We start from the raw sequence: 68,556 nt of genomic DNA on the forward strand, positions 1-68,556 counted from the left end.
TAGGCTTCAAACCATGGATACATGCGATTAGGAGAGAAAATTGTTCCCATGGTGAAAAGACAGGTTAAAAGTGAGGTATAACAAACATGGAGGAGAAAACTATTAGGGTCACTGTCCATTCAGGGTTTATCATCTACCCTGGAAGAAAAGCAAACAGGCAGAACCCCATTACTGGAATGACTGCGAAGTTTCAAAGGAACCCAGCAAGAAAAAGGTCAAAAGGCCTGGTTGGATATGAGAACTGTTTCTTCTTTGTTACAATGAACCAGAAATACAAGATTCTATTGAAACTGGAATAGCTGACAAAGATATGACTGAACTTTAAAACTTCAAGGGAAAGAAAGAGATAAGCAAAGCCAACGTGGGGGTAAAATCCAAAGTTGTTCTACACTGAAAACTGTTAACAAAGATAATAGCACTTCTAAGGTGTTCTCAGAACCCACCTGGCAGTTACCCTGCCGCAATTCTCTCACTCCCCTCCCCTCTTAAGAATCTGCCAAACATTTGCTGCAGGTAAATAAGATTGACCATTACCCATTTTGTTCATGATACAAGTAACAGAAGGAAAGCTTCTGTATCAAGAAAGATGGCTTATTACTATGGATAACACCCTGATGTTGAATGGTAAAAATTTGATTACCATTGGTAACTTATTAAAGGATTGTTACCTGGCTCCCAAGATAACAAACTAGCTCCCTCACAATTGCTGCAGTGTGTCTAAATGTCTTCTCTCTCCAGATTTCTAAAAAGTTTTCTGTAAGAGGCCAGTGAGTGTGCAAGATTTAGAACAGAACTATTACTATTTCTTTTATCACCCTCTCTTTAAAACCTCTAAACTGAGGAGGAGCTCTAGTGCCTCAGTGTAAGACTGAATGGGGACAATATTAGCATGTCAGTGCATATGTGGGTGATGTGGGGGAGGAGGAATATTCCAGTTACCAGGCAGTCACATTCAAGTTCAGAGAGGAGTATAGAAAAAAAAATATATAAAACCAATTAAAAAGAAAAAACAAAACAAAACACAACACAAACGTTTCATCCAACACAGTATCAAAAAATAAAAGAACACACAAAATGTATGAACTGGTGGCTGAATAAAGTCCACAACGTATTATGATAGATCCTTTCAGCATCTGTCACGTCTTCTTATTTGTTAGCTCAGGGTCCTTACAGATGTAATGAACTTGAAGAATTGTCTCTAACAGGAAGGTTGGCCTCAATCATTGGTCTCAGGGTCTGTCTGAGCCATGTATGCATCTAGCTCAGCATCCAGGTGTCCTTTTGTTTTCGACATATATGCATCCAATTGGTTGTCAAGCTGCTCCTTGGTCAGTGCAGGTCTGGCAGAACCTCTACCTCGTCCACGACCTCTACCACGACCACCAAAGCCCCCTCGTCCTCGGCCCACCATGCCGCGACCTGATCCAGGGAAAGAAGAGAGTTACAATGAAATGTGTAATGAAGCTTTTTGGTAGCTTACTGTAGTGGACATGCTCCTCATGCCAATAAAGGGACCCTAACAGATAAAAATGAAGAGGCATAAGTTTAAAAAAAAAAAGAAGAAGAAGAATTCTGTTCAACAAAATGAACACTCTGGGAAATAGGCAACTTAGGAAGATTACACAAATCTTCTGATACAATGAGCACAATGTGTACTGGATAAAGTTGTTCAAACAGTTTGTTTCTTCAGCATGATTTTATCCATTACCTTATGGGTGAAGAATTTATTTTTGCTGAATTCCTTTTTTTCATTACTATACCCTCTTCTCCATGATTGATACTTTAATTAAAACTTGAGACCTGTTGACATCTCATGATCTAGTAGAAAAAATTTAAATCAATAAATTTGAAAAGACATGAAATCTCATAGCCTTGAGATGCTTTGCAAATTCACCATTACTGCCTCCAAAAAAACAATCTGAGTTGTACTTCTTTTTCCTTTTTGAACACCCAAACCAGACCATCCTTTAGTATGGCAAAACATTACAGAATATATCAAAGGTTGGTGTGACCAGAAGCTATTTCTCTACTGTCCTGTGTGTAGTTTGACACAGGAACTGTGTGGGGAGATGGGAAAGGAACCAATAAGTAACCACAGCTGTCAATACATCCTACTCTACCGACCAGTCATGCTTAAGCCAACAAGCAATTAATCATTTATGAGCATTCACTAAGAAAGTTCCAATTCACTCAATATAACAGCCACTTCAGTCTCGTCCCTAGGGAAACTTGGGAATCAGTTTTTAAAAAGGTTTGGCAATCTGCAATTTCATCCTGCAAACCGAATTTAGCATAGTATTCACTGAAGAAACCAGACAGTACACAATGAAAATTCAGATAACCTAAGGCATTAGATCTCATTTTCTAAGAGCTTTGGGTCTTAAATTACAGAAGATCTACACAATGACCTTAAGACACCACTTCAGTCCAACTAAGCTATGCCAACAGTGGTTCATATGTTGGGAATTGTCTCTCTTGGCCTGAAAATTTAAAGCTCTCACCAGGTCTGGTATTTTTTTTGGGGGTGGGGTCAAAAGGTACCATAAGAAGGATATAGATGATATTTTTCTTTGAAACTTTGGCAAAAGCTAGGAACTACCAGTAAATAGCAACTTCATCCCTGTATAATGTCAAACCATCATACCTGGATCATTTGGCCAAAAAAGGACTTAAATCTCAGGGTTTCCCAGTGGCCCAAAGGTTCTTAATATTGATCATCATTCACCACCATCTGCCCAATCTTGTACATACCTGAATTGCACATAGTAGGAGCTCAATAAATATTGGTTGAATTTAAGTTTTTATCTGGGTCAATTAAAATGAGAATCATAAATTATATAATTTGAACTTGCCAACAACCTGAAAAGAAACTAGTAGCAATTCAGGTTGATTGAAATTATATTCAAATAAATTGTTTTATATGCCTAACATCAACCCTTGGAAAAATCCTAGGAGAAACCTCTATACAAAGCTTATACATTATGAATTTGGATAGAAGTTGTCCCCCCCACCCCCCCTTCCCTAAAGCCTCCTTATGACAAAGTGGAGCAGGAAGATGTGCATAAGTTTTTTTTAGGGAAACGTAGGGGAAGCACTTTCTGAAGATGGTAGCTGACTAACCTCTACCACCGATTCCTCCACGGCCCATTGCTCCTCGCCCTAGGCCCCCTCTCCCAGGGCCTCCACGACCTCGGACACCACCTCTTCTTAATCCCATTCGGGGAGCTACGCCTCGTCCACCTCGGAGCAGGTTTTGACCTTGGAGAGGGGAGACACAATGCACATGCAGGTAAATCCAAGATATTTAATAAAGTTTAAATCCCAGCCAGGGGAAGGTGGTAAAGTTTAAATATAAGGAAAAATTTGGACACTTTCCAGGTTGGCCAAGGCAAGTCTACACTGGGAGGATGGGTGCTTTACTAGAAATCTGCTCTTCATGTGGTAATTTCAACAAGTATATATTGAGCTCCTCCTACACGCCCCTACTATTCTGGGGGATTAAAATGGTTGACCATCCTTATCCTCAAGGAGCTTACACAATCTTGTTAGGGACAACTCATATATGAAGAATATGAAAGCATCTGATTAAATGCAAAACTGTATTATTTTCATCAATGTTGGTTTTTAAAGTTCTTTATACATGATATATATCAGAGTATACCACATAGCACACAAACAGAAGAAGCAAGCCCATCCAATGAGAAGTTCTAGCCAACCAGAACTTTATATACCTCATAGGTTTCCTTAAGTAAATATGACCTATTGCTTTAGTAAGTTAGCAGGGAGGCAAGTTATTTTAAAATGATACAGAGAAGATATGGATTACTTCTTATGCAGATCAAAGCCTTTTACCATTGTGTAAATAACGAGAAAAATATGGATTTACTAAAGAACACTGCATACTATTAAAATCAAGTGACCTTAAAATATAAGCATTGCAGTCAGATTTAAAAGTTTTATGTTCTGAAGTAACATGAAGTAAAGGGCAAGAGAGATATGGTATAATAAAGTTTTAAGGACTGACCTCGAAGAGACATCCCTCCCCTTAGCAGGGCTCTTGTAGCACGTCCTCCACGAAGTCCTCCTCCTCGTGGCAAGCCTCTCTGGCCCATGGGCAAACCCCGACCTCCAACTGCTCCCCTGGCCAGGGGGCCAGTGGGGCGGCCTAACCGTGCCTGGATGTTACTTTTACCTAGACGCTGTTTTAAGCTCTTCTGAAAGGAAAGTTTTGTAGAGGTTAAGATCAGGAAACAATCCAGAAAGGATGGAGATTCACAGTGCACAAAAAGAAGCAAGTGAGATGCCTTGTATGGAGGGAGAGCCCTACAGCGAGTGCCCTAAGGATTTCCATACAGAAGAAGCTAGTACTTGTCTCAGAAGGAAAAGAAGCTGAGTTTTGCCTAGAAGGAAGTTGAGTGTGGTCTTGAATTTGGAAAGCATCATCAACTACCTGAATATGCTTTGAATACAGCCATCACACACCAAAATCTCTTCAGACTTTTAAAGTTTTATTTTCAAACCCTGGTTGTTTTTCCATTTTCGGTCACTTAACTTTGAGAATGCTATAAGGGAATCCTAAGTATCTCAGAGTCAGAGCTAGGACCTCAGAGGTCATCTGGTCCAATTCCTTTGTTTCCCAGATGAGGAAACGGAGGTCCTAAGAGTTGAATGGCTCCAGGTCTCTCAGAGAATAGTAGAGTTAGGTTTTAACTGTCGGTCATTTGGGTCCAAAACCAAAACATTTCCCACTGTATTTTGCTGACATGACAAAGCACTTAATATAAACCAAAAATTCTACCTTCCAAAATTGGGAATTCTGACCTCTGAGAATAATGTTTTTTCCACCTTCTGTCAAAATTTAAATGACAAAATTATTTGAGCTATGGAAGTTACAACCTAGTCTGATTTTCCTGCTTGAAATGTGGTCCTTCACTTCACTCTTAGGGTTACATTTGCAGATGTTCCTTCCTTACCTCAGGATTTGATGAATAAACAAGAAAAGTTATGAGCTCTCAAACCTTAAAATGTCAAAAATCCACAAACCTATGTCTTTTTTCCCCAACAAGTACCAATATTAATAATTTTTAATACCCAATCAAGCAAATAACCTAAACATTTCCATCTTTAAGACAATTACTGATTATCTTTCAGAGCAAGTCTGTACTAGGCAAGTGTGAAGATTCCATAGATCCTTCCTTACAAGGGACTACTGGACTTCAAAAGGTAGCACGTCTCAAGAGAGAAAAATGTCCCCTCAAATATGAGATCAACTGCAGCCTTTGAGGAAAACCAGAGGTATGATGTCTTTCCATTGTGTAAAGTCATCAATATTAACCCTCAACCCATTCCTTAAGTTCCCTACAACAGTAGACACTTTTGATCTCCTACAGTCATCTAAAATATGCTGGTGATAATCCCCTTGATCTTAATTTTAACTGGTTGCCTGATTATTATGCAGATTTCCCAATGGGACAAGATCAAATATGAATCTAAATTGTTTCTAAGCCAATGAAGGAATTTTGAAGCACTATCTACCCAATTATAAGATAAGCCATGAAATGAAAAGGTCTGCCTATACAATTCCTTTTTTAAAAGGCCCACCACAAGTGTGAAGTCAGGGCTCCATTCCACAAACCCTTATATTTACTCATTAACAGTCACACAGGGGTGTTTTTCTTATAGCAGAAGCCCTTCTGGTTTTTTTTTTGCCATCATTACTGGTTCCTAAATATTTATAGTGACAATGCATTAACACCCTGTTTCAAGTTTCTGAAGGAAAACTTTCCATATAGCCTTCATTGATAATTGTCTTTTATCGAGTCTTATCTCCAGGAACTCATCCTCATTTTTTAACTCTCTGAAGAAGCTATCCACCAACATTTTTTTTAAATGATAAAAAAAATATTTTGGCCACTCTGTGGTAGCTGAAGCTGAAAGCCTTGCTTATTTTTGTCCAGTGAGCCCAATGGTTCAGAGTGTGTGTTATATTTAACTAGATCTAAGCACAGCCATGCAGTGCTCCCATGTCAAGTCCTTACAGTTGGATGGCACCGCCCTCCAGACTGCCAGCCACAGCTTGGACATATCCTTCCACAGCCACTCTCCGGACTTGCATACACAGTCTATGAATAATAAAGAGCAGGTTTTACTTCAGATCTAGGTGGAAATATGGATTGTGACTTCCTGGAAATTGGGTGGAAAACCATCATCTTTAATCACATATTCAAGATTTCTTTTTTTCTTCTAGATATAATGGGTGTTTTAGGGAGTGAAGGTATGATACCTTCACCAATTCTAAAATTACTTCCTTTCCTGAGTTACTTAGCATTGTCAATACAAATAAATTGACTATGCAGAATTTATAGACAGGGGAGGGAAGAGAAGGAGAAATAAAAAGCATATTTTCCTAGCTTTTAAGTCATTTAACAATTCCTTCAAAACAAATGGAAAACAAAGGGGAGGCAGTAGATGCCAAGATATTCAATTGGATTTCCCAAGGAAGTTCAATAAAAAAAAGTACAAAATACTAATACCTATAAAATGATCCAGGTCACACTAAACTGTGAAAACCACCCTCTCCCCCACCAAGAGAAAGACAGTGGGTTACTTCTTCATACTTGTCAACCAAAATAAAATACCCTGAACTACTTTTTCCCTTCAGAAAATCCTCAGCTCTTACCCTGAGCCACCTTGTAATAATCCACCATATCCTGCATAGCCATCAGTAGGGCTGCCTGACAGGCATCACCAGCTGCCTCTGGAGGATTATGACCTACTCTCTCACCTGCTTAAGTTTCAATGCTGCCTGGACAGAGGGTCTATTCTCCATCTGCTGGGCCAGTCTTCTGTTTCTGGCACTGGCTAGCTGCTGTTGCTGCTGCATCGTAGCCCGAATATTCACTGGCATCGGCTGTTTGTTCTTCAGCATATTAGTAAAGCTTCAAGGTCGAACAAAATGGGTGTTTAAATAAAAGCTTTATTACAAAACATTTATTGGCATTTTCATGGCTCTCTAGACCAGGAGCTCCAGATCCCACGAACTTTATGTAAAATGGTACGCTTAGATCAAGGCTGATGTGGGTCAAGGACTCCTCTGTTTCCACAAACGTGCAAGAATCAGAAACTTAGAAATGCAGGTAAGTGCAGTACATTCATTCAAAAGTGATAACAAGGGCTTAGGTTACTGCTTTTAGAAAAGTGGAAGGAATGAAAAACACGCAATAAGCAGATATGGTGATGACAGGAAACAGAAGATGTTACAAAGAATCAGAAAAAGACAAAACAAATACCCTGGGGTGGGGTAAAGTAGGTAAGTTTTAGCAGGAACTGGTCCAAGGTATGCCTTATAGGTGAATGTGGAACAGTTACAGTACCCTTCAAATTCCATAGAAATAATGACTCCATATATAAAGAGGAGCATATCAAGTTTTCCCATTGCCTCTGTCAATCTAGTTACATGTAAAGAACATTCACAAGATTTCATAATCTTACCACATGCCACAAAAGACAGAATCTAGGGCACATAATGAAATTTTTTTATAGGGGAGGTGGAGCCCCTTCACCTGTCATTTAATCAGGATAGGAAACCCCTCCCCAGTGAGGAAAATCCATTTACCACTACAAGTGGCACTTATTCTGAAACTTGGTCATGAAGATTGCAGAGGTCAATCTAGCCCAACTGCCTCATTTTACAGATGAGGAACTGGGGTCTAGACAGGATAATAAATGACTAGCTCAAGGTCACATCCTTCTTTTTTTTTTTTTTAATTAAAAACCCTTACCTTCCGTCTTGGAGTCAATACTGTGTATTGGCTCCAAGGCAGAAGAGTGGTAAGGGCTAGGCAATGGGGGTCAAGTGACTTGCCCAGGGTCACACAGCTAGGAAGTGGCTGAGGTCAGATTTGAACCTAGGACCTCCCGTCTCTAGGGCTGGTTCTCAATCCACTGAGCTACCCAGCTGCCCCCAAGGTCACATCCTTCTTAAGTGTCTGAGGTGGGATATAACTGAGGTCTGACTTTAAGTCAGGCCCCCTATAAACCTCTCACTCGGGAACCCTGGGAAATTAAGTGACCAGACTAAGTTCACACTGCCAGTGGCTCTTTGAACCAGGTCTTTCTGATTCTGAGGTGGAATTTTTTATCCACCCACACCTGTATGGCCCTTCATGTTGAATATTTTTCTTTTTTCTGGTCTGAGATTAAGGATTCCATTGGTACTGAGTTAGGAGGTACCCCCTACCAAGGAAGGCTTAATACTGCCTTAACTTTAACAAGTCTTAGTAAATCGCCTGGGGCATTTAGAAATCAAATTACTTGCCCAGGATTATAGAGTCAGAATGTCAGAAGCTGGGCCTGAACTTGGACCTTCCTGACACTAAAGTCTGTTCTTTATCTACTACATAATGTTTGCATCTCATGGCAAACATTAAGCTGAAGAACATTTTTTTTTTAAATTTCCTACTAGCTTGCCATGTACTACAACACAATCTACTTTCAATTTAATTAGTGGAACTACATTAAACCCAGGTCTTTATGGTGTTACATTTTTAAGTTTTACTTTCCTGGTCTTAAATGGCATTCCCCTTAATTACCCCAGATAAGTCTTCTTGAAAAAAAATCATGCATTAGTGCAACAACTAAGAATGTGATCACACTCCAATGAGTTCCACTCATGAAAACTCAATGGAACAGAAGAGAACATTTAACAGAAAAAGAAATAAAAACAAAACCTAAAGCAGTGCGGAAAGATGCAGAGATGAAGCAAAGAGGGTGCCTCTTACAAGGTCCAAGAATAGCATTCAAGGGCCTTTGGGCTAAGTTTTGGCCTGCTACCTGCCTCTTACAGGCCAGACCACAATCTTGTCGGCCTTGGACTGGGCAGCAAGCCTCCTACAGCCAGGGTAACATGCTACCGTGCTGCAGCATCCCCTATATCAATGTAAAAAACATGAAGAAAAAGGGAGGGTGTGAAGTGTTTTTAATTTAAAACACATCCCACCAGATTAACAGGTAAACAGCTACTGATAATGAGTTTTGAAACATTGCCCAATTTGTTTTGCGTACCATATATGCAGCAACTTAAGAACAGAGGTCCTTAGCCTTCTGTTGATATTTAAGTTAGCTTTAACTTAAAAACTGGGCCAGAAACCAAGATGGTTTTTAGTGTATTGGACCCCGGGGCCAATTTAAGTAAAGTTTTCTTATGTAGGAGTTGAAGTTGCTGTTGGCTGCCTCACCGCTCATTTAGAGACATCTTGGTGGTGCTTTTTAGCACAACTTTCGGAGCTGACTGTGCAGCCATCTTCAAATCCCGGGAATCTGTAAAGGAAAACAGGCATATTAATCAAAACAGAAAGGAGGTATCTTTAATCTCTATGAGGACCAGATACAACCAGCAGTTAGGATACAGAGTATGACCTTACTAAGAATTTATTGTCGATTTTAAAAAGAAGAGCAAATGAAATAAGCTATGAACTACCAGTCCAGCCACATAATAGAAAACAATCCTCCCAATATAAGTAACCAAATGAGGTCTGCCTGTTTGCTCCTCCCTCAAGAAGAATTAAGTAGTGGTGGAGCTATTAAGCAAAAGCTCCATCATTTGGCTTTCAACTGGTCTGATGCCAGGCTGGATGCTGATTATGACCAAGTTGGGTACTGAACAGACTTTTCTGAGTTTGCTAGTTGGCAAAGTGCCTTGCCTCTAAAGAGATCTCCCAGGGTGCTCTTTACATAACTGCACCTTGAAGGTTCTGTTTCCCTCAGAAACCCAATGATCTTATGATCTTTTGTCTCCAAGGAGCATCTGATACCCCCAAACCAACCACTTGTTCAAATTCAACAAATTTGTGAACCTACCACTCTGTATACACATCGTGCCCCTCGACTCTTCTCAAAAGTTTGGGCCTAAACCTTTCACCTCCCTTTTATCTCAGCCTTTCCTCCATTCCCCGTCCCTTTCTCTCAAGTCTCCTCGCCCTAACCCCGTCACTCCTTAGATGCTCCTCCCTCTATTTCTCCTATGCCTCTCGGGATTCCCACCTCAAACGCTCTCCTCCCCCGTTCTCTCCTCCTCGAGCCTGGCTCCCTCCCTCTCCCCCCCATCCCCCGCAGCGCTACAGTCCCCGTCACGTGCTAGGCATTCCCCCCCACCCCCGCTCCGCATTCTCCTCCCCCATCCCTCTTCGTTCGCTCCCTCTCTTCCCTCTGCCTCACGCCCTCCTTTTCGCGCCCCCCCAAAAGACTTTCCTTCGCATACACTGCACCCCCCCCAACCCTGGCCCCCCCGGCTCGGCCGCGCACGCGCACACGCACCAAAGGACACGGACGCCAGCGCTCCGCCGGGGGCCGCCGCTGCCACTGCGGTTGCGGTTGTGGGGCCGGAGACCGGCCGCGCTGGGCTTGTCTGGGGCGGGTGAAAGCGTTGGGCTGAGCCGGAGGATAGTTAGTCACTTGTGTGACGGGTTGGCTGTTGGGTCCTCGTGTCCGTTGTTCTTTCAATCCGCCCTCCCGCCAGCTGCCGCGACCAACTCTCGCTTGACGACCCGAACAAAATGGCCGCCAAGCTCAGAGCCGAACGGCACTGGCCAAAATGGCGCCGGCGCGTTGGCGTTGACGTGAGACTCGCGCTCGTCGCGAGAGGGCGGAGCTTGTGTTGGGCCCCGCCCTCCTCAGAGAAGTTAGTAACACGTGCGTTCCCTGAGTGAGGACGTTTGAGTGAATGCTTTGTGCTTTTGTATACGTTTGCGGGTATCCCCAACGGGCATCTATACTGTACGCCGGAGGACGTTTGCCTCTCAGACCCAGCGGTCCTGGGCTGTGGCTGGTTCTTGCTCCTGGTGCATTCCCAGCCCCTTTGACTAAGGGTGAGACCAGGTGGCCGCGGGAAATCTGGGTCTTCTAATGCAGTATTCCCTCCCGGTTCACTGCCTGTCCCTCACTCAGTTCTCGTTACTGGTCCTGTTCCTTGTGCGCCCCCGGGCTGTAACTGGAGATCTTAAACTGGAACCAGGCCCAAGTTGTGGTTTAATCCAAAAGGTGTAGTGGTGGTTATTATATGTTTTCAAGTCTTGACCCAGCCACCAACTGGATACTTTATTTCATTGAGATTCAGTTTTCTCATCTGTGAACTGATAATTGCCCTTTCAAAGAGGCAGGCTCTTTAAACCCCCCCTACAAAAACCCTCCTTCCCTTCTGTCTTAGAATCTATACAGTGTATTTATTCCAATACTGGCACAAGAGTGGTAAGGGCCAGGCAGTGGAGATTAAGTGACTTGCCCAGGGTCACCCAGCTAGGAGGTGTCTGAGTTCAAATTTGAACCCGGGATCTCCTGTCTCTAGGCCTGGCTTTCAATCTACTGAGCTGCATCCTCAGGTGGACTCAACCTGGGGTCCATGAACTTGCTTTTTAAAATATATTTTTATAACTATTAAAACATATTTTGGTTTATTTTGTAACCTCATTTATTTTATGTACTTAAAGAGAAGGGGTCCAATCACCGGATAAGTATCTATTAAGTTACTAAACCATTCTATGACACACAAGAACTCTTGGATTAAAATGATTTTGAAAAGCTTAATTGTAGATCTTATTACCCTAAATAAGTTTTGGATCTCTACCCTTCCTCAGCTTCTTAAAGCAGGGATCCCCAAACTACTACCTGTGGGCCACATGCAGCCCCCCCACCTGGGGGCCATTTATCCGGCTCCCACCACACTTCTGGAAGGTCACACTCTTTCATTGGTGGTCTGAGAGGACCACTGAATGTGGTGGTGCTGCAAAGAGTGGTGGCGATCATGTACAGTACTACTTCCGGTGACATAATCCTTTGCATGGCGCCTTGTTCTGAGACAAGAACCAGGTGCCTTGCAAAGGATTATGTAGCTGCACAATGGAAGAAGTCAGCATGGTGAGCAGGGATCTGGGGGAGGGGATTCCGCACTGTGTATACTGCTGCCCAGTATAGTGGCAGCAGTGATGGGCCTGTGCAAGGTGTGACAGGCCCATCACAGCCAGCCTGCAGCCTCCACTATCCCAGACAGCAGTATACAAATTTGTTCATAGTTTTTTTTTTTAAATAGTCCGGCCCTCCAATGGTCTGAGGGACAGTGAACTGCCCCCCCCCCCCCCCCCCCCCCGTGTAAAAAGTTTGGGGACCCCTGTCTTAAAGGGATAACAACTTTACCTCATTAACACTTCAAACTTGATTACAATCTGGTGAGTTGATCAAGGATCTTTTTTTTTTTTAAACCCTTACCTTCCGTCTTGGAGTCAATACTGTGTATTGGCTCCAAGGCAGAAGAGTGGTAAGGGCTAGGCAATGGGGGTCAAGTGACTTGCCCAGGGTCACACAGTTGATCAAGGATCTTATCAGCCCTCTTTACCTGTCTTCTAGAATCTTAGTCCTTTTCAGAAAGAGGGTTCTTCCTCTTCCATCCTTTCAAAGGGAAAAAAAAATGAGGCACACTGGGATTGTCCTATACACCTCTACTTCTTTCCCCTATCGGTCTGGATTCCCAGATGCTCAATCTTCAGACCCCCATAGCATCTTGGAAACAGGGATTTTCTGAAGCTCAAAACCACTTCCAATAGTCACCCTCTCAAGGAGAGAGAGCACCTCTTCTCCACTAAACCCCAAACGAGACAGACACAGAAGCTATTGGGAGAGGAGCCTTTAATGAATAATGGAGCAGTACACCTCAAATGCTATGGCCGAGCCTGGGACATGAATTGGGGGAGTCTGAGGGTTAGAGGGAGGGCCATGTGGAGAGAGATGATGGGAACAAGGGAAAGGGCTTATTGGTGCTGGCCAGGGCTAGGCTGCTTGCTCAACTATTCTCCCAGAAGAAGTTGTTGCAGGCCACAGTGAGTGCAGCCACCAGCACCACGTACTCCTGGAAGTCAACTTCACCATCACCGTTCTCATCCAATTCCTTCATCACCTTGTCCACTGCATCGGCATCCTTCTGGGTCTGGAATAAGAGTAGAGTCGGGTCTGTGTGATAGAGGGCTGGGAAGACTTTAGGAGGTATTGAAGAAATGGGAAGGAATATGACAGAGGAACTTGGGTAGGGCTGTGGAGGATAATGAGGAAGAACATGAAAGAAACAGAGTAAAGAGACAGATGTACAGAAATGTAGAGGGCAAGGGATGGGGAGATTTGGGAGAATGTGAGAGGGCTGTGAGTGTGATGGGAAGGGAGAACTGGGCTGGACTGGAACTTAGGCTATTTTCTCTCCCTCCCTCCCTCCCTCCCTCCCTCCCTCCCTCCCTCCCTCCCTCCCTCCCTCCCTCCCTTCCTTCCTTCCTTCCTTCCTTCCTTCCTTCCTTCCTTCCTTCCTTCCTTCCTTCCTTCCTTCCTTCCTTCCTTCCTTCCTTCCTTCCTTCCTTCCTTCCTTCCTTCCTTCCTTCTTCCTTCTCTCCCTTCTGGCTTAGAATCAGTATTGTATATCGGTTCCAAGGCAGAAGAGTGATAAAGATGAAGCAATGGGGGTTAAGTGACTTGCCCAGGGTCACACAACTAGAAAATGTCTGATGTTGGATTTGAAGGCAAGACCTTGGTTGTCTAGGCTTGGCTCTCAATCCACTGAGCCACCTTGCTGCTCCCTTTGTATCTTTCTTCATGTATTTGATGGTCCCCTCAGTCAGCTTAAGGAGTGTAAACTCCTTAAGAACAGGGCAAAGTGATTTATATTTAGATTCCCCAGTGCCTATCAGAGTTTTGCATATAATAGGCCCTTAATAAATGTTTATTGATTTAAATTAATTAGGAGAAAATCTGGGAAACCTGCAAGGGATGGGAGAAGGAATTGGGATGGGGATTGGGAACCTGATAGAAGAGAAATGTAGAAGTCCCTAGAAAAGGTGACTATTTCCCAATCAATCCGAATCTGGGGGCTAGATCCCAGACCAGAAGCTCAAGGATACTCCCCCACCTCCTCATCCATCAAATAAACACTCACATCCAGGAAGCCAGAAAGTTCCGCTTGCAGTAGCTCCTTCAGCTCCTTCTTGCTCAGTTTATACTTATCCCCTTCCTTGCCAGAGTGGGCGTGGAACACATTGATGAGGGATTCCATGGCAGTTTCCAGCTCCGAGCCCATGGCTGCAATACACCTACCTCCCCCCACCCCCAACCCCTCACCAGATCAGACCACAGTGAAGTTGGGATAGGGGACAGGGATCAGGGCCTGGGGCTGCCTGAAAAAAGGGAGCCCTGGGCTCCTAAAGCCCTGGTATTATAATGCATTTATAGTTAATTTGGACTCCATCCTTCATGATACAGATTCCATCCTCTAGGACCAGATTTGATATTAGTAATCGTTTATCCTTTTAGCTGACATTTTTACACTTTCAGTTATTATTCTTGGTTAGCAGAAGCCAAAGAACTGATTAATTCAGCCTTATTATTATTATCATTATTTTAATTGTATAAAAACCCTTACCTTCCATCTTGGAGTCAATACTGTGTACTGGCTCCAAGGCAGAAGAATGGTAAGGGTCAATGGGGGTCAAGTGACTTGCCCAGGGTCACACAACTGGAAAGTGTCTGAGGTCAGATTTGAACCTAGGACCTCCCATCTCTAGGCCTAGTTCTCAATCCACTGAGCTACCCAGCTGCCCCCAGCCTTATTATTTTTTAAAGTACCATAGACATCAGACCTGTAAGGGATCTTAGGGATGGAGTCCAATTTCCTAATTTTACAGATGAGTAAACTGAGGACTAAAGAAGATAAATGATTTGCCCAAGATCATATAGTACCGAGTTGAGACTAGGATTTAGATTTCCCTGTCATTTTTCTAGCCAATTTATGGTGTCTCTCACCATGGTCCAAAAACCAGATGTAAAAGTTCAGAGAAAGAGGGGTTGATTCAAGGCTAGGGTATTACTAGAAGGAAAGAGACAAAGAACTGGAGATAGGGATAAGGCAAGGAAGAGGTGGGAGGCTGGAGGGTAGAAGATGAGAGATCTCTGTAGTGAAAGGGTACAAGCATTGTAGGTACAAGAAGAGAGAGAGCTAAAAATGGAGATTGCTGGGCAGCATCAGGGAACAAGAGAGATTCAATGGTAGATGGGCAAGAAGGGCATCTTACTCACTAGGCAGCTGCCCCTAGGAATAAGGGAATGGACAAGTCTTTCTCCTGTGCTATTTTTATCATAGGTCCAGTCAGTCTTGCCCAGGGGAGGGTGTCTCTTCAGTAACTACCCCTGCCTGCCCTCTCCATGAAGAAAACAAAGAAGCCTTTCCTTGAGTTAAAAAGAGGGGAAATTTGAAGGATCCTTGTCACTGATGCAGTGCCATACCCCTGGCTTTTTCCAGCTTGTGTTTGATACTCCTTCAATGCTCCATTTCCCCAGGGGTTCTTAGCCCCCTACTCCTATCCCTCTGACTTCTCTAATATCCTCCCTCCTTTTAGTTCCTTTGCTCCTTGCCTGAACCTTCTAGGCCTGAGAATCTGTCAGACTGGTCCCTCTTGAGAATCAACTCTTTCTAATCAGACCTGGATAGTGAGAATGGAGAAAGGAATGTTTGATCCTTATCCCTCAGAACTGGGCTCTAGGGTGTGGTGGGGGTGGGGAAACTAAAGAGCAGAGAACAAACTCCCCCCCACCCCAGAAGAGGGGGAGTAGATGGGAGTCTAGTTGGGAGTGATCAGAAATGAAGAGGAATATAGTATGCCGGAGGTTCCCTTGAGGCAAGGGGCAAGGAAATGGAGGGAAGGAAGGAGGATGAAATGTGAGGTTATAGTGGGATATGACATTGTTGAGAGGGGCTTCAAAACCCAGGTTACTCCTCTCCTCTGCTCTGGGAGTAAACAGCACCCCTCTCCCCCTCCTTTTCACCTCCATCCTCAGAGGGGATCTCAGGTGTCCTAGATCAGGTATCTCTCACCTTTTTCCCCAGGACTAGGGGGATGGACAATGGGTCCTATCGGGTAACACTCCAGCTCCTCAATGGATCCCTTGTGAGTGTCACCCGAACTTCGGACATGAGAAGTGGTTGTCACAGAGACCAAGGAGGGGGTAGGGGGTGTGGAATGGGAACTTGAAGCCTGGGGCTGATGGGGGGATAAGGGAAGGGGGGTTGGCATCTCCTATTACCAGTCCATCACTGATCACTGTTCTGGCAGTCCTGAGGTGCCATTTGAACCTTGGGTTTCCCCCACAAACATGCCTGTGGACCCTTTGGGAAGCCCTGTGTGGTGTCTCTGAAAGGTGGTAGCTCAGGAGAGCCTTTCTTAAGGGTAGAGTTGAAAAATGCAAGAGGGAGAAGGAAGAAGTAAGAAGTAAGGAAGTTAGGAAAGAAAGAAAAGAGGGAAAAGAAGGCAATAGGTTACCAAGTAGAAAGGAAAGTGAGTGGACCACCCTTGCTGGCATCCTCCTTCCTACCTCCACTCAAAACAACTTTTCATCTATTGTTCTTGGATGCTATTAGGGACTTAAACTTGGGGCAAAGCATGGGGTGGGCTCCCAAAGGTCCTGGGGTGAAGGAATAGTCCTACTATTTTGAAGCCCAAACCACCCCCTTCTTCCCCTCCCCTCCCCCCATGGCTCTTGGGGGTTGAAGAAAGTCTGGACTTGGGATCAGCTGTCCAGTTAAAATTTATCTGTCTTCTACTTGGCTCCAGCCAGGGTTACTTACCGCAGAGAAAGCAGGGCAAAAATCCTCTCAGACGTTTCAATTTTTCACTCTTAAACCCAGGAGAGAGATGAGCTGGGGTTAAGGGAGTCGCAAGGATGGAGAAGGGAAACTTGGGGATTCCTTAACTAGGAAAAGGGGGTGTCTATATTGTCTTTGGAGAAAAATCTGTCCTCTCATCCCACCACTGAAGTTCCCAGGTTAACTGATATCCTTCTGCAGATAGACTCTTCAGGTCCTTCACTGAGCCCCAAAGTCCTCTATTGCTCACTGATAGCCCCGCTCAACTGAGCACCATTCTCAGATTCTAGGAGACCACCATTCCCCAAGTAGTAGGCACACCCTCTGACTCCGATAAAGCAGAATACTCACGGGTAGGTTCGGGGCAGAAGGGGGAGCAGATGACAGGAATGAAGCTGCGTGTCCTGTGGCCAGAGCCTGAGTGGGGAGATCTCACTTCAGGCGTCCTTCTCCCCACTCTGGACACCCCCTCCTACTCCTAGCTCCACCCCCTTATCGGGCTGACGACCATTGGGGCAAGCGGCCAGCTAGCAAACAGAGGCGCCCTCTGTCTCCAGGGCTGGGGACAAGCTGTCTCTGTATGCTTTCCTCCCCCAGGTCGGAGTTTTTAAAAACTCCTTTCCCCGCATGCATGCTAGCGATCAATGGGGGTTCTTGGTTTTGGTTGACGCCAGTTCCGCCCTGGCACAGGGCAGAGAGGGCAAGGAACGATCAAGTGGGAGAGAGAGAGAGGTAAGATCGGACACCACAGGATGTTGCACCTTTCTGTCCTTGGACCGCCCCGTAACGGTCCCTAGTAGTGAGGCACAGTCATTCTGCCCCTCTCTGAGAGACTCCACGGAGGGCATGTTATGGGGACCCCTCCATGGAGTCTCTCAATAGGGGTCTCATCTCCAGAATTCTTCAGAAGACAGTGCCTCCCTCCTTTACTCGTAATCTCCCCCAAACCTAACCGGGATGCCCAAGTGAGGACTTTTTTGAGGGGAGAGGGCAGAAATAAGAGTGAGACGGGACAACGGAGGAAGGGATTTGGAGGACTCGGGCTGAAAGGAGATTTGGGGGGCAGATGCAGGCCTGGGAGGGAGCGCCACGTCCGTAGGAGATACGGGGCTGGAGAAGCCCACAAAAGTGAGGTTTAACATTTGTTTGCTTCAGGGCAGGGAAAAAGTGGGAAAGGAAGGATGGGCCAAAACGTTGATGCGCGGATGCGTGAGTGGGGAGGTGTGGGTGGGCGTGCCCTTTGCCGAAGTTCACCACGGGAAACTCTATATCTCAGGATCTACACCGCGAACTCCAGCCTGCCCAGCCCCTCCCCTTGGGCTTTAATAAACCTCAGCCCAGCCCTACAAGCATCTGCTGGAGACTGAACGGGAGGGTGAGTATGTACCTTGTTCCAAATGCTCTTTTGGAGGGATCTGGATGAAGTCCCCTCTTTCCCAGGAGAAAGAAGAGCTCCTCCCGCCAGGTCCTGGAACTAGGAATTCAGGAAGTGACTTTAGGGCACTGAAGGAGGGATGGGGGCGGTGGTCCTGGAAGGGGATGAACAGGTTAAAGAGGGTCAGATTCAGTTAGAGAGGTTTTGGAATTTTCCTTTTTCTTCAGCCTACTATCTTATTAGAACCAAACCGTTGGGACTGTAAGGAGATCACTTTTTGGCAGCTTGTTTCCTGCTTTCGATTCTGTAGCTTAAAAAATGGGAGGAGCCCTCTAGCCGGGACGCGTTACCGTTAGCTTAACTTCGGAACGGTCAGTATATTTTGGAGAGATTGTGCATCTTCCTGCCCTTCATACCGAAAAGCCTGCGTATGGTTTCCATGGGGAAGTTAAAGAAGACTACCAACTTTGTCCTTTGTGGTACAGATTCTAGGTCCCAAAGTTGATGGAGTGAGAAGAAGGGACATCTCTGACCCTTCCTGACACCCCACCTCATTTTCAAGAAGATTCCTTGGAAAGAGTTGAGGCAGAGACATTTTCACTATCCAAGTCTGTCTAGGGTGCCAGGCTCATTGGCCATGAAGAGAGAGGAAAGCCTAGAATTTATTTATTTATTTTTGTTCTTAGTGCCCAATTTAGGGTCATCACAAAATAGATAAATATTTATTTACTACATAAAAATAGGATGGAATCAGTGAATGAATAAACAAATGAATGAGTTGCATACTTATCAGGCTTTTCTTTAAGTGGACTGATAGAGGGCTGTATTCTTGAACTTCCAGGTGTCGGATCCCCCCTCCCCATAAAGAGGTCACACAGGGCCCCCCAGCCTGAGCCTCCTGGGGAGGGGGCAGAGCTTTTTTTCTAGGGTTCTAGAATCTCCAATAGAGCTGGGGGGAATGAGTAAATAATATCAGGACAGGGTTCCTCCCTAAAGATGGCCTCTGGATATCCCTTTCTCTCCAACCATCCCTAGGTCCACAGTTAGTCCAACAGCAAACTTCCTAGCCTCCTCCATGGCTGCTGAGCCGCTGACAGAGTTGGAGATAGCTATTGAGACAGTGGTGAAAACCTTCTTCACCTTTGCTGTTCGAGAGGGGAAGAAAGGCAGCCTCAGCGTCAGTGAATTTAAGGATCTGGCCACCCAGCAGCTGCCCCATCTCCTCAAGGTAACCGGGAACTCTGGGCAAACCGGGAAGATGCTTCATCAGAGGGGAGGCAGTTTATGATAGAATGCAACGATGGGATTCAGGAGATATCAGACACGTTGTGTGACAATGTGCATGTGGCAGTGTGACTGTGAGTGTGATTGAACTTGCAATGTCTAACTTGTAGAACACAGGAGTGTGGACAAAGCACTGCATGCGTTTGTCTTATTGGTCCGTATCTGGGAAGATCCCATGAAATCACACTAGACTGAAGTGTCTCCAGGGATGTAGATTGGCAGCTCCTCGGTAACTTAGAGGATGGCCTGGGGCATGGGGATGTTAAGTGGCTTGCCTGTGGACCCACAGCTAGTTTGGGTCAGAGTGGGGGCTTGAGCCTCCATCTTGATGTCCGGTTGCTTTTTGCATGTGTTTAGATGATTAAAGTCATGATTTTGTGCAACCTGATGTCTGGGTGTTATGGACCTATGACTGGGACTCCTATAAGATTTCATATTGTGCATGCATAGGGCTTTTCTCCCTGACTAAACCATAACTTCCTAAAGGGTAGAGACCGTATCTTATATGTACTTTTAAAATATCCACCATATTGGCTTATAAGTACCCCATAAATACCTCCTAGAATGTTAGATCCAGAAGGAACTTTAGTGATGTTCTATTGCAACCTTTTGTTTTATAAATGAAGATATTAAGACCCAAGGATTTCCCCAAGTTCATAGAGCTAAACCTTAATAGTAATTTGGTTCATCTTCTTATCCAAAATAGAGTTGTCTTTACAATGTCCCTAATAGATGGGGCATCAAAAATAAATACTTGTCAATGAGTCAAAAACTATTTATCAAGAATCTACTCTGTTGGAGCAGCTAGGTGGCTCAGGCCTGGAGATGGGAGGTCCCGAGTTCATCTCTAGTCTTAGACACATCCTAGCTATGTGATCCCACTGGGCAAATCACTTAACTCCAATTGCCTAGTTGGAACCAATAGTGCCAATTCTAAGACAGAAAATAAAGATGAAAAAAAAAAAGGCAAGACAAAGCCAAAAAGAAAAGTTCACTTTTAGGGACAAGTTCAATATTTTAAGTTTCATCATAGAATTTCAAAAATTATTCTGACTATAGATACTTTTAAAATGAACTTTTCCACATATATAGTAGAAAATAAAAAGGAAAGGAGGATTGTATATCATCATAGAATCTTATTTGTTTCAACCTTTCTGTGAGATCTTGTTGCATCCTAGTTGTTAGACAACTTATTAGGTATTCCTCCTGGCCTCATCCATCATTTGTAATTTGATAGGCATGGTTTCTATGTATCCAAGTTGTTGACAAAAATAGTGACCGAAGAAGTCATGCTGGTAGGCAACTTCCGCACTGATATTCATCAATTAAAACTTTTGGGGTCTAGCTGTTCAATATGCTGTCAGCCTAACCAGTTATCTTATCTTCCAGGACATATCTCTCATGAGGATGTCATGAGAGACTTTGTAAAACGTCTATCTTGCTGAAATCTGGGTATATGGCATCATCGTCATCATCTCCTGATCCTAACAACTCTGTTTAAAAAAGCAAATGGGGTTAGGGCTGTGTGTGTGTGTGTGTGTGTGTGTGTGTGTGTGTGTGTGTGTGTGTGTGTGTGATTGGACTTGTGATTTTATTGGGATAGGGAACTTCCCTTCTCTATCAGTGTACATCAGCAGTATTTGAGGCATTTCCAGGTTAAATGACTGGCGTAGGGTCACACAACAACCAATGCATGTCGGGAAGAACTTGAATTTTCTTGACTGAGGATGATCCATTATGCCAGGTAGCTTTTCAAAGATAGGGCATTCCAAATGAAAGAACAGATAACTATTTGAGAGCACACACACACACACACACACACACACACACACACACACACACAGAGGACACAACTAGATAGAGGGCTGGGCTTGGGGTCAGGAAGAATTGAGCTCAAATCTAGTCTCAGAAACTTGTAACAAGTTTGTAAGCTCCATTTGCTACTGGATAAGGAAATGGCAAACCAATCCCAGTATCTTTACCAAGAAAATTCCATGGACAGAGGTCTATGGGCACAAAAAGTCATACATGACTGAAAAGACTGAACAACACCAACACATATACATACATGTGAATATATAGACATATATTGTAAAGTATATGTTGTAGACACAAATATATCTGTCTTTGCATGTATACATGTAACACACAGGAAAATGTCTAGCTGTATACACTGTACATTGATTCTGACATAGTGATGTAATTTTGGTTCTCTTTGAGTACAAAGGACAAAAACCATATATAGATATATATGTTCATGAATTATGCTTATATATATATATGCTTATATATCTTTATCTCTCAGGGAGGAAGAAAAAAGAACAATATGGCAAAAGTATCAAAAAAAAACAAAACCCTTACCTTCTGTCTTAGAATCAATACAAAAAAGCAGCCAGAACTAAGTAATGGGTGTTAAGTGACTTACCCGGGATCACACAGCTAGGAAGTGCAAGGCTAGATTTGGACCCAAGACATCCTGGCTCCAGGACTGGCTCTCAATCCACTGAACCACCTAGCTGCCCCTTGAATGTATCTTAAGGAAAGAATAGAGGAAATATAGAGTAGTGGGGAGAATACTGGGAGACCAAGGTTCTCTTCTCAGTTCTGCCATCACCAACTAACCAGTTATGTGACAAATTATTTCTCCTGCCTGGGTTCCTGGTTTCTTTCATTTAAATGAGTGGATAGGATTAGATGGTCTCTGGAGTCCCTTTATCTTTCTTGCTCCCTGCTCTCCTACTCATGCTCCTCTTCCCTATCATTTTCTCTGGCTCTCAGTGGCTATCAATAATTTTATTGGGTTAGGAACTCAGAGATTCTGCTCTATCCATAATTCATTGTGCAGTTTCAGGTAAGTCACTTCTCTCTGGGCCTCAGTGTCCTCAGCTGTAAATTGGAATGAACTTTTCCATATATATAGTATGGACTCTTGGAATTGGTCCTTTTAAGCTCTAAATCTATTTAGCTCTAAATCTATGATTTTAGATTCATTTTACAATTCTGTAGATTTACTTGTTCCAGTAGAGTCAGGAATGTTGGTAAGAGATAGAAGAAAGATAAGTTAAAGGGAAGGCAATCTCCCCCCCCTCTCCATTATTTTGTTTTTTTCTAATTACATGTAAAGATAATTTAAAATATTCATATTAATTTTTTGAGTTCTACATTCCTTCCCTCTTTCCCCTCCCCTTGCATTGAGCAAACAAGCAATTTGATATAGGTTATACATGTGCAATCATGCAAAACATTTCTATTTTAGTCATGTTGCGAAAGAAAACACAAACAAAAAAATTTTCACCAGAAAAATAAACTAAAAAAAGTATTATTTGATGTTAAATGACTTCATCAGTTCTTTCTCTGGAGGTGGATAGCATTTTTCATCCAAAGTCCTTTGGAATTGTCTTAGATCACTGTATTGCTGTGAACAGATAAGGCATTCACAGTTAATCATGGGACAATATTGCTGTTACTGTGTAAAATGTTCTCCTGGTCCTGCTCACTTGAGTTTGCAGCAGTTCATGCATGTCTTTACAGGTTTTTCTGAAATCATCCTTCTTGTCATTTCTTATAGCACACTAGGATTCCATCACAAGCATACACCATAACTTATTCAGCCATTTCCCAGTTGATAGATATCGCCTCAATTTCCAATTCTATGCCACCACAAAAAGAACTCCCTATCCCCTTTTTCATCTCTTTGGGATTCATATGTAATAGTGGTATTGCTGGGGGAAAGGGTATACACAGTTTTATAGTCCTTTGGGCATAGTTCCAAATTGTTCTCCAGAATGATTTAGATCAGTTCACAACTCCACCAATAATGCATTAATGTCAAGGGGAGGATCCTATCAATCCCTAACCCAGTGCTCAGGAAAGCAAAATCATCATACCTTAGATTTAGATGGGGAAGGAACCTTAGAGATCATCTAGTTCTACTCCTTCATTTAATTTTATTTTATTTCTTAAAACCCTTACCTTCTTTCTTAGAATCAATACTGTGTACTGTGTACTGGTTCCAAGGCAAAAGAGTGGTAAAGGCTAGATAATGGGGGTTAAGTGACTTGCCCAGGCCACACAGCTAGCTATCTGAGGCTAGATTTGAATTCAGGACCTCATCTCTGGGTCTGACTCCCCTTCCACTAAGCTACCTACCTGTCTCCCCCTTCATTTTACAGATGAGAAAACTAAGGCCCAGAGAGGTGTAAGCCACAGTGCCTGGCATAGAACAGTCTTTTAAATAAATATTGGCTTTTTGACTTCCTTACTCAGCCTGCTGCTCTATCCACTGTGATACCTAGTTGTTCTTTGCATTAGTTTCCTCATCTCTGAAATGAGCCGGACAGGAGGACCTGAGTTCAAATATGAGCTCAGATACTTCCTAGTTGTGTGACCCTGGGCAAATCACTTAAACCCAATTGCCTAATCCTCACTGCCCTTCTTCCTTGGAACCAATGCTTGTATTAATTCCAAGACAGAAGGTGAGGGTTTTTAAAAATATGAATTACATATAATGATCCAGGACAATTCTGAGGGACTTATAAGAAAGAACATTATCTACATCCAGAAAAAGAACTGTGTGAATAGAAATGCAGAAGAAAAACGTGTGATTTATCACTTGTTTATATGGGTCTGTGATTTAGGGTTTTGGCTTTAAAGGATTGCTCTTTTACAAGAATGAATAATATGGAAACGGGTTGAAGTGATTATTTATATATATACATATATATGTATAACCCAGTGGAATTGTTTGCCAACTCTAGGAGAGGGGAGGGATGAGGGGAAGGAGAAAACATGAATCATGTAACCACGGAAAATTTTAAAAATAAAAAAATTAAGAAGGAATTGCAGAAGGAAATGGCAATGGACATGCCTGAAAAACAATTAGACACGAACTATGTTGGGTCAGAAATTGTGCTAAGCACTGGACATACAAAGAAAGGCAAATATGCATGGGGGAGACAGCCCACAAATAGCTAGGTACAAACAAGCTATAATATAGGATAAATTGGAATCAATCTCAAGAGAGAAGGGTAATGCATTAAGGGGGTGCCTGGTAAATAAAGCTTCTTGCAAAAGTCAGGACTTTATCTGAGACTTGAAGGAAGCCAGGAGGCAGAAATGAGGAGAAATAGCATTCTAGGCATGAGGGACAGCTGGAGAAAAGACATGGAGTTTTTTTGGGGGAATAGTTGAGCAAGAAGGCTGTTTTTTTAAATAACCCTTACATTCCATCTTAGAATCAATATAGTATTGGTTCCGAGACAGAAGAGTGGCAAGGTCTAGGCAATGGAGTTTAAGTGACTTATCCAGGGTCACATAGCTAGGAAGTGTCTGAGGCCAGAACTGAACCCAGGACTTCTAGGTCTGGCTCTTGATCTACGGCACTATCTAGCTATTCCAAGAAGGTCAGGGTTAAAGGATCTTAGAATAAGATGGAAGGGAATAAAATATAATAAGACTGGAAAGGTAGGAAAGGGTTGGATTATGAAGGGCTTTAAAAACCAAATAGAGAACTTATTTTTTGATTCTGCAGGGATTAGGGATTTATTCAAGATTGTTGAATTGGGGAGTGACATGGCCAGACTTAGCCTTTAGGAAGATCACTTTGGTGGCTGATTGGAGGATGGTCTGGAGCAGAGAAGAGGGGCTTAAGGCTGAGAGAACCACCGGTGGCCCATTTTAATAGTTCTAGGCCTGAGCTGATGAGGACCTGCATGGAGGTAGTGGTGGTATCAGAGGAGAGAAGGAGACCAAGAGAAATTTGGCAAAGGTAGAATGAATAACATTTGTCAACAAGTTGTAGAGGAGGGGAGAGAGAGTGAGGCACTGAAGATAGGTGGTGAGCCTTCAGTGACTGGGAAGGTGTTGGTACCATGGACAGTAACAGGGCAATTCTGACCAGAGGATTGGGGGTGGGGGGGTTCGAGATAATGAATATCCTGAGTTTAAGATGTCTACAGTAATCTAGTTCCAGATATCCAACAAGCAGTTCAGGAGAGATGTAAGGCTTGGATAAAGAGATCTGAAAATCAGATGTAGAAATGATAGTTGAATCCAAGGAATTGTGGATGAAATCATTAAACAAGGTAGTCTAGAGAGAAAAAGAGAGAGTCCACAACAGAGATTTGAGGGATATGTAAGGTTAGTAGACACCACTTGGATGAGGGAAGGAAGTAAATAAACATTTATTGTGTCTACTAAGTGCCAGGCACTGTGCTAAGCATTTCACAAATATTATCTCATTTGATTCTCACAATCACCTGGAGAAGTAGGTGCTATTATGATCCTCATTTTGCAGTTGAGGAGACTGAGGCACACAGAAGTTAAATGACTTGTTCAAAGTCATACAGTTAGAATTTGAATTCAGGTCTTCCTGATTTGAGGTACCATGCCAGAATAAGAGCAAGGGAAATGGAGTTCTCATGGATAGATGGTCTTCTCAACAAGTTTTAGCAACACAAAAGGGAGGAGAGATATGGTATAGCTAGCAGGGAGGGATGAATCAAGAAGGTGGATTGTTGCTTTTTTTGAGGATGGGGAGACATAATCATGTTTGTTGGCATCAGGAAGGGAGAGACTGAAGGTTAGTGTGAGAGTGGAGATGATAGAAGGGAAAAACCTGGGCAGAACATGATGGATTAGATCACTTGTGCATATAGAAGGGTTTGCTTTGGCAAGCAGAAGGGCCACCTCTTTATATGAGACTGGTGAAGGAAGAGATAGTAGGGGAAGGCACCTGAATAATGTCTGATGATGATGAGAACAGAAGGAGCTCTTGGTGAACAGCTTTAATTATTTCAGTGAAATAATAATGAAGGCTAACATTTATATAGCACTTAATATGTGTGAGCTCTTTTAATTCTCTCTACCCTCTGAGGTAGGTCCTTTTATTATGCCTATTTCATAGATGAAGCAACTGAGAGTTTGAGAGGTTAAATGATTTGTTCAGGGTCACACAGCTAGGAAGTGTCTGAGACAGGATTTGAATTCAGGTGTTTCTGACTCTCAAGTCCAACGTTTATCCACTGCACCATCTAGCTACCGTTGGCTTGTTACAAGCTCAGGGTTTTCACCTAAGAGAGTGGCAGAGGGGAAGTCACAGAAAGCCTGAGGAGCAATGAAAAGGTTTGGAGAAAGCTGATGTGGTGATTGGGATTTAATTGTGGAGGTGTAAAAACAGATTGCCTTGTTGCAATGAAGCACCAGTTTACAGTATGTAATGTAAATTTATACTGGACCCAGTTAGCATGGTTTCTTTATTTTCCTCTGGATTTCTGTAGCACTAGAATAGCAGCAAAGACAGAGGATCCTGGGAAGAATCCATTGGGGCTTGACAGGGCACAATCAGCTGTATGTCAAGGGGGCAAAGGGCTGGACTATATAGGATAATATATAATTGAACTGTTTCACCCAAAGGATCAAGATAAAGGAGGGAGAAGAATACAGTTAGTATAGGGTGATGGCCTGGGAAAGAACTGAAAGATAGGAGAATTGGAAGTCATGGTGAGGATGAAGAAAAGGGTTAGGAGTCAGAAAGCAAAAGGAAAGGGGGAATCACAAAAGATAATAATCAGATCAAGGCATCTTAGAGTTCATGAACATGAAAGTGGAACAGTTGTGGGTAATGTTGATGGCAAGATGAAGGCTATGGCCATCATTAGGTAAATCTGAGGCAGAATGTTGGAGCAGATTGTGAGAGTTGAATAGATTGAGTAACTGGGAATTTGGGTGTTTAAGGAAATATCAATATGTATGTTTGAGTTCCTTAGTATGAGGGCAGGAATTAGGGAGGAGAAAGACTATAAACCAGGTACTAAATTCATTGAGGAAGGAAGAAGAGTGTCCTGGGGATCCAGAATCTTGATTGGGTGATAAATATGGATTGCATAAGCTTCAGAGGAGGTGGAGGAATTTACTGAGTGATGGTGGTAGAGGGAGAGTTTGAATGTGGCAGTGTGGAACAAAGAATATTCCATCTTCCCCACCGTGACTAGTGCCTGGGAGTAGGAGTGAGAGTTCAGCCAGTGCTAGGAGGGCTTCCCAGGGATGCTGTTATCAAGACAGGGTGGGTCTCAGTGAGTACAAGAAGAAGGAGGGAGTGAGAAAGGAAAAACATTTATGATGAAGGCAGATTTTGAAAGTTTGGAGCAGATAATTTGGACAGCACAATGGAAGACATGGGTCGATCTAAAGCAGGATATTAGAGGGGATGGATTGAGGGAGATGGGAATAAAAACTTTGGATGTGTACAGTGATAGCTAGGCTTTCAAGATCCCAGACATGGAGAGAGTATGATGGGATGGGAAGATGCTAACCATTAAGGAATAAGCTCAGGCAGAGTACCAGTGCCTGGAGAGAAGATGCCACAAATCCATCATCAGTCAAGTCTTCACTTAGCCACAGCAGCACATGATGTTCCAGCCCTGGTATGACACATTGATCTTTCAGTTCTTCCTAAGGGTCAACATTATTTTGGACAGAATCCAAAGACAGGCACGCACTCGTAATGAAGGTCCTGTTCTGGCTTTGCCTTGACACCCTAGAACCCAGCAACACTCACATGGTTGACTGAGTCTTAAAGTCCTTTTCCTTTCCCAGTCCCTTTCCCTCTCTCCCCTATCCCCAACTTTCTCTGTAATTTCCTCTGGTCAGGGTTTTTTTTTAACCTTTTTATGCTTTGTACCCCTCTGTCAGTCTAGTGAAATGAATTCTACTGAAATCCATTTAGTGGGGCAGGTAGGTGGCTCAGTGGCTTGAGAGCCAGGCTTAGAGAGGGAGGTCCTGGGTTTGAATCTGGCCTCAGACACTTCCTAGCTGTGTGACCCTGGGCAAGTTAACTCCAACTTAACCCCCACTGCCTAGCCCCTACCACTCTTCTGCCTTAGCACCAATACACAGTATTGCTTTAATTGGTTTTAAGTAAGGGTTAAAAAAAAAAGAAATCCATTTAGCAGAATATAAAAACAGAGCAAAAGCTCACAGATTAGGAATCCCTCCCTAGCTATTGGTGGCTTAAAAAGAAATTGGCCCAGGTTACTGGCTGGGTGACTTGGGGCAAATCTCTTCTCTGGGCGTTGGCTTCCTCATCTATAAAATAAGAACATTGGGATAGATGCCCTCTAAGGCCCCTTCTAGTTCTAAATCTGTGACCCTTCCTTTCCAAGCACAATTGGGGCAAGACAGAGCTGAATAAAGTTTTCTTCCTCTTCCTTTTCCCTCTTTTAGCCTTTTCTAAGATGATTTGTCCAGGGAACACTTTTAGATTTTTAATAGATAAATATATAAAAATCATACATATAAAAATAATATTTATGTGGAAAAGTAGGTATTTATGTAATAAATATATACATAACATGAAGTAACTATGTTTAATGTGTAATAAACATATTTTTGTTGTCTAGTCTTAGTCTTTGTGACCCTATGTAGCTATCCATGGGGTTTTCTTGGCAAGGAACAAACTGGAGTGGTTTGCCATTTCCTTTTCCTGTAGATCCACTGGATCCTTTTGTCAGGCAACTAGAGATTAACTGACTTGGTCAGGATCACACAGTTAGGAAGTGTCTGAGATCAGATTTGAACTTGGGTCCTCCTGACTCCATTCTATCCACGAAGCCACTTAGCAGCTTCTTATAATAAATGTATATGAAGTAGTATGCACACATATATACATCCATACATATACAAGTATCCCTTCCACATTGCCCTGGGGATCTGGAAAATCTACATGAAATTTTTTTGGCTTTCACATTTTTTCACAAATTTTAACCTTTTACTTATTTTAACTTTAAAAAATAAATTGTGCATATTTATGGTATTAAGAAATAAAATATGTTGAGATTATACAGTACTATACATATATTTTATGCAGTTCAGAGTTTCCCCAAAAATTCCTGTTTATTTCTTATGCTGAGCCATGATATATTAAAATCCCAATGGGGAAAGTTGCCAGAGGGAAGGGATACCTCTATAGTTGTATCTATATGCTTAATCTAGGGGTATAGAATCCCCTCAGGGTAAATGAGGAGCTGAGGAAATTTTGGAGTAAAATAAGAGGACATTAAGTCTATTTTTATACCCCAACAAATGCAGAAGTAGCATGTATTTTATGTACAATTTCATATTTAGGAGGAAAAATATCATTGGCATTGGAAATTTCCCATTGAAATCCTGTTCCCCAGTTCTAGGAACACTTGCCTTTTTCAGACTGTTGTCTGGGAGACCCTGGATTGATGAAATAATCTTCTTCTGGAGTTCCAGGAAGGCACCATTTCCCCTCCCCTGGGGCTTCCTCTGCCCCTAACCATACCCCTTCTGTGTCTCCCCAGGACACAGGCTCCCTGGATGAGAAGATGAAGAATCTGGATGTAAATCAGGATTCCCAGCTCACGTTCCACGAATACTGGAGGCTTATCGGGGAACTGGCCAAGGAGATGAAGAAGGAGAAAGCTGCAGAGATGCGGAAGAAGTGAAGCTGGGAAGGAGGGAGAATAGGGGAAGGTGAAGCAATGACCCTCATCCCCTAATAAAGTTGTCTTGAAATACTAGTGTGCTTTTTCTTACCCCTCCCAGATTCTTTAGATATTCCTTCCTAAGCTCAGGAGAGGGGGCTGGACCGAACGAAGGCAGAGTGACATCTTGTACTTTAATGTTTACAAAGGGCTGTTGTCACCCTGTGATTTAGGCAAGGATTCCATTTTACAGATGAAGAAACCGAGGCCAAGAGGTCAAGTGATACCCACAGAAGTCCTGGCATTGCATACAGTGTAGTGATAGGGACTGGACCTGAGATTTCATCATTAGAGGAGACTGGGGTGAGGAAACTTTATAGTCTGGGAGAGTCACCTAGATCGGAGTCACACAGCCTGTAGGTGTCAGGAGGTCAAGTCTTGCCTTCAAGGCCATCTCTATTCACTACACAATACTTCCTCTTGTACGGACTGTAATATCATCTGATAAAACGTTTGTTGAGTGAATGAATGACTAATAGTGATGCAACTCAGGAGGAAGGGGCAAGGGAGGTAAATGGCTCCAGTCTCCTCCGGTGGGATGAGGATGCCCCTAGGCCTGGCTCTTGGCTTGCTGGATTATTGGTATCTCTTGGCTTGGCCCCTGGGATATCTCCTGCTTACCTCATTAGAGTGTTAGACCCTGGCTTCCTTTCCCCTCCATACCTGAGCTTACTGCCTGCATTTTCAGATCGATGGTGGAGTGAGGAGGGGGGAGCAGCAGAGAGGGCACAGCTGCTGCCCATCCTGAAGAAGCCCAAGACAGAGGCTCTCAGGTTCGAGGCTTTTGCCACAAGAGGGGGCAAGGGCAGGGCAGCTCACAGGGCTTTGGAGCTGGTAGAGACTGGCCAGGGGTCTCACACTGGGAACTCTAGTGGGGAGAGTCCGGAGCTCAGTCTCTCCTTTCTGCTCTGTGCTTCTCCTTCCACTTTCTCCACCGTACCATCCGCTATTACAGGAGGGGCCATGCGGTGGGTGATGGGAGTTGGGGAGGGCTAGATGAGGGGGCTGAAGTGCAAGGTCTTGTTCTTCCAAGAAACCTGCTCTGGGGGCTGGAGTCCCATCTCTTGTGAGGGGTCGCAGGATGACCAAAAGGGAGCGGCAGGCAACTCAACCAGTTTGGAGAGTTAGAGTCCCCTCTTCCCCCTCTCCCCCAACTCAGCCTCTGTACGAGATCCTATCCAGAGGAGTCTTCCAGGAGGAAAAAAGAAAGCCACAGCAGGGAGACTGTTTTCTTTTTAAAGTAGATTTTTTAATAGATATTTTTTATTAAAAACAAAACAACTAATTAATAAGCATTCTCTCTCTCTCTCTCTCTCTCTCTCTCTCTCTCTCTCTCTCTCTTTCTCTCTCTCTCTCTCTCTCTCTCTCTCTCTCTCTCTCTCTCTTTCTCTCTCTCTCTCTCTCTCTCTCTCTCTCTCTCTCTCTCTCTCTCTCTCTCTCTCTCTCTCTCTCTCTCTCTCTCTCTCTCTCCTACTCTCTTTCAATAGGACAATTAAAAACAGCCCTCATAAATAGGCCTAGTCAAGCAGAATGCAAATTTTCACATTGGCCATTCATGTCAAGTCTGAAAATGTATCCCTGGAGATGGCTCCCACTCACCAACCCTGGAATCCTCCCCCCAAGAAAATGGGGGTGGGCTGCTGTGGGGACAATTAAAGTTTAACCGGCATTCATTCTGGACTGAGAGGCAGCCTCAGAGTCAGGACACTCTTAAATCATTCCCTCCTGGTACTGGGCAAATCATTTGGCACTTTCAATGCTCTTGTCAGAGCAGTTTCATTTGTAGATGTCAGGAGTCCCCTCACTGGGAGTGCCCTACGCCAATGAAATCACAGGATAAGATTAAAAAAAAAAAAGATGACTGTACAAATTTATGCAATGTGGGGGCGGGCTCTCGAAAGTACAGCAAAGCCTGGGGTGACTCCTCTCCCCTCCCCAGTCCAGCGGGTCAGGAATCAGCTGCAGAGTGACCCAAGCAAGTGAGGAAGGCTGGAGAGAGAGTCCCAGCTTCCTACACTAACTAACCCTTTGTACCCTGCCCCTCTCCCTCTTCCCTCCGACCCTCCCCCTGTTTCCTGTATCCTGCCTCTAGGAGGGAAGGCCAAACTCATAAACCCCTTCCTCATCCCCATGCCACCTGTCACTGACCATCTCCTTTCCCAGCTTCCCTATTTCCTGGGATTCCTCCCCCTACCCAACCTCCCTTTCCAACAATGGTCTCCCTGGTTCCCCGGCCCTGACATTCCTCTAATCTTTCTTGGCTGCTCTTTGGACTCTACTTTCCAGCCCCCCTCCCCATCGCCATAGCCCATTACTCTTTGAATGGGTTTCCCAGGCTCCCTCTCTCTCGGTCCTGTCTGGGTCAGGAGGGTGGGGGTGGTTGCCTAGTCTGGTTCTAGACTTCTGGGTCCCTCCCTCCTGGCAGCGGGGCGGACCCTCTGGCTCTGAGCCTGGCCTGTACAGCAGCTGCTGCTGGCATAACCCAACTGCAAACCCTTCCCCCTCTTTGCTCCCTCCTCCCCACCATTTTTCTTCTCCTCCTCCTTTCCACTCCCCCAGGTATAAGGGCTGGGCCAGGTGAGCCAGCTCCTCCTGTCTCTGTCCCAGAAGCCCTAGCAGGTAAGTGAGCCCATGCCTTAACACAATGGGGTCTTCATAACGCTCTTCATTCCTACTGCTCTTGGGGAAGAACTTCGAAGGGACACTAATGCCATTACCCCCTCGCCTCCTCCAAAGTCTGGGGGGAAAGGGGCTGTGAGAGTAGGAGGCTGGAACATTGGAGGGCCCTGGCTCTGAGGGCAGGATAAATTAGGATGTTTGTGACCAGGCTGAGAAAATAGAGGTGGCACCTTGGCAGGATTACAGGATCTGGGGGCATCAAGGCTGAGGAGGGTATCCCGGTACAGAAACTCCCTCCTTTCCTAAGGGTGCACATGGGGGTGCAGTGATGGAGAGCCAGCACTAACCCTCTCCCCCATCTCCTGTGTCCAGCTTCCTGGAGGGAGGGGCAAAGTCATGTGGGTGGGTGGGGTGTGGGGGAGATGGAATCCTCAGCTTCTCCCTCATATCAGATCTCTCACATTTGCTAGGCAGAAGATGAACCACTGGTCCCTCAGGGACACGCCATAGGACAATTCGCCCAGATATCCAAGAAGTGACCCCCTGCCCCCTCACTCACCCAGGTCATCATGGGACAGTGTCATTCTGCAAATGCTGAGGTTGGTTCATTCATTCCCCTGCCTTCTGTCCAAGAATCTTTCACTAGCCTCCGACTGCCTCTCTTCCCCATTCCGTTTCTTCTTGTCCTTTCTGACATTCCTTTCTTGTCCCCCCCCCCACTCCTTTCCCTGGCCCCTGACTCTGAGACCTCCCTCCTCTCTTCCATTGAAACAAAATCTCCCTTCCTTTGATTCCCAGGCTTCCCTCCTTTAACTCCCAGACTTCCCCCTTGATCCCTATATCCTCTTCTCTAGGATTTCCTTCTGCCTCTTTCCATCGTTTTCTCTGCTGTACTCTTCAGCTTGGCTCAGAATTCCCAAAGACAGGGAAGAAATCTGCTCTCTTTTTCCCACGTAGCCTGTCACTAGAGAGCCTTCCCTCTGAGATGGAGCCAGGCAGGACCCACGTGCTGGGACCTGCCCTGGCTGAGAGAATGGTTGGAGGTGGGGGGGGGGGGGAGAAGCAGGTTTACCCAACTGATATTACTCAAGGCTTTCCACGTGGTGGGTCTGGTCAGGGGCAGAAGAGGAAACCTGGGAAAGGGGGGAAATGGGGAATGATTCTGGACACCCAAGAGGGGTGGGGAGCTGGGGCTAAGCGGATTGTATTCCCCTCTTGCCTTGCTGGCATTTCCTAAAATGGCACCCAGTAAAGTAGGGAAGCCTTTGGGTAGGTTTCTGTGGTTTGGAGCAGGGAATCCAAAAGAAGGAAAAGCAGAGTGAAGATGGATAGAGTTAAAGAGTAAATTCCAGAGCAAAAAGATATTTGGACCAATGGATAAGTCTAAAATTAGGAATAATGTCACTGGAGGGTGGGTGAGAGAGATTTTCAGGTAGAGCCAGAACACCCTCCCTAAATTGGATGCTCTGTGGTGACCCTGGGTTCTGGGGTTGGAAAACACCTATTTGATTTTGGTTTTTGCTGCCCCTATCCTAAGGATGCCCAAGAGTTCAGTGATGTGGAACGGGCCATCGAAACCCTCATCAAAAATTTTCATCAGTATTCAAAAGCAGGGAAGAAGGAGACACTGACGCCTTCTGAGCTTCGGGATCTGGTCACCCAGCAGCTGCCCCATCTCATGCCGGTATGGAAGGCACAGATCCTAGGCATCTGAGCCCTGAGTTCCTGTGAATATCTGTCCCTTAGTTTCCCCATCCTTCTTTCTCCTTTTTGCCCAGCTAACCCCAGGTAGCAGGACCTCGGATTTGTTGGTTGATTAGCTACTCCCTAGGTTGAGGAAAAGGTCCCCCCATTGGGCCCCTGTCTATTTTTTGGAGGGGTGGGGTGGGGTGGGGTGGGAAGGCTAGGATGGAGACTCTTTCTGAGTTGTGGGTGTCTCCCCTTTGCTCCACTCCCTATCTTTCCTCAGGGCAGCTGTGGGCTGGATGAGAAAATCGCCAACTTGAGCAGCTGCAACGACTCCAAGTTAGAGTTTGGGAGTTTCTGGGAACTAATCGGAGAAGCCGCCAAGAGTGTGAAACTAGAAAACTTGAACAGGGGAAACTGAGCCTCCCCCCCAGCACTACCCAAGAATCTTGGGAAGGGGCCCCCTAGAGACTGTGTAAACATAAAAATAAAGTTTCTCTCTTCTTCCCTAACTCCCCACCCTGTTCCCCACCTTCTCCCCAAGGCTTTGCATATACCTTCCTCTCCTAATGGAGCATCTAATGGCTTCATAAGGTTTTGGGAGGTGGAATTGGGGGGGTCCCCACACAGTAGGAGGTATAGAAGGGGAACCAAGGTGGAGGGTCAGCTTTGTAGGGATAATGGTGGCATGAACTAGAGTGTAGAGGGCATTCAGAAGGGGCCTGCCTGGACCTCAATTGATTAAGGGAGGATTAAGGCTTGGGGGCTAGGAGACAGGATATTTGGTGCTAAATGAACTTCTGGCCCTCACCCCATTCTGAAGTATAACTGTCCAGCCAGACAGGTCCCTTTCTTTCTCCTCTTTTCCTCTTTCCCCTCTCTCTCCTCTTCCATCCATAAATTCAGGGACCTTACCCTTTTTAGGGTTTTGTCCCTTTGGAAACAGTAGAGGGGACAGTGTTTGGGCTGGGATGAGAGAGGGTGTGATTTTGAGGGTGAGGGGGCTTGGTGCTTTGGGCATTTCAGAATGATGGTTGTTTTGTATCATTTGATTTAATAAAAAAAAGAGAGATAAAAGAAATATGGTGGTGTGTGATTCAAAACTCCTCGGCATCTTGGAGGAAGAGTGGGCCTGAAGCCTCATGGTGGGCTGTGGGTGTTAGTAACAACTAGGAGTAGTGAGTGGTAGAAGTTGACGATGATCAGTTTATTCTTTTAAGGCTAAACTGGATGGCTCCTGGACTAGACAGTGGGATACTCGCTTTCCTATTTTGCCTTAGAGTCCTCTATATGATATTTGTGGAGGGGATATTGCTGCATAATCTGGCAGTGCCTGTTTTCCTGGATAATAACACACCCAAATATACACATATATCCATCTATGCATGTAGACATATATCCATGTATATACATATATAGTGCTTTATAGTTTACAAAGCACTTACACACATTATCTATCTCATGTGGTCCAATAATCCTGCAAGGTAGATAGTAGAAGTATTATTATTCCCATTTTGCAGATGAGAAAGTCTATGCAGAGCTGTTAACTGATTTTACCTAAGGTCACACTGCTTGTTAGTGGGATTTGAGCCTAGGTCTCCTAACTCCAGAAACGGTACCTTTCCTCAAATACCACAGCTACTCACTCTTCTTGGTTCCTGGGGAGACTAGGTGTGGTAGGGTGAGTGAAGGAGCCTAGCTATCCTATCCCAATGGCTTGGTTCCCAGGGGAAGCAATAAAGGAAAGGAAGGAATTGCCTTGGAAAGGGGTGGGAATGCCTGGGCCCCTTGGTGGAAGGAAGGCCTGGATTTTGAGAAATGGGGACTAGGTTGATCCCCAGTTGGGTCCAGAATGTAAGGCTCCAGGGGTTCCGTTGCTCTCTGACTAAACAATCAGGAAGCCTAAGGCTTAAAGGAATTCAGCTTTAGTTTGGAATGTAAGGGCTAGTCCCCGTCCCTGTCCTGCCCAAGGCTGGGCTGGGCTGGGCAGGGCAGGGCTGGTATATTAACTGGTCTGTCTGCAAGGGTGAGTTATAGCCCCTGAAACTAGTCCTCTCATTGACCCAGGGGAACCAGGTGGCATCTGATGACAGCCCCTTTCTCTGTAACTTCAGGAAAAGGACTAAGAAGGTGGGGACTTTGGGGGAGAGCCAGCCTCTCTGGCACACCCTTTCGGAGGGGTGGGGGAAGGAGGTGTGTGTGTCTCTTTAACAAGGGCCCAACCCCACGGCCAGGTAAAGATTGAGCTAAGTCTCTTTATATCCCCACTCAGCCAGCTCAGTCAGGCAAATCAGGGAGGGAGGCAGGGGAGACTTGGGGAAGAAGTCAGGGAGGAGTCTGGGCAGGTCTAGGAGCCACTTGGCAGTCAGTACCTGAAGCCAAGCCGGAGAGACCCGCTGGAGGAGGACTCGAGGAGGCAGGTGAGACTCGGAGATCCCGGGGGCAGAGAAAGAAGGGAAGGCGTTAGGAAGCAGCTAAGGGGAGAGCTGGGTGGTTGAGGTTGGGGGAGAGGAGCCAGCTTGGAGGGAAGTTGGTTAATCATTTATTTTGGGAGGGCCACTTTGGGGCTAGAAGGGAGGCATTGCCAAGGGACAGAGACGAGGTTATTGGAGGAGCAGGCAGGTGGGAGGACCCCATGCCCAGGCAGACCAGATCCATCCTCAATAGTCAGGGTCAGGGATCAGGAGGCCTCAGTGCCTACTCCTGGGGGGGTGTGTGTGTGGAGAAAAAGCACGAACAAATACAATAAAAGCAAGTCTTGCCCCTTCAACAATCCCCCTAATTCCCAGGCTATGGACCTAATTATTGGGTTGAGATGAGCAGAATTCAAAGAGCAGGGCCTACTGCAGGCAAACCCGAAGGGAGTGGCGACAGGAGGAGATGCAAGAGAACAGGATAGCTAGGGGGAAAAGGGGGGAAAGAACAGCGAGGACTTCTTCACCTGGGGAAGGAAACAAGTCTCAGCTTGAATCACTCTGCATGGTGGGGACACACCTGTACAGCTCAGCACCAGATAATGCTCTCCCAATCCACTGCAGGACCTGGGGGTACCTTAGATGTCATGGAGGGACTCTGGGATTTGGGGCATTGATGTGGCTCAGTGGCTAAGGGTGCCAGGCCTGGAGCTGGGAGGATCTGGGTTCAAATCTGACCTCAGACACTTCTTAACTGGGCAAATCACACTTAACTCCATTTGCCAAGCCCTTCTTTCCTAAGAGTTGTTTCTTAGACAGAAAGTAAGGGTTTAAGATAGAATTGTTACCAAGATAGAAAGTTAGCCTTTCAGAAAGAAAGAAAGAATGAATGAATGAATGAATGGACTATATAGTGTCTGGATGAGGAACTAAATGACAGAAATACCAAGGTAGGCAGAGTGGGAGGTGGAAGGAGGAGGTCCCAGTTGGTGGTAGGAGTACACTAGGGTCTGAGAAGGGCAGGGGCCAGAGGGCACATCCCAGTTCTTGGAGGAATTGAGAAGAATTTGACTTCAAGACTTAGAGTGAAAATTGAGTAAGGGTGGAGTGGCTAGGGGAGAGGAGGGGCCTATAGCAGGGCAGGTCAAGGCACCTCTAAATGTGCCACAGGTGTTTTAGAGAGGTGAGTGAATGAAGTGAGCTGGCAAAGGTAGGAGGGAAGGACTGAATGGTGGGGAGTAAAGGTGAGATAGTGTTTGGAGGAGCAAGTTAGGGGCATTGTTGAAAACGGATGTTTCTGGGTGGAGTGGGAAGGGGCCCAAGGGTCAAGAGTGCAGCTGGCAAGAGCCTAGCCAGGTAAGAAGGGAAGGGAGGGAAAGAGATTAGGGGATTAGGAGGAGTTTCAGAGAGATGGTGTGTGTGGGGGTAATTTTTGGAAGTCAGCAAGCCTTGGGGTGGGGCAGTAAACCTGGTAGGAGGGGCAGGAGAGGGGCCAGGGGTAGCTCATTGCACACAGGTGAATCAGTCTAGGAGAAGGCAATGCCTGTCTTGAGGGGTTGAGAGACCCCAGATGAGAGATCTTTTCCTCAGGCTTCTCTGTCCATGTTGAGAGATTGCTGAATTGGGAAAAGGATTATCTATTCCTAAACTCTACATTGTCCTGCCCTACTACCACTGGACACTTTTTCTGTTTCCTCTTCTATCTGAGTAAACATTGGAGACCCCAGCAAATAGCAAAGTCCATGCTGGATCCACCCTCTGCATATCCTCCCCCAGGTTCTATGAATAACCTGGACATCCTCTTCCCTGACCTGCTCAGCTTTAGGACTCCCCAGAAGGGGGTGGAACCAGCAGGAGGGTGGGGTCAATCCTTAAAGCTGGGGAGGCAGAGGAATGGGAGAGGGAGGCTGTGGGCTGGGTGAACGGGGGTGGTTAGGGATGGGCTGAGTGGCAAAGCCAGTCTGCCATCCCCAGGGGAAAAGAGAAGGTAATGATGCCTTGCATGTGTCTCTGCTCTCTGAGGATCTCTAGGCATCTTTTTCAGATGGTATCTCTTGGGATGCCCATCTCACACAAGAAGCAGAAGGGTGGAGTAGATTGGGGTGGATGATGTGAGCAGTGCTTGAGAATTGAGGCATAAAGAGGGGGCAACCCTAGGAAAATGGCTTCCTAGCATTGCTCAGGGACCAAGTGGAGACAGAAGAACCAGATTTTTCAGCACCTCTCCTCCTCCCCACAATTCTTGCCTTCCTTTAGCTCTGTTGCTGGGCAGCCTTGGGAAGAACAGAGCAAGATTCTTCTGCTTAAAAAAATACCATCAGGAAGGAAAGGGTGGTTGGAAAGTAGATGGAGTAGGGTGGGGAGTGGATGAAACAGAGGGATGCCATGGGATAAACTAGTGTGCCCCCTCCAACCCTCCCCCCAGCTCCTCTTTCTCTGTCTCTTCTTTTAGGCACTTAGCTCCATAATAAAGGTGGGATGTTCTCTGAAGCCTGGGATACCCATCCAGTGGGATTTAAGTTTTTCTCACGTGGTGATTACCTGCTTCACCCTAATCCTTAGTCCCTTTGGGGAACAGGCTTGGCCCTCAACCCTCCTGAGGAAGGCACAACTTCCAAAGGCCTCAGGATTATGCTCCAAGAGGCACAGGCTAGGCTGATCTCTGTCTTTTCAGAAGGACAAACAATGAAAATGTCCTTTGAGATTTTCCTGTCACACACTGAACTCTTCCTATTCCCCTCCAGTACCCTCTGTACCCCATAACCTACATCCATCTTTCTTCACATTCATCTTCTTTTCCTACTATGAATTCAGCACCTAAGAATTTGTGGGTGTTCAGTAAAGTGAGGCATTTGTTCAGGGTCCGGGAATTGCAATTCAGGTCAGTGTGCTAAGGAAGAAAATGGAGGAAGAGGGGTTCCTAGCCAAAGAGGTGGCAGTGACCAAACCAATTCAGTTTAATTTTTTGCAACATTTATTTTTATTCTATTCTATTTGTTTGGGGGTAGGGGCATGTGTGAGTATATTACAAAGATGAGTAAGCCAAGGTTCCTGACCTCAGGGTTCCAGTCTAGGAGGAGGGATGACACATGACCATATGAATTTGTTAACTACTGTAACATGATAAGAACACGTGTCAAAGGAAGGACAGTTGTTTCTGACTGCAAGGATCAGAAAAAAACTTTATGGAAGAAGGGGCATCTGAGCTGAAGCTTGATGGAGGTAGTAAAGGTATAATGGAAGGAGCAGGTCAGAGTATCTGACTTCAAATCTTCGTTCTATGGTTCTTCATTTGTGTGACTATTGGGTGATTTACTTAACTCTTCTCTGGGCCTCAATTACCTACAATTATCTATAAATAGGTGGGTTGGATGAGTTGATCTCTAAGATTTCTAGTTTCACATTCTCTGCTCCAAGAAAAATAAGATCCTAATGGATGTAGGAAAGCCCCTGCCTGCCCTTTCCTTCCCCCCCTTTCCCCCTACATCTTCTTCCTTAAAAGCCACTTAAGCATTGGTCCCATAAGCTCTTGCCAGGTCCCAGAATGCCTACCTAGGACCTGGAACACTGGTGGTCAGGATTTGGATGGGAGAGGGGAATGGGGGGCAGGGGCATAATTATCTATTTAACACTTCTTTATGGGGGCACTGTGCTAACCTGAGGAATACAACATCACAGTTCCTGCTTTCAAGGAGTTTCTGACCTAGCTGGGGAGACAAGACAGTGTACGTTGTTAACTTACTAAGGTAGGAACAGTGTCCTGGAAAAGAAATACCACAGGAGTTCAGAACAGGGGAAACAGGATCACTGTGGGTTGGGGTGGTATTCAGGTAGGGGGGAAAAAAAGGCTAAGGGTTAGGAGATACCAGTCTAGGAGAATGGCTTGAGGATTATCTTGACTATATACATCCTCCATTTCCTGGACAGGCTCAATTTCAAGAAAAGAAAGCATATTAACTTTAAAAAATTATTTATTTAAAAAAACCCTTACCTTCTGTTGTAGAATCAATACCATGCATTGGTTTCAAGGCAGAAAAGTGGTAAAGGCTAGGCAATGAGGGTTAAGTGACTTGCCCAGGGTCATACAGCTAGTGATCGTCTGAGACCAGATTTGAACCCAGAAACTCCCCGCCTCTGGGCCTGGCTCTCAATCCACTGAACTACCTAGCTGGCAACCCCCCCCCCATATTTACTTTTAATCAATCAATTAACAAACATGAGATATTTATTTGTTATGTGCTAGGTACCATGCTAAATGTTGGCGATCTTCTACAGGGATATAATAAGATGTACAAAGTAAATAAAAATTCATTTGGGAGGTAGCATTAGCAGTTAGAGGGCTAGCTAGGTGGCACAGTAGATAGTCAGGAAGATTCATCTTTCTAAGTTGAAATCTAGCTCTGACACTTACTAGCTATGTGTCTCTGGGTAAGATACTTTAACCTGTTTGCCTCAGTTCCCTCATTTGTAAAATGAGCTGGAGAAGAAAATGGCAAACCACTTCAGTATCTTTGCCTAGACAATCTCAAATGGGGTTATTAAGAATTGTACACAACTGAATGGATTGAACCTTAGCAGCTAGGGGAAGATCAGGAAAGGGCTTGTAGATGTACTCTGAAGGGAGTTAAGGATTCTAAAAGTTGGAGGTGAAAAGAGAGGGCATTCTAGGCATAGGGGATAACCTAGGCAAAGAATAGAGGTGGGAAATGACATATAGAATGTTGTGTGTGAAAAAGAGCAAGAATTCGTAAAGGGGAATGATGTGTAATAAGGTTGAAAAAGCAGGCTAGCACCAGATTGTGGAGAGCATTAAGAGGAGTTTGTTTTTTCCCCTCTAAAGGCAATAGGGAGCCACTGGAGCTTTTTTTCTTCTTTTTTAAACCTTTACCTTCTCTCTTATAATCAATATTGTGTGTATTGGTTCTGAAGCAGAAGAGCAGTAAGAGTGAAGCAATGAAAGTTAAGTGTCTTGCCCAGGATCACACAGCTAGGAAATGTCTGAGGCCAAATTTGAACCCGGGATCTTACTGTCTCTGGACCTAGCTCTCAATCCACTGAGTCACCTAGCTGCCCTCTCCACTGGAGCTTTTTAAGCAAGGAAATGACTGATCTTTTAGCAATATATCTTTGGCAATTATGTGAAGGATGAATTGAAGAGAGAGAAAAATTTGGATAAGGAAATATATTAGTCAGGAGGCTAATTTCATTAGTCCAGATGAGAGGTGATCATGGTGGTTGTGGTATGAATGGAGGGAAAGGGACAGATGTGAGAGGTGTAAAGGTAGAATCCATAAACTCTGGCAAATCAGTTGCTATAGAGACTGAATCAGGCAATCAGGTTGATGATGGCTTAGAAGCTGCCAACTTGGGTAGTGAAGATGATGGTGACTTTTATAGAAATATGAAAGTTAGTATGAGGGGTGAGTTTTTTTTTTTTAAAGATAATTTAGTTCTGTTTTGGACATGTTGAATTCAAAATATTGACTGCTGTGTTAAAAATGTGTTGAGTCCAGGATATTTACAGGACATATAATTGGAAATGTCTAATTGGCAGTTAATGATATGATCCTGGAGATCAGGAGACTAGGGCTGGAAATAAAGATCTGGGAATCATCGGTATAGAGATAATCATCGAACTCATGGGAACTGATGAGATCATAGAGGGTTCTGCAACATATCTTCTGTCAGATTTTGTGTCCCAAGTTTTAGATGGGAAAAAATGGTTGCTGTTGGCATAAGGAAAACCAAGGAAGCAGGAATGTGTGAGGCACACGGGCTGGAGGAGAGTGAAGATTCCAGGAGAGCTTTACAACTCTGAGCTTTCATCCTAGCTCAAAGCCCTATTTTTCTCCCTACCAAGCATTGGGAGCAAATCAACAGGCTTAGACTGGACAGTAATGGTGATTTGATTATCTAAAAGCAGGCATGAGGGCCAGGAAGAGGGCTTCATTAGTACATAGACGTTCAGGAAGCACCGGAAAGGTCCTGATCAGAGCATCTGGAAACTGGTGTCATCTAGCTTATTTCAGGCAGACCTTGGAGAAGGGGTAGCAGGTAAGAATGGACCTAGATGGCTCTGGAGCTAGGGTATCCTGGATCTACTAGTTAGTACTTTTTTTTTTTAAACCCTTACCTTTGGTCTTAGAATGGATTCTAAGTATTGGTTCCAATGACTTGCCTGGAGTCACACAGCTAGGAAGTGTCTGAGGCCACATTTGAACCCAGGACCTCCCATTTCCAGGCCTGGCTTTCTATCTACTGAACCACCTGGCTGCCCCTAGTCTTTACCTTCTTACTCATCTAGAATGAGAAGAAAGGAGTAGAAATTAAAAGCTTTAATGTATATTAGATATGACTGGACAAATTACTTACCTTCTCTATTCCTCAGTTTCCTTAGCTGTAAAAGGGGAATAACAACACTTGCAGGCAGGCAACAAGCCTTTATTAAATGTTTATTATGTGCATATAAACATAGACATAAAGAAAGGCGGTCTGTGCCCTTAGGGAGCTTGCATTCTAACAGGAGGAGACAATATATAACAGGGAAGTGAAAAATAGGAGTCTAAATGGGAATTTGCATAAGACCAGTTATGAGGAAAGCACTGTATAAACCTTTGAGTGCTATAGAAATAGGAGTAGTTGCAGTTATTACTGTTAATAATTATTATTTCCTTCAGAGTAACAGAGAGGTGGGTAGAGTGTTGGACTTGGGAGTGAGGAAGATCTGAATTCAAATCCTGCCCCAACAGTCACTGTTTAACCCCATACAAGACCTTTCACCTTTCTTTGCCTCAGTATCCTCATTTGTAAAAAAATGATGGTAGTCTCTTCCTCAGAGGTTTGTGGTGGGGCTCAAAGGAGCTAATCTAGCCAAAGCGCCTTGTTATTTGTTATTCGGGCTTGGATTAACTTGGGCATGGGTGGTGGTGAATCATGGAGCAGATCCTGCCTGCCCCCCTCTGTCCCCCACTCACTACACCTTCCCTCACATCCTGTTATTCAGGAGGCTCTATTATGTTGGGAAGTGCGTATATCCTGCACTCTGGGCTGTGGGGAGGGAGCAGAATTGTGATGGCTTGAGTGATGTCCTAGAACAGCTGGAAGAGCCCAGTGGCCAACGCAGGGTGTGCCCAGCCCAGGAGCCGAGGGATTGGGTCTGGAGAAAGAAAGAGCTTGGCTCCGTTTCGAGTAACAGGAGGATTCCCAGAACTAGGGCCTGGGCGGGGAGTCGGGAGCCTGGGCAGGCTTGGAGGGGGTTTCCGAAGGATAGGAAGGCTCTCGTTGCTGGAGGTCTTCTCGAAGAGATCGGAAAACCACTTGTCGGGGATTGCTGCTCAGGTATGCGGCGGGGGGGCACCCCTTCCGTGAGCCTGGGCCATGGGGTACAATGGGGTGTGGGGCCTGTCTGGCTGGAAAGGCCTTAGAGATCCAGCTGCTGGTGGCTGCAGCTGTGGCCACAACTCTTGGGCACTTTGCCCCAGTGGCTCCCGGGGTATGTGTGTGTGTAGAGTTTGGGGGAGATTGTTCCACTCTGGATAGGACGAGGGGAAGAGAGGGTCTCTATTAATCCTGGAAGGTGTGTGCAGGTTGGGAAAGTTATTCCACTCGGAGTTTGGGCTGGAAGAAAAGTGGGGAGAGGGTCTCTCAGTATCTGCCCCCCCTTTCACCTAAGGTGTGGGTGGGAGGGCCCAGGGTGTGGGGTTGGGAGGGGCTGGCAATTAGAATCCGTCTCTCTTCCCACGGAAGCCTCTCTCTCTCCCAGTTGGGGTTCTGCTGTGCTCCTAGCCTTGGGCCTGAGGCTGGGGAGGGACCAGGAGAACCTGTCCGGGCGGTTGGAGGGTGGAAACACCTGGAATGGGGGAGCTCCATAACTCTCATTCCAGATCGGAGCCCCTACACCCAGCCTCCCCTCTTTTCCCAGGGCCCGAGGAGGAGCTCTCTCTTACCTCTTCCGTCTCCCAGGGGGAGGGCTGGGGCAGAATTCCTTTCCTTAATGCCCGCTGCTTTCCTTAAGAGCCCTGAGCAGGTGAGATGGCCGAGGAATGTTACACAGAGCTGGAGCAGGCAATCCAAGTCCTGGTGGCCAACTTCTACAAATACGTATCCAAGCACAGTCTGGTTCGGAACAAGATCAGCAAAAGCAGTTTTCGGAAAATGCTGCAGAAAGAACTCAACCACATGCTGACAGTAAGGGATTGGACCCCTTTCCAGACCCCCACCTCCACCCGGAGGGAAATTTCCCACTGGGCCGTGGGCTGCATGCCCGGGAGGCCTGGGGTGGAGCTGCTGGACAGACCTTCTTTTGTTTTGAAATGTCTAAGGGGGAAAGGGGGGAGGGAGGAGGTGGGAGGTGGTGACTTGCCTTCTTAATTGGGTCCTAGTCTGAGATTTAAGAGCTGGAAGGGACCCTCAAGATTCTTGCATCTAGCCCTCCCATTTTACAGAGAAGGAAACTGAGGCTCAAGGAGGGATCTCTGTCCAGGGCATGCAGATAGTAAATGTTAAGAGGTGGAGTTTGAACCCGTGTCCTCTTCCCCCTAAATCCCCCTGCCTCCAGCCCTGGGCCCTGACTCTTGGCTGCCCAGCCTGCCCCCAATCCTCAGGCATCCTTTACCACTGACTCCTCCCTGGCCTTACTGACCATTGCTTCCCTCCCAGGACACCAGCAACCGGAAGGCAGCTGACAAGCTCATTCAGAACCTGGATGCCAACCACGATGGGCGCATCAGCTTTGATGAATATTGGACCTTGATAGGTGGGATCACCTGCCCCATCGCCAACCTCATACGCCAGCAGGAGCAGCAAAGCAGTGGCTAGCAGCCCTTCTTTCTCCTGCGGAACCTTCCCCTCCCCATCACACTGAGGCATTCTGGCCTTGAACTTCGTTCTTGAGGCTCCAGCCTTCTTCCAGGCCCTGCTCTTTCTCACCTTTTCCTCCTTCCCATGGACTGTTCTTCCCATCCCTAATGAACTGGGGAAGGGTGAGATATCCAGGGGACCCCCTGTGGAGTGTCTCAGGGTCCCTTCCCCTCTGCCCCCCTGTCTACCTCCTCCCCTCCTTTCCTTAGTCTTCTTAAGCAGAAGCAGTCTCTGGGGCTTGTCCTCTGGCATTGCTCTGGGTTGGGAGGCATTGATGACTTGTGGCATCTTGGGTGCCAGCAGCATCAATTCATTCTTGAACCTTCTGTCCCCAGTGAAGTAGGGACAAAAAAAAAACTTGGGGGGGAAACCCTCTGCCCCCTGGTCTAGTAAGGACCCCAGCAAGGGCTTCTGCCTCACCCCTCTTTCCCTTCCATTCTGCAATAAAAGCTGGACTTGGAGTCTAAACCCCTTCTCACCCTGGTACGCCTGTGTCTCTCATTAAATCTCCCTACTTCCTCTTGGTTCAACTCCTCTCATCATTAAGGTTCCTGAATTCCTGAACACAGAACCAAGGAGGGAGCTCTGAGAGATAAGAAACTGAAGGATCATTGGAGAGATCAGTGTCTAGCACATAGTAGGTGCTTAATAAATATAGATTGATTGATGGATTGGTCAAGAGTTGAAGAAGGAATCAGAAGTTCTGATTTTAGCAATTGCCTTAGGCTCTAAGGTGAGACATTTATTCATTCATTGATTCTTTCAACCAACATTTATTAAGGATTTACTATGTCAGGCACTATTCTCTGGGCTAGGGAATAAATACAAAGATGTAAAGCAAAATGAAACAATTCCTTACCTTAATAGCTTACATTTTATGCCCTAAATGGAGAGAAGCTCTTGCATTTCTCTCATAGCACTTCATATTTCCCCAAACACTTTTATTATCTGCTCTCATTTAGTTCCCACAAACCATCCTGGGAATTGGGCATGGCCAGCATTATCCCCATTTAACAGATGAGCTAATATAGGCCCATAGAGTTAGTGATAGAGCCAAGAAGCCATGCTTACTTTTCCCATCTCTGAAACAATTGTCCCACTTCCATTCTCCATTCCTAACTGCAAGGACACCAATCCTCCATTATTCCCCTTTCTTTCCAAAGATCTATACTTTTAAGTGAGATGCAGTGGGGTCTTCTAGATCAGGAATGGGAACAGAGGTAGGAGGATGCCTAGAATGACCTGTCAAAGTCTTAGATAACAATTATCCCCAGATCTCTTCCACTTCTTTTTTTTGCCTTGAGACAATGTTGTAGCTGTACCCCATTAGTCACTTAATTCTGAGACCCAGCATTTAATTTCAGCACTTAGTCTAGTATTCTCTCAGATCTGACATTGATTCTTGGACACCTGAGACCTATCTACGTCCCCCTGATATATGCCCCATCCTTGATACCTTTTCCATCTTATATGTATAAGCCACATCCCCAGCAAACTCCTCTAACACATATTAAAGGAAAAGTATTTTCATCAATGGGGGGTGGGGGGGACTCTGGGATTCTCAACATGGAAACTCTCTTCATCAAAGCAAAAAGCATCCTATGATTTAGAAGTCAGAGGAAGTGACTTGAAGCAGCTATTGAGTAAATAACCTGCCCAGGGTAAAGTAGCTAGTAAGTGTCAGAGGTGGTTTTTTGTTTTTTTGTTTTTCATTTTTAGGTTTTCTGGATTTTTTAGGAAAAAAGGTTTAGGGGGAAGCTGGGTAGCTCAGTGGATTGAGAGCCAGGCCTAGAGATGGGAGGTCCTGGGTTCAAACCTGGCCTCAGACACTTCCCAGCTGTGTGACCCTGAGCAAGTCACTTGACCCCCATTGCCTAGCCCTTACCACTCTTCTGCCTTAGAACCAATACAGATTCTAAGATGGAAAGTAAGGGTTTAAAAAAAAAAGTTTAACTGACTCATGGCATGCAACCCTATCTAAGAAATCTGCCTGACTCCAAACCTGACTTGACCCACTATGCCATATATGCTGCCTCTCTGGTCCCCCTAAAACTTGAAAAAGACTTGCTATTCTTGATACTTCTTCCCTGACCCTAACTCTGACCACTTCACTTTTGATCTTTGTTCCTCAATTTCGTATATTTTTCTTATCCTTGAAATTTATTATCTTTCTCAAACACTTGTCTCTCCATTTCTAACATCTCCCATTTTGGACACATATCTTCACTGCTTTCTTCTCTTTATCCTCTCTTCCCTACTCCTTCCTTACCCATCTCCACATCTCTGATACTTAACTACATTCCTGATGGATGTTATCTCCAATTCCTGACAATTATTTCTTTACTCAGCTCTTGCCCCTCATCCTGGATACTTATCCTCCGTTCCTGACAATTATCTCCCTACTCCATACTTATCCCTCATTCCTGACACTTATCTTTACACCTGACACTTATCTCTCAGTTCCTGACACAGATTCCTCACCTCTACATTCATTCTTTGTGTTGACACTCACCCTCTTCCTGACACATTTCTATTCCTCACATTTATTCATCCCCCCTTTTTTATCCATACTCCCCCTTCTTAGCTTCTATCTTAGAACCCATAGGTTCCAAGTTAGAAGAGTGGTATAGGTTAGGTAATTTGATTTAAGTGACTCACCCAGGGTCACAAAGCTAGGATGTATCTAAGGCCATGTTTGAACCCAGCTCCTTCCAACTTCAGGTCTAGCATTCTATCCATTGAGCCACCTAGCTGTCCCTTTCTCCCCTTTTAATCCATCCCATTTTATCCTGGCATACCTCCTATTCTTGTGTATAAGAAGAAATTTTCTCTCCTTTGGACTTCATCTCCCAGCATTCTTTCCTCGTCCCAAAATTCCCTTTTCCCTTTCCCACTTACACACTTGACATTTGCCCTCTGACTCTGACATTTGTCCTCCATCAAAGAGACTTTTGTTTGCTGGAAAACTGCTGTTAAAGAGATTTTCTTAATCTCTTCCTCTGTCTCCTTAAAAGGCTAGAGAGCAGAATTTCTAAGTAGATCAGAACTGACAGTGAGTGAGGCAGAACTAAAGATTCCATTACCAGGGAGACCAGGACTGAGGAGAGGAAGTAGCCTGCCCTTGGACAGGAAGTTAGGGGAGACAGTTGGTCAGTGAGGAGATAAAGGAAGCAGCTGATGAAGGAAGGAGGTCTTTTGCCTTTGGGATCTCTAGAGAGCAGGAGGTCTGTCTCTGAGGCAAGGATCTGCTGGCAGTTGGCTACTGTCAGTTGGGTTGCTATAGAAAACTGATTGAAGGAGTCAGTGAATGGTGGCTATCTATTGTTTTAGGGAATTAGGTAGTTTGTGAATAATTTAGAGAAGGTTAGATAGGCTTGGTATTCCAGGCAGAAGAAACTGTCCTCAGAAGATAGTTAAGAGGTAATTTTAGGTAGTATTAGGAATTTTAGGTATATTTATAGGGTATAAGATTAATAATTTCTCCTTCCTCTTTTCTATCTGTACTTCTTTCTTAAATTAAACAGTTTCTGTTAAACTGCTGTCCTCACTTTGTCAAACTCCTTAATTTAACCCTTACACTGACCATCCCAGACATAGTTCTCCTCCCCACTCCTATGTCCATCAACTAGCTTCCATGTTTTTAGCATTCCAGCTTTATTTATTCTAGACACACAATCCTCCTCCCGTGACACAGTGGTCTCTTATCTCTGGCTTTTAGCTACTCAGAAATCAATCACCAATTTATAGAGCACTTACTGGATAGAAGGGATTATGGAGAAGGTAGAAGTTTGTGGCCTGGCCCTTGTTTTCAAGGAGGTTATAATTTAGTCTGAGGAGAGAAAACACAGAAACAAATAGAATAGAGAGCAGCTAGTAACACATGGATAGAGAGTTAGGTCTGGACTTGGGAGGTCCTGGGTTCAAATACGACCTTAGACACTTCCTATTTGTATGACCCTAGGCAAGTCACTTAACTCCCATTATCCCTTCTTACTGCTCCTCTGTCTTGGAACCAACACACAGTATTGATTCTAATATGGAAGGTAAGGCTTAAAAAAATTATATTAAAAATTATATAAATTGTAGTTTTTGCGTGAACCTGTGAAGTTGGTTGGGTTGAGTAGGAGGCCTGATGGCAGATGACTGAGGGAGGCAAGTGGGAGTTCAGACAATTTGGAAATGAGGAGTCAATGAAAGTTTTTGAGCAGTTATTATAGCTTATAATTTTTAGCACTTTAAGTTTCATAAAGCAATTTACACACATTATTTGATCCTTACAACAACCTGTAAGGTTAGGTACTAGAGGTATTATCTCCATTTTATAGATGGACAAAGTGAGGCTTGCCTACAGTCACACAATTGGCGTGTTCTGGAGCCAATTGAACATTGGTCTCTTCTGGTTCCAATCCCAGGACTCCCTACTATGTCACACTGCCTGGAAAGAATTTTTAAAAGATCAGCCTGCTAGTCTTATATAAATAGCAATTGCTATTATTACTATCATCATTTAAGATTAGTCTGGCAGTCAAAGGATTTGGAAAGGGAGGGGATTGTGGACCTAGTTATTTAGAGAAGAGATGTTTCTTCCTTCCTCTGAGACTGGATGGAAGGATGAAGGGCTAGATGTAGAGAGAGGAATAAGTTTAGGTGGGAACAAGGAGCGCATCCTGATGTTTTTGGCTTTGTGTAATAGTGATACTCTAAGGGCAATAGCAATAGTTTACATTTACAAGAGATAAATAAAAGGATTGTTTGGCAGTGAGAATGGCCCATGTGGAGGTAGGATGAATTTGTAGTATAGTAGGTAGGCATAACTCTATCTTCCTCTAGAAACATTCTATGGTTTGAGAGTTGGAATGGAGAAGGTGGAGAAACCCTGGACGTGATCTAAGGTTGGAGACTGGAATGGCAGTCAATTAAAGGTCAATGAGGCAAAGACATTTAATTGGTGGTGAGATTATTATTGAAGTGATTTGTATGGGGTTAAGGATAGGTAGAGAGCCCAGTGAAGCTGAGTGTGTGGTTAATGCATCTAAAGAAGGGAAAGAGATTGGGTGATCAGAGGTTTGAAAGAGAGCAAAGGATTAGTTTTGTAAATATGGGGAATGAAGAAATTAGAAAGTTGTGGTTGGAATAGGGGGTCTCCATGCTTGATATCTCTGGGGCAGAGAAGCGAAATGTGAGGAGATTCAGGATGTGTGACTAATGTGGAGGGAAGAAAGAAGTCAATAGAGTTAAATGGGTAACCATCGCTTGTTAGGGACGTTGGAGAGGGGAAGCAGTGCCAGTTGATCATGGGTATCATACCTCTATGATTCAGAGTCAAAGCAGGTAAGGAGCTGTGAAATCAAGGATCCCAATTCATTGTCAGTATAGGTGTCGGAATCATAGGGGGAAAAGAAGGAATTCAAGCCAGGTACTGAAATTGTCAAAGAAGATAGAAATGAGTCCTGTGGGCAGTAGTGGCATGACAATGATTTAGGAAAGATTTTCTAGACAGACATATGGACATCGATTTGGAAGTCATCCACATGGAAGTGATAGTTGAAGTTGGTAAAGAGTACAAAGAGCAGGGCTTGAATCTTGGAGAATTGTCAGGGAGGAAGAAGAGTCAAAAAGCCTCCAAAGGTAGGAGAGGTAGAATGATGAACCAGGATACAGTAGTAGTAACCTGGGAAGGAAGGGAGGAGGAGCTTTCGAGTGCACAAATTCAGTCAATTGCTTAGGAATTGAACTGCCATAGCAATTATTTACCTCCCCAAGCACTCACCCACCTACTCATTCAGTGACTTACTCTCTAATCAAGCATTTATTAGACACTCACTGTGTGGGGTGCTAGGGGTACAAATAAAAATGAAAAGAGTTTCTATTTCAAGTGGATTATATTCTAATGGGGGGAACTATATGTTGTTCAATTGTTTTTAGTTATTTCTGACTCTTTGTGACCCCATTTGGAGTTTTCTTTTCAAAGATATTGGAGTGGCTTGCCATTTCCTTCTTTATCCCTTTGTACAGATGAGGAAACTGAGGCCTTTCTAGCATCTCACATCTAGTAAGTGTCTGAGAACAGATTTGAACCCCGGAAGATAAGTCTTCTTGGCTCCAGGGCTGGTAATTTGTCTACTGTGCCACCTAGCTGTCACACACATATATACAAACACATATACATATATGCATATATAGCATATATATACCTCTGTGTGTGTGTATATGTAAAATCTATGTAAGAGTAGAGGGACTGATGGCACCAAGTATAGAAAGCGTTTTTTATCGTTTGTTTGAAAAAGGAAGGAGAAATATAGGATGCTAGTTAAAGGGAAAAATAAGATCTATTGAGAGTGTTTTTAAGAATAGGGAAAACCTGGGGGTTCTTGTAGGCTGTAATGAAGAAATCAGTAGATAGGGAGAAACTGAAGATTATATATAGAGAAGATAATAAGGGCTATCTGCTGGGAAAGATGGGATAGGATCAAGAGTATATGTGTAGGGATGGGCCTAGTCAAGGAAAAAGGCCCTTTCTTCAAGAGAGACTGGAATAAGGGGGGACGTGGTAGGGGATGATGTCAAGGGATTTTGAGACAAGGAAGAGAGAAGAAAAGTGGATTCAATTTTCTTGGCTGAGAGGGTGGCAATGATGTGGAATACTTGAAGAGAGAAGAGAAATTTTGGAACAGATTCTATGGTGAGTGGGATAGGGAATCAATGAAGGCAATCAAAGGATTGCCTTGTAGTGAGGGCTCAAATGGTATAAGATAACATAAAATCATTATGCAGCTGGGTGGTACAGTGGATAGAGTATTGGGCCTGAAAGCAAGAAGACTCATTTTCCTGAGTCATATCTGGCCTCAGACACTTACTATGTGATCCTAGGTAAGTCATGTAACCCTATTTGCCTCAGTTTCCTTTTCGGTAAAAAAATGAGCTAGAGAAGGAAATAGTAAGCCATTGTAGTATCTTTGCCAAAAAACCTCAAATGGGATCAATGAAGAGTTGTACATAACTGAAAATAATCCAATAACAGCAACAACATAAAATTGTAGTTGATCTAGTCAATGACACAATATTGTGTGTGACCTCTACAATTTTGTTCAGCAGCATGCTCATGGGAGCAGAGGAGTCACATGGTAGGAGTAGATGGGGCTTAGCAAGGCAAAAGACAAAAGAACCAGGAATCTGAGAGTAGAGGAAAACTTATAGTTGAAATGGTTCACTAAAAGTTCTAGACTGAGAAGGGAAAAAAATATAACCAAACAGAAATGATAGTTTGGGAACCAGTGAAGGGGTGGAAGGCCTGGAAATCATGGGTGAAGATAAAAATTAAGTCTAGTAGGACAGAGAGAAAAAGAGAGACAGCAACACATATATGGACAGAGACACAGAGAGACTGAAAGACAGAGACACATACAGAGAGATGGACAGAGAGTTAGAGAAAGACAGACTGAGATGGAATAATAGGAAAATGGGATCAGATAAAGGTATTTCAGAGTGATGGAAGTAGCAGGCTTTGGGAAGAAAAATCTGAGGTTTATACACACACACATACACACACATATATAGTTAACTACACTGTCCCATCCTGCTCCCCATCCCTCCCTCAAACTCAGAATGTATTTATTTTTTTAATCTTTTTTTCCCACTTTGGTGTTGAATTTTACAGAAACATCAAGAAAGATGGATATGGAGAAGAAACTATTTCTGTCTATAACACTATCATTTGTCCAGTTCCCCATGTTTGAAATTTTGGAATTATCTTTGACTCTTTTCCTTCATCCCTCATATCAATCAATCAATCAGCTAATTGGCCACTATATGCTAGGTACAGTGATGTTTAGGGATATAAAGACTAAAAAATGAAATGTTTTCTGCTGTCGGGGAACTTATGTTCTGCTGGGGAAGCAATGTCTACATATATGTAAAAAAAACTATATATATAATAGAAAATAATTATAATTTGGTCAGAGAAGGTTCCAGAAGTTGGAGTATCAGAAAGGTTTCATGAAGCAAGTGATGCTTGAGCTGCATCTGGAAAAAAGTGAGAGATTCTATTTGGCAGAAGTGAGAAACAGAAGGGAGTGAATTTCAGACATGGAAGATAGCCAGAGACAGGAAAAGTGAAGATGACCTGCAATGGGTGAAGAACAGAGAAGGCCAGGTTGCTTGGACTGTAGAAGAGGCAGTTGTTCCAATCGTGTTTGATTCTTCATGACCCCACATTTGAAGTCATGTTGGAAAAGATAAGTGGTTTGCCATTTCCTTCTCCAGCTTATTTTACAGATGAAGAAACTGAGGCAAACAGGGTATGTGACTGGCCCAGGGTCACACAAGCATCAAGTGTCTGAGGCTGAGTTTAAACTCAGATCTTCCTGATTCCCGTCCTGGCCCTCTATCAACTATGCCACCTAGCTGTCCAGATGAAGGAATGGAATAGAATATAATCAGACTGGAAAGACAAGTTAGATTCAAGTTGTGAAGGGCTTTAAGTAGCTAGCATTTATATAGCACTTTAAGGTTTACATAACATTTTACAAATATTATCTCATTTTATCTTCACAACAATCCTGGTAAGTAGATGCCATTATTATTATCCCCATTTTAAAAATGAGTATATTGAGGTAGAGAGAGGTTAAGTGACTTGTTCAGGGTTACAAAGCTAGTGAATATCTGAGTCAACTGTGATTTTACTAATTTTTGCTTGAGTGTTCTACCCACAGAGTCACCTAGACTTGTCTGTGAAGGGTCAATATGCAAAGTTATGGTTTATTTGTCTACAAATGGTTAGAGATAGAATTGGTTCCAAGGCAGAAAAGTGGTAAGGGCTAGGCAGTTGGGGTTAAATGACTTGCCTAGGGTCACACAGCTAGGAAGTATCTGAGATCAGACTTGAACTTGGGTCCTCCTGACTCCAGTTCTGGCTCTCTACCCACTGAGCCATCTATCAGTATCAGGTTTTGGTTTATGTTAGAGGAAGCACCTGGAGCTTTTAGAATTAGGGAACTGAAGTTTTTGATTAGGAAAAATCACTCTGACAGGTATGTAAAAGATGGATTGAAGTAAGGAGAGAGAAGTCAGGAAGACCAATTGGGAGAACATTAGAATTGTCTAGGCAAATAGTGGTGAAATTCTGAACAGACGTGGTAGTGGTATGAATGAAGAGAGTGGGGCAGATATGAAATCTGTTTAGAGGGAGAAAGGACGAGCTCTGGCAGCTTACTGGGAATGTGGGGTGAGGGTAAGGGAGAAGTTGAACATGACACAGAGTTTTCCAACCTAGGAGGCTGAAGGAAATGAAGTTTGGTAGAGTGGAGGGTTTGGAGGAAAAGAAAAGTTCTATTTTTGAAGTGCTGAATTTGAGATTCCTACAATCCATCCATTTCAAAATGTTCAAGTAATGATCTGGGACTGGAGCTTAGGAAAGAGCCTGGCAGCATCTATCTAGCTCTGCATCTGAGAGTCATCTGTTCTGAGATAATTAAACTCATGGGAGTTGATTAGATCATTGGTAGAAAGTACAGAAAGAAAAAGAGGGCCAGGGACAGAGTTTTAGGGTATTTAATATTAATTAGTGGTGACGATATGAATGATGATATAGTAAAGGAGACTGAGAAGATTGGTCAGAAAATTAGGAGGAAAACCAGGAGGATGTAGTAATAGGAAAACCCAAGGAGAAGAGAGAATCTAGGAAGAGAGGGGATCAACAGTGTTCAATGCAACAAGGAGATCAAGAAGGATGAAGAGTTATTTGGAATTTAAGAGGTTGCTGGTCATTTTGGAGAGAGCAACTTCAATTATACGATAAGGTCAGAAGCCAGAATGTAAAATATAAAGAAAAAAATGGCAATTAATTGGTTTCTGATCATTTTTGTTAATTAATCTGGTAAAGCTGTAATTGCTGATTTAATAGTAGGTAATAGTTGCAGTTATTAGTTGATTGAATAACTATGAAAGTTGATATAAATCATAGAAGCAAATGATAAAAATAGATAATTCAGTATTAAGTGTATGTTAACCCTACATTAGGAACCTTCTGTCCCTGAGAGGAAGGGCGGGCTGTACAAACTAAGCATAGGTTACCGTATTGCTTCATTGTCCAGTGACAGCACCAGCTGTCTTGTCATGACATCCTGGAAAATATTACAAGATGACTATAAAATTACATCACAAGACCTAGTACAGAAACTGGCTAGTGCGAGATGTGTAGGACTGACATTTTTGTGACTTTACTATTCTCAGATTGTCCATATATGGTATATCCTGCCACAGATCTCTGCAAGTGAGCACCTGAGAAAAGACCTGTACCTTCCAACCCTTTTAGAAAGAAAGTGATGACATAAAAATCTCTAACTGCAATATTTTTTACCTATAATTATCTGTCAGCTGTAATGATCAGTGTCTCAGACCATGCTGGGTTCATCTGTAGACCCTGCCTGTTAGGATGTGCACCTCTCACAATAAAGTCAGTTTGCTCAGAAGATTTGTTGCTGATCTTTTTTTTTTTTAAACAGTATAGCCAAACATTTCCCAATTCCTATCAACTCCATTTCTGGGACATCTCTCAAGTCTATTGCCTTCCCCTTATTTTTGCTTCTGCTATCCTAATTTAAAAAGAGCTTGAAATCTATGATCCTACATTATTATCTTATTACCTCTTGTCTAGACAATTGCAATAGTCTCCTTCCTGCCTCTACAGTTTTTTTCTCCAGCCTTTTCTTTTTTTTCCCTCCTCCCAATAAAACTCATTTTTAAAGAAATAAATTAATTAAATAAAATTAGAGGGTAGGAATAGATAGATGGTCCTAAGGTCCTTTCCCAACCCCAAAACCTTTGATCATTTGATAAAGAGAAAGTCAGTCAATTAACATTTATTAAGTCTCTACCATGTGCCAGGAACACAAAAGGCAGTCATTAAAATCAAAACTCCTCTGGTTTACTCCTAGAACCTTGAGGGGAAAAGCAGTCAGTCCCTCTCTAGGGATCCAACTTGCCAGTGAGAGTGGGAGTTTGGAAAGTAAGCCCAGGGGATATGCTACATAATTATTCAATTAATTTGATTGGTGTAGTCTCTCTCTAGGGGTCAGCACCTGACTCATTTGTCAAGGGGTATGAAGATTTATAGTCAATTAGACTATAACTCTGAGTACCCACCCAGGGCAGCTAGATAGATGGTACTGTGGCTAGCACACTGGGCTTGGAATCTGAAAATCTTCTGAGTTTAATTCTGGCCTCAGATACTTGCTAGCTGTGTGACCTTGGGCATGTCACCTAACTCTATTTGTCTCAATCTCTTCATCTGTAAAAGGAATTGCAGGAGGAAATGATAAAACCCTCCAGTATCTTTGCAAACAGAGGACAGAAAGAGTTGACACAACCAAAACAACTGAATGATGATAACCCATTAACCATTAGTCACACTTCTTTTCAAGAGGTGACTATATTTCAGTGAGAACTAGTCATTTGTCATAGAAGTAGCAGGCAGGAATACTCAATACTGTCTAAAATAACTGAGTATAAAAGTGATAAGCAAATAAATAGTTTGTAACAAGGGCACATTGGAAAATTAAAAATTATAGAACATCTAAAAAAGGGCTTTGAGCCAGCTGCTCTCCTAAATCCCAGATTGATCAGGACTCAGTTTTTAGGAATTGTACAGCATGAGTGTGTTTAGTTCCCCAGAAATGCCCCACCTGCTAGGCAACAGAAGAATGTAAACAACATAATTTCTCCAGGATGTTTGAATGACAATTTTTTGTAGCAATATCTATCTTTCTTTTAGACTAGTGATGATGAACCCTTTAGAGATTGTGTGCCATGTCCCATCCTCCCAGAGACTGGGTGCTATGCCCAACCCCCCCAGAGACCCTGCACCCCCATCTTACCCCAGACAGGGAAGGAAAGAAGTGCTCCCATTGGGTAGAGGGGCAGGAGAAGTGAGGAATGTCCTCAGGAGCTTGGAGAGGAGGAAGGGAGCAGCTCCCCCAGTCCTTATGTCTTTCTAGTAATGAACTCTGGCAGGTGATGGCTCATGTACCCACAGAAAGGGCTCTGTGTGCCCTTTTGGGCACCCATGCCAGAGGTTTACCATCACAATTCTAGACAGCTCATGTTATCATTTCTGTAGGAGGTCTTTCCAGGTCCTTCTGCCCTCACCCTTTCATTAGTGCCTTCTCTCTATGATTATCTTCTATTTCTACTATATATCTTTTATGCACATAATTATTCAATTGCACTCTCCCCCCAATTAGAATGGGAGCTCCTTGAAGGAAGGGACAATGTTTTTTCTTACTTTATATCCTCGACACTTAACAGGGTAGCTGGAACTTAATTAACTAAGCTTGATGAATGATTATTGGTTGCCTGATTTAATGGCCAACAAAAGTAGAGGGTAAAACTCTGAAGAAATTAGGACTTGGAACTCACAGCCTGAGTGAGGTATTGAGGATCTGGTCAGATTGAGGATCTCAGCTCAGCCTGGGGTGTGGAACTTGGTCCTGGCTATCTTGGTTGGAAGTGACTTCTTCTTCTTACCACATTTAGCTCATCACAGAGCAAGATGTAGCAGTTGGAATTTTTTAAAACCCTCACCTTCTGTCTGTGTATTGGTTCCAAGGCAAAAGAAAGGTGAAGGCTTAAGGGACTTGCCCAGGGTCACATAGGTAGGAAGTGTCTGAGTCCATATTTGAACTTGGGACCTCCCATCATTAGGCCTGGCTCTCAATCCACTGAGTCACCTAACTGCCCCAAGCAGTTGGGATTTGATAGAGCATCGACTGAGTCATGTTTCCGAGCTAGAAATCATTTATTATAAGGGTGATACTACCTGGTAATTGTGAAGATTGGATTTAGCTATCTCCTGATTTGTAACAATGAAGATGCTTATTCTAACAAAACCAGGGATGTCTTGGGAACTTTGCATTACTCCATCCTACTTTGTCTAACAAAATCAGGAATGTCTGTAACCTTGCTTGAGGATTGAGTTTTAAGAGGGTGGCCTTTGATAGAGAAATTGAAAAATCAGAAACAGCTGACAGACCCCTGGGCTGTCCTAAGTCAAGCTTAGGCTACCATTGGTGCAGAGGAGACGCAGGAAAGTGAGGTAGAATCGTCTAGGTTTTTCATGGGGTTTCCTGGAGAGGTGGCTCTGGCTGGCAGCATACTAAGCATTCAGACATCTTGGTGTGGTGGCAGCTATTTGTCTGGGTTTTGGTGGTGAGTTTGCCCTTGAGCTAATTCAGGTTCAGGCATCTTGGCTGAGCCCTCTTGGAGTTCAGGCTGATTCCTTCCTCCTTTTACTCTCCAAAACTTTATCTTCCTAGAGCCTCTAATCTTCCCCCCCTGGCACAAGCCAGATGGGAGAAATCCTACACCCTTTCCTTCTCCCTTCTTCTTCTTTTATTTTTTTTTTAATTTTTAAAACCCTTACCTTCTGTTTTGGAGTCAATATTGTGTATTGGCTCCAAGGCAGAAGAATGGTAAGGGCTAGGCAATGGGGGTCAAGTGACTTGCCCAGGGTCACACAGCTAGGAAGTGGCTGAGGTCAAATTTGAACCTAGGACCTCCCATCCCTCCCATCACTAGGCTTGGTTCTCAATCCACTGAGCTACCCAGCTTCCCCCTTCTCCCTTCTTTTAAATTTCTTTCCACTATATTAATTAAATCACCATAAATTTCAAGCTGACTTGGGTATTTTTTTATTTGGGATATTCCATAGCGACCAATAATTAATATAGTTTAGGTCACAATGCTAAAATTATCCTTTACATAATAAAAGATAGGTCTGGGGCAAGTAGGTGGCACAGTGGATAAAGCGCCAGACCTGGATTTGGAAAGATCTGGGTTCAAATTTGACCAAAGTTACTTCTTAGCTATGTGTCCCTGGGCAAACCACTTAACCCCATTTACCTAGCCCTTGCTTTTCTGTCTTAGGTTGTTACAAAGAGAGAAAAATAAGGATTATTAGGGAAAGGCAAACCAAAACAGTTCTGAGGTATCATCTCATACCCATCAGATTGGCTAAAATGACAAAAGAGCCAAATGATAAATGTTAGAGGGGATATGGAAAAGTGGAAATGTGAACTGAGGATTTGAGAGCAATTTGGAATTATGCCCAGAGAGCTCTAAAACTATGTGTGTACATATGTGTATGTATGTATATATGTGTATATATATGGTATATTTCTCAAAGAGACCAAGGAAAAAGGAAAAGAATCTCTATGTTCCAAAATATTTATAGTAGCTCTCTTTGTGGTGGCAAAGAACTGGAAATTAAGGGCAGGCCCATTAATAGGAGAATGTATAAAATTTGTGGGATATGATTATAATGGAATCCTAGTTAATTCTAAGAAACAGTGACCAGATTAATTTTTTTAAAACTTGGAAAGAAATATATGAGATAATGAAGAATGAAATGAACAGAACCAAGAGAATATTATATATAACTACAGATTTAATGTTTGAAGAATAACTTGTGAATGTCCACCTCCAGAGAATGAACTGAGAAATGGAAACACAAAAGACTATATATGTATATATTTTGCCAGATGATGCCTTCTATGATATAGAGAGGGAGCTGAATAAAAAATAAAAATAAAAAAGTAGAGATTAAAATACAAAAAAAGGATAAGTCTAATAGCCTTTCTTTGGCCAAGAGAACTGGAGTGAGAGTCAACAGTGTCTTTTATACTTAGGTGGGTCTTCCTTCTAATTGGCCTGATAATACATCATTTGGGACCTCCCCTGGCAAAGTAAAGTAACCCTGTAGTCAGGGAGTGGGTTAAAAGTTCTCAGCTCCATCACCAGCTATAGACAGGGAAGTGTTGTACTGAATAGAGTCTGGAGTCAGGAACATCTGAGTTCAAATCCAGCCTCAGACACTTACTAGCTCCATGTCTTTGGACAAGTCATTTAACCTTGTTTCCCTCAGTTTCCTCATCTGTAAAGTGAGCTGGAGAAGGAAATGGCAAACCATTCCAGGATCTTTGCCAAGAAAACTCCTACGGAGGTCATGAAGAGTCAGACATGACTGAATGACAATGTATAACTTTCCTCATTAGCTCTGGTGGATTGATTGAATTTGGGAGTTCTGGACTCCACTAAAATCAGGCCAGGGAGGGAGAAGTGGGGAAGGGGTAGAATGCATCTAATAAGGGACAAACAGCTCCTGGATGATCAGTGGTAGGGTCAGACCCTCACCAGTGAGTGGCTGCTGCACTTCCAGTCTGATTGAGAGAGGAAAACCTAGTATAGGAAAAAGAAAAGAAAAAGAATAAAGCATCTCTTGGATTCAGCAATGAGAAGGTTACCAGTGGTCTTAGAGAGGGAAATCTTAATAGAGTTCAGGGGAGATGAGATGGAGTTTCATTATGAACTTAAGTAACTTCATTTAATCATCATTTAAGCAATTACTGATCTTCTGTAGTTTGCTGAGCAAGCACAGTGTATCTGAAGAAATATTACATTCTACTTCTTATTTCCCCAAAGTACAGATGTTTTGTTCACAGCATCTAATTTTCCCTAGGGGTAAAACTCTAAAGAAGACCCCAAAAGTGATCATGAACAGTCAGACATGACTGAAGAATAATTTCTCAATAACAGTTTTCACCTAGATCTTTTGTTTTACTATAGATACCTCTTAACTCTTAATGTTTTTTTTTTCAGCTCTACCATATATTCCTGTATCTTATTAGTGTAGCCAGTCAGGAGAGAGTAAGCATTTCCTTTGATATTGTTGCTTTTCTGTATCAAAGAAGCTTTATAGTCGAATCTAACTGAGTTTCCATTCAGCTATATTTCTATCTATGCATGTCCTTTGCATTGCAAGTAGAAAGATTTTACGAAGAGTCAGCAATATCTTGGACCTTTCATGTATCACAGCAGAAGACAATTACAGAGAGGAGTGAATGATATTGTCACCGACTGTTGATTTTACCTTTGCAGCAGCTCTCCCACACAGTCTCTTCTCTCCTCTGATGCAACTACCACCACTCTGGTGCAGGCCCCCATCATCTCACAATAGCACCAACCTGCTGGTAGGTCTGTCTGCCTCATATCTCCTTCTGTTCCTGTCCATAGTCCAGCTCCGTTGTCAAAGGAATCTTCCTGGAGCTCAGGTCTGACCATTTCTCTTTGACTTCAGCAAACTCCAGTGGCTCCCTAGCATCCCTAGAATAAAATATAAAATCCTGTTTGGTATTCAAAGCCCTTCAGAATCTGTTTCATCCCTCCCACCTTTCCAGTCTTCTAACTCTTTACCCTCCTTGTCCTCCACCCCACCCACAAACCCAATAACCTCCTTGTTGCTCCTAGAATGAGATGTTCCACCTCCTGACTCCTACCTGGACTGCTCTTCCCTCTCATCTCCACTACCTGGCTTCCTTCACCCAGCGAAAATATGTCTTCTATGAGAAGCATTTCCCTATATCACTTTCTTCTAGTGTCTTTCTTCTGTGATCTCCTTTTCTTCTAGTGTCTTTCCTCTGTGATCTCCTTTTCTTCTATTCTTTCCTCTGTGATCTCCTTTTCTTCTAGTCTTTCCTCTGTGATCTCCTTTTCTTCGTGTCTCCTCTGTGATCTCCTTTTCTTCTAGTGTCTTTCCTCTGTGATCTCCTTTTCTTCTAGTGTCTCCTCTGTGATCTCCTTTTCTTCTAGTGTCTTTCCTCTGTGATCTCCTTTTCTTCTAGTGTCTTCTCTGTGATCTCCTTTTCTTCTAGTGTCTTTCCTCTGTGATCTCCTTTTTCTTCTAGTCTTTCCTCTGTGATCTCCTTTTTCTTCTAGTTTTTCCTCTGTGATCTCCTTTTCTTCTAGTCTTTCCTCTGTGATCTCCTTTTCTTCTAGTGTCTTTCCTCTGTGATCTCCTTTTTCTTCTAGTCTTTCCTCTGTGATATCCTTTTCTTCTAGTGTCTTTCCTCTGTGATCTCCTTTTCTTCTAGTATCTTTCTTTTGTTGATTAGCTCTGTATCTGTATATAATTGTATATAATCTGTATATAATTGTTTGGATGTGGTCTCTCCCATTAGAATGAGTTCCTTGGGAGAAGGGATCATCTTATATCTTTCTTTGTATTCCCAGCACTTAGAATAGGGCCTGGCACATAGTAAATTACCACAATAAACCACTTAAATACTTTAAAATATATAAATACTTAAAATGTTAATTGACTGACTTGCTGAAGAGAGAGGCTGAGATGTTTCTACTCCAAGGGAAGAGAGGATAATTGCTAGTGGGTACACAAAGGAGGTTTTTTTTTTTTTTAATTAAAAGAAACTTTTTAAAAATAGGGTAAGATGAAAACAGGTAGTGTGAAGGAAGAGTGATGGAAAGGTAGGAGAGGGAGAAGATAAGTGTTAGGAGTCAAGAAGGAATTTGATCACAGGGACAGACAGGTGGAGACTAACCCAATCAATTTGATTTCACTATTATCTCTCACTTCTAACCTTCAGTCTGTCTCTAACTATATCTATTGGCTCCTTTTCTGCAGCCTACAAATGGCCATATGACTTTTTAAAAAAACTTTTACTTTGTCTTAGAATCAATACTGTACATTGGTTCCAAAGCAGAAGAGCCGTAAGGACTAAGTGATGGGAATTAAGTGACTTGCCCAAGGTCACACTGCTAGGAAGTGATGTGAGGTCAAATTTGAAGCCAGAACCTCCCATCTCTAGGCCTGGTTCTCAATTCACTGAGGCACCTAGCTGCTGTATCCATGACTTTTCATCCTTAACCATCACATGAAGCTACTGTTCGCAGCTATGAGAGTTCAGTAGCTTTTGGGAGGAAGAGGAGGACTCCGTTTCCGCTGAAATTGAATAGGAAGATCAGTAAGTCAGTAAGCTTTTATTAAATGCCTCCTATGGGCCAGGCATAGTGCTAAGCATTAAGGGTTTCAAAGAAAGACAAGGACCTTGCTGTCAAGGACCTCACATTCTAGAGGGGAACAACATGCAGGAACCATGTACATACAAGACACAGACGGGATAAATATCTATATCTTAGAGATACTCCATAGAGGGAAGGCACTAACGTTAATCGGAATCAAGAGAGGCTTCTCATAGAAGGTAGAATATTAGTTGTTTCTTGAAGGAAGCCAGGAAAGCCTTAAATTGGAGATGAGGAGGGAGAGCATTCTAGGCCTGGGGAGCAGCTGGGGGAACCTGCCTTGAGCTGGTGTGGAGTCTATTGTTCGAGGGATAGCTAGTGTCCCAGGAATATGTTGGGGAGTGGGGAGGTGGGGATTAGGGTAGGAATAAAGTGTAGGAAGATTGGACAGAGACCTTTTTTTCCTTATTCCTGCCCCCCCCCAAACTGTTAGCTTTTCCCTTCTCTGAAATTACTTTGTATGCTCCTTTTATGGATGGTCTGCCCTGCTCTATTTTGTCCTCCCCTTTTCGTCCACTTTACTTTCTCTCAACAATCATTGTTTAGTTGTCTTTCAGTCATGTCTGACTTTTCCTGACCCCATTTGGAGTTTTCTTGGCAAAGATACTGGAGTGGTTTTCCTTTTCCTTCTCTAGATTATTTTATAGATAAAGAAACTGAAGCAAACAGTTAAGTGGCATATTTTACAGGTTAGGAAATTGAGACAAACAGGGTTAAGTGGTGTGTGTGTTATATATATATATATATATATATATATATATATATGTGTGTGTGTGTGTGTGTGTGTGTGTGTGTGTGTGTGTGTATGTATGTATATATATTTTAAACCCTTACTTTCTGCCTTAGAATCAATACTATATATTAGTTCCAAGTCAGAAGAGTGGCAACGGTTAGGCAATGGGGGTTAAGTGACTTGTCCAGGGTCACATAACTGGGAAGTATCTGATGTCAGATTTGAACCCAGGACCTCCCATCTCTAGGCCTGACTCTCAATCCACTGAGCCACCCAGCTGCTCCCAAGTGGTAGATTTTACAGATGAGGAATCTGAGGGCAAACAGGGTTAAGTGACTTGCCCAGGATCTCTCAACTAGTAAATATCTGCAATCTTGGGTTTAAACTCAAGTCTTTCTGCCTCCAGGTCTGATTCCCTAACTACTATATCACTTAGCAACTTCTCTCTAAATAGTATTTAAGGATGATTTCATCCTTTTGGTTGTTGTATATTGTAAGCTCTCATCTATTGCTTGCAAAAGATTACATATTACAGATATTTCCCAGGCCTGGGGGTGAATTCTTCTAGTCCTTTGTGCCACGATGGCCACTATCCTTGGGAGGGCCATTTAGGAAGGCTATTCTGGATCTTGTTTAGACTCTCTGTAGGATGGCAGAATTTAGAGGCAGAAGGGACCTAGAAGTGATCATGTAACCTTTCAGTTTCACTAGGAAATGCCTTATATGGGCAAGGATGTGTGTGTGTGTGAGAAGAGAAGAGGTAGCCCCTAATTAAAGATGAATCAGCTTACTAGGCTCCTCAATGAATCACTGGGACTGGAAGGGTGAGGTAGATGGGGGGAGGAATAAAGCAGAGGAGAGGGATGGAACAAGGAGGGCAAAGAGATGTCTCATTTTCCCAGGCAAGACTTCTTTGGCTCCTTCTTACCACGAGGGGGCAGGCCACAGCTGGACAAAAATCCTACTCAATCTCGAGATCCTTGGCAGGAAATTGGGAACAGTGTGTTTCTATGTTAAGACTAAGACTACTTTTGGAGACCCTGTAAAAGGGGTCCTTATTCATTGCCCTGGGGCAAGTGTTGGGTCTTGCCACTTTCTGGTTTCTCCTAGTAGTTCTCACAGAACCACAGCATACCAGATAATAGTAGAGGGGCATTTGATTTCTCTGCATTTGTTGCAAGAATGGGGATTTCTTGGTTATGAGATGGGTACCTCACTGTCCTGCCTCCTGAGCCTCAGTTTCTCCTTTGTCAGCATCTGTCCCTCATTCACTTTCTGAATCTCGCTCTTTCTTTGCCAATTTCCTTTCATTGATAGCTCTTTTCCTATCTCTCTACTTGTTTCAGTAAGTCTAGGTTTGTTTCTCTTTCTCCTGTGTCTTTTTTTGTTTGGATCTGTACTTTCTTGTTTCTCTGCTTCTGTTTTCCTTTTCACTATTCCACACTGTCTTTTGTCCCCTCTCCACATATTATGCCAACTCTTACTTTATTGTGCCATCATATATCTTTTTTGTCTTTGACTCTATGGTACCATAAATTCCATCTCTGTCTCTACTATGCCACCATCTCTGTCTCTACTGGACCATCACTGTTTCTTTTTCTCTGTCTTTATCTCTTGTGCAATCACTATCTGTCTTTTTGTATCTATCTCTATTGTGCAATCATCTCTGTCTTTTTTCTATTTCTGTCTCTATGGTATCATTCTCTCTGTCTCTTTGTCTCTATTGTATCATCATCTGTTTTCTTCTCTCTTTCTCTCTCTCTCTTTCTATCAAGTCATCACCTGTCTTTTTTTTTTTGTCTCTAACTTTATGGTAACATTCTTTCTGTCTTTTTGTCTCTATTGTACCATCATGTTTCCTTTTTTGTCTTTCTCTGTATTTCTGTTGAATCATCACCTATTTTTTTTTTCTGTCTCTAACTTTATGGTAACATTCTCTTTGTCTCTACTGTGCCATCATGTTTCTCTCTCTCTCTCTCTCTCTCTCTCTCTCTCTCTCTCTCCATTAAGTCATCACTTATCTTTTTTTTTCTGTCTCTAGCTTGATGGTAACATTATCTTTATCTCTATTGTGCCATCATCTGTTTCCTTTTCTGTCTCTGTCTCTTTGTCTCTATTGTACCATCATTTTTCCTTCTCTCTCTCTCTCAAGTCATCACCTGTCTTTTTTTCCTGTCTCTAACTTTATGGTACCATTATCTCTGTCTCTTTTTATCTCTCTATCTCCATTGTACCATCACCTGCCTCCTTTTCTGTCTCTGTCTATTGTGCCATCATCTCTGTCTTTTTGACTCTGTCTCTGCTTCTCTTTCTTTCTCTCTGCATCGTAGGAATGGACCCAAGAGATCATCTTGCTCAGTCTGTATTTGATCAGACTCTTCCACATACCATTCCTGACAAGGGCTTGTCCATCTTTTTTTTAAAGGCATCCAGTCATGTAAGGAGCCCAGCTCATTTGTCCTGAGCTCTGACTGTTAGGAAGCTTTTCTTGACAAGGAGATGAGTTCTGCATCTCTACAGCTTCTGTGAATCTTTTTTAGTTCTTTGCTGTGAGGCCTAGCAAAACAAGTTTAATACTTCTCCCACAGCTCTTCAGATTCTTGAAGTTAGCTCTAATGTTACCTCTAAATCTTATCTTTTACAGTCTAATCACATCCATTTCCTTCATTGGGCCCTCATATACATTGCATGGTCTCTCAGCCTGTCATTATCCTGACTACCCTCCTTTGGATGCTCCAGAACTTGTTAATCAATGCCCCTTTTTAAATGTATTGTTCAGAATGAAAAAGCATCTCAGAAGTGATCTGACCAGGTCAGAGTATAGGGAGACTGCCACTTCTTCCTACATGAACCCTCCTTTTGCTAGGGCCATATAAGATTCTTTTGCCTTTTTGACTGCTGTGGCATACTTTTAACTCAAACTATGACTTCATTCCTTTAAAATCTCCAGGTCTTTTTCATATGAGTTCTATGTTAATCTCCATTTTTTAAATCCTATTCTCTGCTTCATTTCTTTCCCTGTCAGTGGGGTTTGCTCTACTTAATCAGTTCCCAGAGGGGACTTGCTGTTTCCTACAGTTATTCCCCTGTTGCCTATACTTGTTCCCTATTATTCATCTCTACAAATTTTAGTTTCTTTTCTGTACTATGATTAGGCAGCTATATGGGAATCTAAGCCCTAAAAAAGTCCTCTTCCAGCATTTCCACACCTTCTTCCTAAAACTTAAAAAATCCACCTTTAGAGAGTCATTCCTTTGTTCTATGATTTTCTTCCAAGTAAAGTATTACTTAGAGAAACAATACCTTGAGCTCTCTTAGTCATACCTGAGTGTGAATGAGTATATTAGAGCTTTTTATTTTCCTCCAAGAGTAGGTTTGGTAATGACTGAACAAAGTGTTTTATGATCATAATGGAATACTATTGTACAATAAGAAAGGACAAACAGTATGCACTCAGAAAAACTTGAAAAAATGTACATGAATTGATGCAAAGTGAAGTGAGCTGAACCAGGCGAACATTGTACATAGTAAGAGAAACACTGTATGATGATCAGCTGTGAATGATTTAGCTATTCTCAACAATAAAAGGATCCAAGGCACTTCTAAAAGACTTTCAATGAGAAATCTTATCTCCCTTCAGAGAAAGAATTCATGGAATCTGAGTACAGATGGCAGCATACTATTTTTCACTTTATTTCCTTCCTGTTGTTGTTGTTTTTATTTTAATATGTGTCTTCTACATGACCAATATGGAAATATATTTTTTAATTTGGAAAATTTTATTTAATTAATTACTTTAGAATATTTTCCCATGGTTATAAGATTTGTTTTTTCCCACTCCTCCCATAGCCAATTTGATTTGTTTTTTCCCCACCCTTCCCATAGCCAATTTGCAATTCCACTGGGTTTTACATACATCATTGATCAAGACCTATTTCCATATTATTGATATTTGCACTAGGGTGATCGTTTAGAGTCTACATCCCCAATTATATCCCCATTGAATCATGTGATCAAGCAATTGTTTTTCTTCTGTGTTTCTACTTCCACAGTTCTTTCTCTGGATGTAGATAGTGCTCTTTCTTCTAAGTCCCCAGAATTGTCCTGGATCATTGCTTTGCTGCTAGCAGAGAAGTCCATTACATTCAATTGTGCCACAGTGTATCAGTCTCTGTGTATAATGTTCTCCTGGTTCTGCTCCTTTCTCTCTACATCAATTCCTGAAGGTCATTCCAGTTCACATGGAATTCCTCCAGTTCATTATTCTTTTGAGCACAATAGTATTCCATCACCATCAGATACCACAGTTTGTTCAGCCACTCCCCAATTGAAGGGCATCCCCTCATTTTCCAATTTTTTTTTGCCATCACAAAGAGTGCAACTATGAATTTTTCCTTATTCTCTCTTTGGGGTACAAACCCAGCAGTGCTATGGATGGGTCAAAGGGCAGACAGTCTTTTAGTGCCCTTTGGGCATAGTTCCAAACTGCCCTCCATAATGGTTGGATCAATTCACAACTCCACTAGCAATGCATTAATGTCCCAATTTTG

The 68,556-nt window shown here is 43.5% G+C and overlaps 5 protein-coding genes and 1 long non-coding RNA gene across 21 annotated transcripts; 3 read left to right on the forward strand and 3 right to left on the reverse strand.

The window, feature by feature from the left end:
- Positions 1–228: 228 nt before the first annotated feature.
- On the reverse strand, positions 229–10,587 carry CHTOP (chromatin target of PRMT1). Of its 8 annotated transcripts, none has more exons than XM_007481933.3 (7): positions 10,315–10,587; positions 9,237–9,318; positions 6,785–6,938; positions 6,039–6,122; positions 4,025–4,214; positions 3,121–3,258; positions 229–1,419 (listed from the first exon to the last, which is right to left on the reverse strand). In XM_007481933.3, the coding sequence occupies exons 2-7, from the start codon at positions 9,299–9,301 to the stop codon at positions 1,217–1,219; spliced, it is 834 nt and encodes a 277-aa protein (XP_007481995.1). In that variant the 5' UTR covers positions 9,302–9,318; positions 10,315–10,587; the 3' UTR covers positions 229–1,216. The 8 variants fall into 8 exon arrangements, with proteins under 8 accessions (XP_007481995.1, XP_007481994.1, XP_007481993.1 ...); XM_007481932.3 differs by lacking the exon at positions 10,315–10,587 and adding an exon at positions 9,859–10,042 and having other exon boundaries at positions 4,025–4,211; XM_007481931.3 differs by lacking the exon at positions 10,315–10,587 and adding an exon at positions 9,859–10,042.
- A 2,071-nt stretch (positions 10,588–12,658) lies between these two features.
- S100A1 (S100 calcium binding protein A1) lies at positions 12,659–18,155 on the reverse strand. Of its 4 annotated transcripts, XM_007481929.3 has the most exons (5): positions 18,051–18,155; positions 17,015–17,080; positions 16,646–16,694; positions 13,964–14,117; positions 12,659–12,973 (listed from the first exon to the last, which is right to left on the reverse strand). In XM_007481929.3, the coding sequence occupies exons 4-5, from the start codon at positions 14,102–14,104 to the stop codon at positions 12,830–12,832; spliced, it is 285 nt and encodes a 94-aa protein (XP_007481991.1). In that variant the 5' UTR covers positions 14,105–14,117; positions 16,646–16,694; positions 17,015–17,080; positions 18,051–18,155; the 3' UTR covers positions 12,659–12,829. The 4 variants fall into 4 exon arrangements, with proteins under 4 accessions (XP_007481991.1, XP_056672406.1, XP_007481992.1 ...); XM_056816428.1 differs by lacking the exon at positions 16,646–16,694 and having other exon boundaries at positions 13,964–14,121; positions 18,051–18,149; XM_007481930.3 differs by lacking the exon at positions 16,646–16,694 and having other exon boundaries at positions 18,051–18,147.
- Positions 17,257–29,860, forward strand: S100A13 (S100 calcium binding protein A13). 3 transcript variants are annotated; one of them, XM_007481928.3, is made up of 4 exons: positions 17,257–17,395; positions 17,940–18,038; positions 19,074–19,266; positions 29,645–29,860. In XM_007481928.3, exons 3-4 carry the CDS (start codon positions 19,114–19,116, stop codon positions 29,786–29,788), a joined length of 297 nt encoding a protein of 98 aa, XP_007481990.1. In that variant the 5' UTR covers positions 17,257–17,395; positions 17,940–18,038; positions 19,074–19,113; the 3' UTR covers positions 29,789–29,860. The 3 variants fall into 3 exon arrangements, with proteins under 3 accessions (XP_007481990.1, XP_056672404.1, XP_056672403.1); XM_056816426.1 differs by having other exon boundaries at positions 17,391–17,791; XM_056816425.1 differs by lacking the exons at positions 17,257–17,395; positions 17,940–18,038 and adding an exon at positions 18,185–18,409.
- Positions 29,861–31,800: 1,940 nt separating this feature from the next.
- S100A14 (S100 calcium binding protein A14) lies at positions 31,801–35,213 on the forward strand. Its single transcript, XM_003340210.4, has 4 exons — positions 31,801–32,446; positions 32,917–33,045; positions 33,984–34,130; positions 34,416–35,213. The coding sequence occupies exons 2-4, from the start codon at positions 33,016–33,018 to the stop codon at positions 34,551–34,553; spliced, it is 315 nt and encodes a 104-aa protein (XP_003340258.1). The 5' UTR covers positions 31,801–32,446; positions 32,917–33,015; the 3' UTR covers positions 34,554–35,213.
- An 828-nt stretch (positions 35,214–36,041) lies between these two features.
- On the forward strand, positions 36,042–45,873 carry S100A16 (S100 calcium binding protein A16). Of its 4 annotated transcripts, XM_056816429.1 has the most exons (4): positions 36,282–36,552; positions 43,644–43,884; positions 44,561–44,733; positions 45,205–45,873. In XM_056816429.1, exons 3-4 carry the CDS (start codon positions 44,578–44,580, stop codon positions 45,361–45,363), a joined length of 315 nt encoding a protein of 104 aa, XP_056672407.1. In that variant the 5' UTR covers positions 36,282–36,552; positions 43,644–43,884; positions 44,561–44,577; the 3' UTR covers positions 45,364–45,873. The 4 variants fall into 4 exon arrangements, with proteins under 4 accessions (XP_007481989.2, XP_007481988.2, XP_056672407.1 ...); XM_007481927.3 differs by lacking the exons at positions 36,282–36,552; positions 43,644–43,884 and adding an exon at positions 36,042–36,158; XM_007481926.3 differs by lacking the exons at positions 36,282–36,552; positions 43,644–43,884 and adding an exon at positions 36,110–36,262.
- Positions 42,987–44,718, reverse strand: LOC130457197 (uncharacterized). Its single transcript, XR_008916306.1, has 2 exons — positions 44,493–44,718; positions 42,987–44,163 (listed from the first exon to the last, which is right to left on the reverse strand). It is a non-coding gene; the product is annotated as an uncharacterized LOC130457197 (long non-coding RNA).
- Positions 45,874–68,556: the final 22,683 nt, after the last annotated feature.

The sequence above is a fragment of the Monodelphis domestica genome, chromosome 2, assembly GCF_027887165.1.
Source record: "Monodelphis domestica isolate mMonDom1 chromosome 2, mMonDom1.pri, whole genome shotgun sequence".
Taxonomy (NCBI): Eukaryota; Metazoa; Chordata; class Mammalia; order Didelphimorphia; family Didelphidae; genus Monodelphis; species Monodelphis domestica.

What these genes read in the sequence shown, in the direction of transcription:
- CHTOP (XM_007481931.3), bottom strand. An exon ending in GGGAGGGATGTCTCTTCGAG is followed by an intron (nt 3,259 to 4,024) that starts GTCAGTCCTTAA and finishes CCCCTCTCCAAG; the next exon opens with GTCAAAACCTGCTCCGAGGT. An exon ending in TGGAGGAATCGGTGGTAGAG is followed by an intron (nt 1,420 to 3,120) that starts GTTAGTCAGCTA and finishes TCCCTGGATCAG; the next exon opens with GTCGCGGCATGGTGGGCCGA.
- S100A1 (XM_007481929.3), bottom strand. Translation starts at nt 14,104, where the DNA reads ATGGGCTCGGAGCTGGAAACTGCCATGGAATCCCTCATCAATGTGTTC. An exon ending in AACTTTCTGGCTTCCTGGAT is followed by an intron (nt 12,974 to 13,963) that starts GTGAGTGTTTAT and finishes CTCTTATTCCAG; the next exon opens with ACCCAGAAGGATGCCGATGC.
- S100A13 (XM_007481928.3), top strand. Translation starts at nt 19,114, where the DNA reads ATGGCTGCTGAGCCGCTGACAGAGTTGGAGATAGCTATTGAGACAGTG. An exon ending in AGCTGCCCCATCTCCTCAAG is followed by an intron (nt 19,267 to 29,644) that starts GTAACCGGGAAC and finishes GTGTCTCCCCAG; the next exon opens with GACACAGGCTCCCTGGATGA.
- S100A14 (XM_003340210.4), top strand. Translation starts at nt 33,016, where the DNA reads ATGGGACAGTGTCATTCTGCAAATGCTGAG. An exon ending in GTCATTCTGCAAATGCTGAG is followed by an intron (nt 33,046 to 33,983) that starts GTTGGTTCATTC and finishes CCCTATCCTAAG; the next exon opens with GATGCCCAAGAGTTCAGTGA. An exon ending in AGCTGCCCCATCTCATGCCG is followed by an intron (nt 34,131 to 34,415) that starts GTATGGAAGGCA and finishes ATCTTTCCTCAG; the next exon opens with GGCAGCTGTGGGCTGGATGA.
- S100A16 (XM_007481927.3), top strand. Translation starts at nt 44,578, where the DNA reads ATGGCCGAGGAATGTTACACAGAGCTGGAGCAGGCAATCCAAGTCCTG. An exon ending in AACTCAACCACATGCTGACA is followed by an intron (nt 44,734 to 45,204) that starts GTAAGGGATTGG and finishes CTTCCCTCCCAG; the next exon opens with GACACCAGCAACCGGAAGGC.